Source organism: Somniosus microcephalus, chromosome 7 (genome assembly GCF_052327205.1).
Source record: "Somniosus microcephalus isolate GS21.2 chromosome 7, FLI_Smic_1.0, whole genome shotgun sequence".
Taxonomy (NCBI): Eukaryota; Metazoa; Chordata; class Chondrichthyes; order Squaliformes; family Somniosidae; genus Somniosus; species Somniosus microcephalus.
In genome coordinates this window covers 207,197,357-207,269,445 of record NC_140993.1, presented here as the reverse complement: position 1 = coordinate 207,269,445, position 72,089 = coordinate 207,197,357, and the positions used below count along the sequence as shown (strand labels likewise).

The window sequence follows — 72,089 nt, the reverse complement described above, 5'->3', positions numbered from 1 at the left end:
TTTTGGACTGGCTGGCCCGGATCCCCATGAGGACTAAAGGCAGGACCTCCACCCATTTCTGGGGCGAGCCCATTGTCTCTTTCCTCAGCTTTTCCTTGAGGGTCCGGTTCATGCGTTCAACAATCCCACATGACTGGGGATTGTACGCTACGTGCCACTTTCCTTCAATGCCCAAGAGCATGAGGGCATTCTGCATCACTTGACCGGTGAACTGACTCCCTTGGTCGGACTCAACAAAACGGGGGAGCCCCCACCGTGAGAACACTTCCCGGATCAAGATCTTGGCAGTACCCAGCGCCGTAGCTGTTCTGCACGGGAAAGCTTCTACCCATTTGGTGAACACATCCACCAGGACAAGGCAATACTTATAGCCTCCTTGGGCGGCGGGCAGGGGCCCTATGTAGTCGACCTGAATCGATTGCCATGGTCCCTCTACCCTCCTGATGTGCCCCATGGGCACCTTCCTTTTCTGGGGGTCTGGGTTGTTTGCAGCGCACACAAGACAGCTTGCACAGAACTCACGGACATCGTTTCTAAGTCCCGGCCACCATCCCGCCTGCTCTACCCGTTGCCAAGTAACCTCAGGCCCGGGGTGTCCTGCCCCTGGACTCTCATGGGCCAGTTGAAGGAATTCCCTCCGGTGCTGCTGCGGCACAACCCACTGTTCCTCTCGGAACAGCATGCCTTCCTTGACTGAGAGGGCTGCCATACTGTATGGACCCTCTACCTGCTTGCCCTCAGTAATGGCTTTGAGGACTGTTTTTAGGGCGGGATCCAGGGTCTGGACGGTTTTTAGGTCTAGGGGTAGTGCCACCCCTGTGTTCCCTAGAGTCCCCTCCCCGTCTCGGATCGCTGCCACGGGTCCGGGTCCATAGGGGTCCCAGAAAATGCCTTTGCAGGCACCCTCCCTGGCTAGCGCATCTGCCTGCTGGTTGCCCTGACTGCGGGGTTCGGTGGTGGAATGAGCCTTCACCTTGTGGATGAACACCTCCCCTTCCTCCCCCACAGCGGCCAGGATCTTTTCCAGCAAGGGCTTAACTGTTAAAGGCCGTCCGTCCGCGGAGGTATATCCGCGGCGGGACCAGATGGCAAGGTATTCTGTACACGAATTGCACGTGAACATGCTGTCCGAGCAAATCGTGTATGGGGTTGGGAAGGTCTCGGGGTGGGTAACCACGTACGCCACCATGGACAGTTCAGCCTGCTGTGCGCTCATAGTGCTGGGGAGCTTAATTGCCAGGGCAATGTCTGCCGCGGGGTCATAAACTCCACACCCTGTGAGTCGTTCACCAGCAGATACCGTGCTGGAACCGTCTACGTAGAGCTCGCGGCCTGTGGGGTGTATCCCGGCCCGTGAACCTATGTTAACCTCCCATACCCCTTCAAGGGAACACTGATGGGCTGTTCCGGGATATACCATGTTGGCTGCGAGCTTTGGCTCGCAGAGACCTTTAACCTTGAGATCCATCTGGGAAAGGAGGAGGGTCCAGCGCGCAATCCGAGCGCTGCTTATGGTCCCATCCTTAATCCTTCCATCCAGAAGCATCTTTGTGGGGGTGTGATGGGTGAGGAGAGTGATGGGAGAGGTTCCTGTGAAGATCACTGATCTGTTCACAGCCCAATGCGTGGCCAGGAGATGCCGTTCGCAATTGGAAAAACACCTCTCCACATCCGTGAGTACCCTGGAGGAATAGACTACCGGTCTCAGCTTGCCGTGTCGCTCCTGGAGCAGCACGGCGCTCAGGCCGTCTCCACTAGCGGCTACCTCCAGGAAAAACTCCTCCCCCCCATCTATGGCCCCTAGGGCGGGCGCGGTCTGCAGATCCCTTTTCAACTTCTCGAATGCTGCCTGACACCCCTCATCCCAAGACCACTTGACTCCCTTGTGTAAGAGTCAGAGTAGTGGGGCTGCTGTGGCTGCATAGTCCTCGATGAAATCCCTGCAGTACCCGGTCAACCCCAAAAAGGACCTTACACCCGTTACTGTGTTAGGGATCGGTAGATCTTGCACCGATTCCCGTCTAGCCTTATCTATGGCTCTTTCTCCAGCCCGGATGGCCAGCCCCAGGAATTCCACCTCCTGCTGGCCGATCTGTGCTTTCTTTGGGTTTACTTTGAAACCCTTCCTTTCTAGTAGCTCCAATAATTCGGCTGATAGGGGGCCGTGCTCCTCCCTTGAGTCCGTGAACAGGAGTAAGTCGTCCACATACTGCACTATCTGATTGGGTTGGCTAAATTCCTTTAAACTTCCTGCCATGCATTGATGGAAAATGCTGGGGCTGTTGTGAAAACCCTGTGGCAAGCAGTTCCAGGTGTACTGCTGTCCTTTAAAAGTAAAGGCAAACTTGTACTGATCCTCCCGCCGCAGCGGAATGGACCAGAAACTGTTCGAGATATCCAGCACCGTGAACGTGGTCGCGGATGCTGGAATGCTCCCTATTAGGTCGGCAACTGCTGCTACCGTGGGCGCGCAGGCTGGGATGTTACTGTTGAGGACCCTATAGTCCACCGTGGCCCTCCACGAATTGTCCGGCTTCTTTACTGGCCATAAGGGGGAGTTCACGTGAGTGGCTATTGGCCTCAACATGCCCTGCTGCACTAAGGAAGATATTGCTGTCTCCATGTCAGGTTCTGCCTCCTTGGGGAAGTTATACTGTTTTTGGGGTCGGATCATGGGGTCCCCGTCTACGCTGACCTCAAACCCGGTGACTCTCCCACAGTCGTGCTTGTGGGTGGCAAACGCGGTCAGGTTTTCCGACACACACGCTTGCAAGTCCGTTGGGACGTCCGCGACCATAAGCTCGAGATCGTAACCTCCTGACGGCTTCATGGTGCACAGTGTCCCCTTTTCTCCTCTTCCTGGGATTACAACTACCTTGCCTAACCCATTTTCGGCTCCCCAGAGACAGTGATTTCTAAGGTCCACGAGGATCCCGTGTTCCACCAAGAAATCAGCCCCGAGGATGCCCTTCCCACCCCCCTCATTCCACTTCAATGGGATGCACGTCCATGTAGTGTGGAGTGCCCCCAAATGAATGGAGAGCGGGATGGAGTACGCGCCAGCCTGTTCCTTGCCTGTGAAACCCGCTACTGAGAATGGAGCCTGGGTAGATAGAGGTGAGGCAAAAGGCTTAGCTGTGTGGATCACGGTGCATGATGCTCCCGTATCCAACAGGTAACTACCCTTTTCCTTCTCCACCTCCATCTCCACAACGGGTCTTCTCCACGCGTCATAGCGGAGCGGACACAGGTAGATGGGCTGCGCGGGCTTCAGTCATTTGGGTGCTTCGGTTGGGGTTGGGGAAGCAACAGGGCCATTGACGACTGCCACTTTCCCCTGCGAGGTCATTAGAGACCGCATTGCCTCTAAAACCGACTCGATCGTATCGGGATGGATCGACACATCGGCTCCCCTCTCCCGGATGGGTGCTTGGGCTGGGGCTGGAGAAGTTTTTCCCTTTAAATCCTTCCAGGGATTTTTACAGTCTCGGCGCCAATGACCCTCCTTTCCACACCCGTAACAACTGCTCTTGGCTTGGGGGGCGCGATTCCCCTCCTGATGCCATTCCTTTTTAGCAGGAGCTGCAGGCCTCGCCTCATGCACCTTTCCCTTTGAGGAAGGCACATCCCTACTCTTGTTGTTCCTGTAACTTATCGTGAGCTGATCAAGTACTACTTCCTCCGTGGAGCGGGGGTTAGTGGGGTCAAACCATGTTTTGGCCTGCTCCCTCACCAGCGGCAAGCAATTGGCGACCAGACACCGGAGCCAATGAGCCCTTTGGTCATCATTTAGCGCGTTCCGGTCCGATCCTCCCGGGCAGCTGCGCCGGTATACTGGCCACAACCTTCCGGCAAAAACCCGTGGGGGTTCTCCCTCTAGCTGTACCGTCCTTTCCAAATGGAGGAACGGAGTTCCGTCACCCTCCCCTATAATCTCCAGGATCTCGTCCCGTATCTCCTCATACGTCTTGCGCCCTCTCTTGCTCTCATCAGGGAGGCACTGGAGGAGCGAGCTATCCAGGGAGAACAGCAGCATTTTGGCCTGTTCAGCCCCATCGCAGTCATTTACTGCTGCGGTTTGCTCCACGTTCCTAAAATGTACGGAGGGATCTCCTGACTCGGAGAGTTTTGGGATGTGAGTTATCATTGCCCTTAGCTGTTGTGCGCTATGGGGCATTATGATCTGACTCACAAGGGGTCCGTCCTCGCCATCATTGGCGCCTGGACCGAGCCTCTGGTGTCGAGTGGGACACATTGGCGCCGGCCCTGACTCTGCTACTTGGTGTTGCTCTACCTCAAGAACCTCTGTGTCTGACTTCTCCGTTTCCTCCCCCAAAGCCCAAGACTCGGTATAGGCGGGAGGTGCTGAGGGCTCGGGGGTTGGTACCCTAACTGCCTCCTGTGGAATTGGTCTTTTTGATTCCTTGGCTAACAGTAACTGGCTCGCTGGCGGGTTTATGAGACACACCAAGCCGGTTGCCTTTGCTAGGGCCGTTCTCAGGTCCTCTAGCTCCCTGTGGCAAGCGCTATGATCGGTGTTCTCAGACCTATCCTCCATGGCCACCTTATAAGCTGCCCTAGCCCCCAAGATTCTTTCCTCCTGTGTCGCTATCTGCTTAGCTAGGCGGAAACACCTCTCTTTCATTCTACCTTCACTGGCCTTGGCCTCAATGACCTGACATTCCAAATACTCTATGCGGGTCTCATGGCGGTGAGTTGCGGATTGGCGTTCCTGATTCAGCGCGTTAAGCGATTGAATCAGTTTCTGACCTCCCGCAACCTTTTCCTCTACTTCTGTAATCAGCCCTTTGATCTGGGCTGTCTGTGCCACAACGACCTGGTACAAAAGCTGGACTTGCTTCTTGTAACACATCAGCCAGACCGCCTTCTCTACTGATTTCTTATGCTCTTTACTTTCTGTCCACTTGATGGCTGCGTCTAGCGGGCGCCTATCCCTTAATAGGTCAGATATCCATTGTTTTGTAAGGTTTACCTTCCCAAAAACATAATCCGCTATTCTCTCATCTATCACATTTCGTTTATTCAGACCATGATCTAACACACTACATTCCTGCTGCCAAGGTCCTGCCGTGGTTGCCATCTCTGTAGGGGGTTTCTCTTGCTCGTCCTGGTCTCCTACCAGGCTTCGTGCAATAATTACCCTTGAGTGGTTCGACCCACTCTCCCCTACGGTTCTAGACCTTGGACTTAGGTGTAGGGAACTGTAGTGCAGAGAAAAGACTCAATAGACCAGGTTGAATAGCACGAAATGGATGCTTTTATTATAAAACAGTTTGCAGCATTGTAAAATACGTGTCATAAGCACAGATTAAAATAACTACAATCATGCACATATCTATAAACTTAACTCTATGGAAATGGGGAACACACGGCACATCGTAAAAGGGGAAACACATTACGATTTCCCTTAACCCCCTCCCCTAGACCTAAACTAAGTTTCGACTTGAGGAACTCGGAATCATGCTCACCACTTTCAGATTCGCAAAAGAGGGGGTTCGCAGCCTTTTTGGCACAGCTTTCCGTCGTCACGTGGATTTGGAAACTTCTGGCGCAGCTTGTTTTTCTCTCTCAGGCGATGGAGCAGCAGACACAGTCCCGATGAGCGCTCGTCATGACTGAATCCGTTACCGACGGGACTTTAAGAACTGGATGCCCATGGAAGGCTCAGTCACCGATGTGATGTTGAGGCACTGGAGTGTTGGACCCTGAGTGTCTTTTTATTTCTCTTTCCCACCTGGCTCGTCGGCTTTTCCTGAGGGTGTCTTCTCCTTCAGCCTGGGTCGTCGATGATCTCCCGACAAAGGTACCCGGGCCAACCTCGTCGTCTTTCCCGTTGTGGTCGAGCCTTGCCTGGCCGAACACCGACCACGCTGTCTTAACCGAAGAGTCCGTCCCGAAACTTGAATCTGAAGCGAAGCGTAATCGTACTCGTAATCGTTGAAGAAGTGAAAAACCGAAGTGAAGCCCCAAGTGTGTTGCGTAGCCCCCGTCTCCTTTTGATGGACCTTTTCAAATCCATAGTTATACCCTTTTGGGACAGCCTTATCTCCCGCCAAATCATAGTCCTGTCTTTGTAATATTTTTGGCGGGCAGAAATCTCTGCAGGGGCGCTTTGTCTTGTAACAGGAGCCGATGATAGCTTAATTGGCCTTCCTGGCCGATAATGTCTTTTACTTTGTCACCGTAACTCGGTTCGTATATTGATCGGTCTGGAGATTGCCCTTGATGGCTGTTAAACCCATTTACTGTACAAAGGAAAAACCGTTTAAGTGTTCATTCAATTGTCCGCCCATTTCTTGATGGGCACCATCCTGTCTTGTACTTAGAATCCAATGAATATGTATGCTCAGTTCCCTGAGTTTCGGTTTCCCGATACTGGCTTTCGCAGGCTTACTGTCCTCAATCCACAAGCCTGTCTGGCTTGCAGTAACAGAAATCAAATGGTCCCAGAAACTGATCACGAGGTCCGGTGGCCATTTTGTATGCCCTTTTATCAAAGGTTTTTCTGTATAAGCTTCTTTTGGTCAATAAAGCTGTATTATTAATCCTGTTTTCTTGCGCGATTAGTTGATGAAAATTTCGAATCTTACAGGGTCGGGGTTATTTGCCGCGCACACAAGACAGTTCGCGCAAAACTCCCGGATGTCCTCCCGGAGTCCTGGCCACCATCCTGCCTGCTCTACCCGCTGCCAAGTGACCTCAGGCCCGGGGTGCCCTGCTCCCGGCCCCTCATGGGCCAGTTGAAGGAATTCCCTCTGGTGCTGCTGAGGCACCACCCACTGCTCTTCTCTAAACAGCATCCCCTCTCTTATGGAAAGAGATGCTGTGCCATATGGGCCTTCTATTTTTCCCCCTCGCTAACCGCGTTAAATACCCCTCTCAGGGCAGGGTCCTGAGATTGGACCGATTTGAGGTCCGGGGCTATTGCTACCCCTACACTCTTCTGAATCCCATCCCTGCCTTTTACAGCTGCCACTGGTCCAGGCCCGTAGGGGTCCCAGAGAATGCCGGACATGGCACCCTCTCTCGCCAGTGCGTCAGCTCGCTGGTTTCCCTGACCGCGAGGTTCTGTGGAGGAGTGAGCCTTCACTTTGTGGATGAAGACCTCACCCTTCTCCCCCATGGCTGCTAGGATCTTTTCCAGCAGGGGCTTGACCACCAAGGGTCTCCCATCCACAGAAGTGAATCCACGACGGGACCAGATGGCCAGGTACTCAGTACACGAATTGCATGTGAACATGCTGTCCGAGCAAATCGTGTACGGGGTAGGAAAGACTTCGGGGTGGGTGACCATAGAGTCATAGAGTCATAGAGTTTTACAGCACAGAAAGAGGCCCTTCGGCCCATCGTGTCTGCGCCGCCCATCCATCCCTGTCCAGTCTAATCCCATTTTCCAGCATTTGGTCCATAGCCTTGTATGCAATGGCATTTCAAGTGCTCATCCAAATGCTTCTTGAATGTTGTGAGGGTTCCTGCCTCTACCACCCTTTTAGGCATTGAGTTCCACATTGCAACCACCCTCTGGGTGAAAAAGTTCCTCCTCAAATCCCCTCTAAATCTCCTGCCCCTTACCCTGAATCTATGCCCCCTCGTTATTGACCCCCCTACTAAGGGGAAAAGTTCCTCTTTGTCTACCCTATCTATGCCCCTCATCATTTTGTACACCTCAATCAGGTCCCCCCTCAGCCTTCCCTGCTCCAAGGAAAACAACCCCAGCCTGTCCAGCCTCTCATCATAGCTGAGGCGCTCCATCCCAGGTAACATCCTGGTGAATCTTCTCTGCACCCTCTCCAAAGCAATCACATCCTTCCTATAGTGAGGCGACCAGAACTGCACACAGTACTCCAGCTGTGGCCTCACCAGCATTTTGTACAGCTCCATCATAACCTCCCTGCTCTTATATTCTATGCCTCGGCTAATGAAGGCAAGTATCCCATATGCCTTTTTAACCACCTTATCTACCTGTTCCGCTGCCTTCAGGGATCTATGTACATGTACACCAAGGTCCCTCTGACCCTCTGTACTTCCTAGGGTCCTACCACTCATTGTGTATTCCCTTGCCTTATTTGTCCATCCAAAATGCATCACCTCGCACTTTTCAGGGTTAAATTCCATTTGCCACTTTTCCGCCCATCTGACCAACCCGTTTATATCGTCCTGTAGCCTGAGGCTTTCCTCCTCGCAATTTACCACCCCACCAATTTTCGTGTCATCTGCGAACTTACTGATCATACCTTTCACATTCTCATCCAAATCATTTATGTAGATCACAAACAACAAGGGACCCAGCACCGATCCCTGAGGTACCCCACTGGACACAGGCTTCCAGTCACAAAAGCAACCTTCGACCATCACCCTCTGCCTCCTGCCACTCAGCCAGTTTAGGATCCAACGCGCCAAGGCACCCTGGATCCCATGGGCTCTTACCTTCTTGACCAGTCTCCTATGCGGGACTTTGTCAAAAGCTTTACTGAAGTCCATGTAAACCACATCCACAGCATTTCCCTCATCCACCCCCCTAGTCACCCCCTCGAAAAATTCAATCAGATTTGTCAGACATGATTTACCCTTGACAAAGCCATGCTGACTATCCCCGATTAATCCTTGCCTCTCCAAGTGGAGACTAATTTTGTCCCTCAGAATTTTTTCCAATAGTTTCCCCACCACAGATGTTAGGCTCACTGGCCTGTAATTCCCTGGTTTATCCCTGCTACCCTTCTTGTATAATGGTACTACATTAGCTGTTCTCCAGTCCTCTGGTACATCCCCTGTGGCCAGAGAGGTTCTGAAAATTTGTGTCAGAGCCCCTGCAATCTCCTCCTTTGCCTCCCACAGCAGCCTGGGATACATCTCGTCCGGGCCTGGGGATTTATCCACTTTTTGGCCTGCTAAAACCGCTAGCACCTCCTCCCTCTCGATGCTAATATGTTCAAGTATGTCACAGTCCCCTTGTCCGATTTCTATGTCCGCATCGTCTTTCTCCATAGTGAACACAGATGCAAAAAATTCATTTAAAACCCCGCCTACATCATCTGGCTCTACACACAGATAGCCACTTTGGTCCCTAATGGGCCCTACCCTTTCCCTGGTTATCCTCTTGCCCTTAATATACTTATAAAACATCTTAGGATTTTCCTTTATTTTGCTCGCCAGTGTTATTTCATGGCCCCTCCTCGCCCTCCTAATTTCTTTTTTAAGTATGCCCCTGCACTTTTTATACTCCTCTAGGGCTTCTTCCGTCTTTAGTCTTTTGTAACTGCCAAAAGCCCCCCTTTAATTTCGAATGCATTTTTGTATATCCCTTGTCATCCAAGGTTCCCTTTGCTTGTTGGTCCCACCCTTGACCTTTACAGGAACATGTTGGCGTTGTACTCTCTCTATTTCCCTTCTGAAAGTCTCCCACTGTTTTGATGTGGATTTTCCTATAAGTAGCTGCTCCCAGTCCACTTTGGCCAGATCCTGCCTTATCATATTAAAATCGGCCTTCCCCCAATTTAGAACCCTTATTTCTGGGCCGTCTTTGTCTTTTTCCATGACCACCTTAAATCTCACCGAATTATGGTCACTGTCGCCAAAATGCTCTCCTACTGATACTTCCACCACTTGCCCGGCTACATTCCCCAGAATTAGGTCCAGTACCGCCCCCTCTCTTGTAGGACTTTCTACATGTTGGCTCAAAAAGCTCTCCTGGATGCACTTTAAGAATTCTGCACCCTCTAAGCCTTTCACACTCTGACTATCCCAATTTATATTGGGGAAGTTGAAATCCCCCACTATTATTACCCTATTATTTTTGCACTTCTCTGAGATTTGCCTACATATCTGTTCCTCTATCTCCCCTTGACTGTTTGGGGGCCTATAGTACACTCCCAGCAAAGTGCTTGCCCCCTTTTTGTTTTTAAGTTCTACCCATATGGCCTCATTAGAGGAACCCGCTAATATATCGTCCCTCCTTACAGCAGTAATTGACTCCTTAATTAATATTGCAACACCCCCTCCCCTTTTACACCCCCCTCTGTCTCGCCTGAAGATTCTATACCCCGGAATATTGAGCTGCCAGTCCTGACCCTCCCTCAACCATGTCTCCGTGATAGCAACAATATCGTACGCCCATGTGTTCAACAACAACTTCAGTTCATCCACCTTATTTGCAAGACTCCTTGCATTAAAATATATGCCTTCCAGCCCTGCCATATTCCCTTTTGCCTTCACATATTTGCTCTGCCTTCCCAGCTGACTTGGTTTTTCCTCTGTATTTGGCTGTAAATCACCCCCTACTATAGCTCCACTCTGTACCCCATCCCCCTGCCAAGTTAGTTTAAACCCCCCCCAGCAGTGCTAGCAAACCTCCCCGCAAGGATATTGGTTCCCCTCTGGTTCAGGTGTAAACCGTCCGACTTGTACAAGTCCCACCTTTCCCAGAAGCAGACCCAGTGATCCAGGAAACTAAAGCCCTCCCCCCTGCACCATCCCTTTAGCCACGCATTCATCTGTTCTATCTTCCTATTCCTATATCCACTAGCACGTGGCACCGGGAGTAATCCAGAGATTACAACCTTTGAGGTCCTGCTCTTTAATCCTTCACCTAGCTCCCTAAATTCTTGCTGCAGGACCTCATCCCTCTTTTTACCTATGTCGTTGGTACCAATGTGGACCACGACCTCTGGCTGTTCACCCTCCCCCTCCAGAATGCCCTGCAGCCGCTCAGTGATATCCTTGACCCTGGCACCAGGGAGGCAACAAACCATCCTGGATTCACGTCTACGGCCACAGAAACGCCTATCTGTTCCCCTTACTATAGAATCCCCTACCACTATTGCTCTCCCACTCTTTTTCCCCCCTTCCTGGGCAGCAGGAGCACCCCCAGTGCCAGGAAGTTGGCTGCTGCTGCCTTCCCCTGGTGAGTCATCCCCCTCAACAGTATCCAAAGCGGTATACTTGTTTGAGAGGGGAATGGTCACAGGGGTCTCCTGCACTACCTGCCTGCTTCTATTGCTCTGCCTGGTGGTCACCCATTTCCTATCTTCCTGTGCAGCCCTTCCCATACGTCACAGCGGACAGTTCTGCCTGCTGGGCGCTCATGGTGCTGGGGAGTTTAATTGCCAATGCAATGTTTGCCGTCGGGTCATAAACTCCGCACCCCGTGAGCCGTTTTCCAGCAGATACCATGCTGGAACCATCTACGTAGATCTCACGGCCGGTGGGATGTATCCCAGCCCGGAGACCCACGTCGACCTCCCATACCCCTTCTACAGAACACTGATGGGCTGTCCCAGGGTAAGCCAGGTTGGCGGCTAATCTGGGCTCACACAGGCCTTTTACCCGCAGATCCATTTGGGAGAGGAGTAGGGTCCAGTGCGCAATGCGGGCACTGCTCACGGTCCCATCCTTGATCCTCCCATCCAACAGCATCTTGGTAGGCGTGTGGTGTGTGAGGAGGGTGATGGGGGACGTGCCCGTGAAATTGCGGATCTCTTCACAGCCCAGTGTGTGGCCAAGAGGTGCCGCTCGCAGACCGTGTAGCTCCTCTCCACATCGGTGAGCACCCTGGAGGAGTAAACCACGGGTCTCAGCCTACCATGCCGCTCCTGGAGCAACACAGCGCTGAGCCTGTCCCCGCTGGCCGCCACCTCCAGGAAGAACTCCCTTCCCCCATCTATCGCTCCCAGGGCCGGTGCGGTCTGCAGCTTCCTTTTTAGGAGCTCGAACGCGGCCTGGCATCCTTCATCCCATGACCACTCCACTCCCTTGTGCGGGAGTCGGAGTAGCGGGGCTGCCATGGTCGCATAGTCCTCCATGAAGTCTCAGCAGTACCCGGTTAGCCCTAGAAACGACCTCACACCCTTTATAGTGACAGGGACCGGTAACTCCTGTACCGCCTCCCTCCTAGCCCTATCGATGGCCCTTTCTCCGGCGCGGATGGTCAGCCCCAGGAACTTGACTTCCTTCTGACCGATCTGCGCCTTCTTTGGGTTAACCTTAAACCCCTTTCGGGTCAGCAGCTCCAGCAATTCAGCCAGCAGTGGGCCGTGCTCTCCGACCGTGTCGGTAAACAGGAGCAGGTCGTCCACATACTGCACTAACTGAAGGGGCTGACTGAACTCCTTCAGGCTGTCCACCATGCATTGGTGGAAAATGCTGGGACTATTGTGGAAGCCTTGTGGCAAGCAGTTCCAAGTATATTGTAGCCCCTTAAAAGTAAAGGCAAATTTATACTTGTCCTCCCTCCGCACAGGGATTGACCAGAACCCAATAGAAATATCCAGCACCGTGAACGTGGTCGCGGATGCGGGAATACTCCCAATGAGGTCGGCCACTGCTGCCACTGTAGGGGCACATACGGGGATGTTACTGTTCAACACCCGATAGCCCACCGTGGCTCTCCAGGAATTGTCCGGTTTCTTAACCGGCCAAAGCGGAGAGTTCACATGGGTGGCTATAGGCCTTAGCACCCACTGCTGTACCAGCGCTGATATGGCCACCTCCATATCAGCCTCTGCCTCCTTTGGGAAGTTGTACTGCTTTTGGGGCCAGGCCATGGGATCCCCATCTACCCTGACCTCAAAGCTGACGACTCTCCCACAGTCGTGTTTGTGCGTGGCGAACGCACCTAACTGTGCCTGCACTTCGGCCCTAAATACTACCGGGATACCCTCCATCCTTTCACCGAGGTCGTAGCTCCCTTTCGGCTTCATGGTACACAGGGTTCCCTTCCCATCCTTTCCCGGGATTACCACTACTCCACTTTCCTTCCCGGTATTGGCCCCCCAAAGGCAATGGTTCCTGAGGTCTACGAGGATCCCATGGCCCACGATGAAGTCGGCCCCTAGGATCCCTTTACCTCCCTCCGCGTCCCATCTCGCCAGGACACATGTCCACTTTGTGTGTAGTGTGCCTAAGCGGATCGAGAGCGGCCTGGAGAACGCACCCGTCTGCTCTGCCCCTGTGAACCCCGATAAGACGTATGGAACCCCGCTAGACAGAGGTGAGGCGGTGGGATTCTCCGTATGAATCACGGTGCAGGAAGCCCCCGTATCCAACAGATAAGTCCCCGTACCCTTCTCTACCTCCATCTGCACGAGCGGTCTCTTCCATCCGTCATACCGGAGCGCACACAGATAGATGGGCTGCGCGGGTTCCAGTTATTGCGGGCCACCTTGGGAAGGGGTTGGGGGAACCACTGGACCGGTGGTGGCTGCTATCTTACCCTTTGTGAGGACCAATGATCTCACTGAAGCTAGCAGCATGTCCAGCAGCTCTTGAGGAGCATTTGGCTCCGTTTCCTTTTCTGGGGCAGAGGTCGGGGTTGTAGCCGGGGCTTGGGCTGGGGCTGTTGGGACCTTCTCCCTATTATCCTTCCAAGGACTTTTGCACTCCCTGCGCCAATGCCCTTCCTTTCCGCAACCGTAGCAAGTTTGCCTGCTTTGGTTGGGACGGCTTCCTTCCTGGCGCCACTCCTTACGGGGCTGGTCACCAGGCCTGACCTCACAAACCTTCCCATTTTTCGGGGGGGTTTCACTATCTCTACCATTTCTAAAAGTGACTGTGAGTTGACGGATTACCGTCGCCTCCGTGGTCAGAGGGTTTCGGGGGTCGAACCAAGCCATTGACTGCATTCGAACATGGGGCAGGGAGTTATTCATAAGGCACCTTAGCCAGTGAACTAACGGTTCCCCGTCCAGGTGCGCTCGCGCCGGCATTCCCGGGCACGCATCCTGGTAGACTGGCCACAGCCTGTCCGCGAACGCCTGCGGGAATTCCCCGGGGAGCTGGACTGTTCTCTCTACCCGGGAGAACGGACTCCCCTCGTTCATCCCCATGGCCTCCAGGATCTCTTCCTTGAGCTTGCCATAATTCTCCTGACCCCTCTTACACTCATCGGGTAGCGTCTGGAGGAGATCGCTACCCAGGGAGAACAGCATCATTTTGGCCTTTTCTGCCTCGTCGCAGTCATTCACACAGGCCGCCTGCTCTATCTCCCTAAAGTGCAGGGAAGGGTCCCCCCTCATGGTGAGCTTGGGGATGTAGCTCACCATGGAACGCAATTGTTGCGTACCGTGTGGAATCTGGAATTGGTTCTGGATGTCCCCAGTTTCCCCGTCGTTACCGGGTGGTCCGTACCTCCGCTGTATAACAGGGTACACCGGTCCCGGTCCCTGACTCTCTCTTGGGCTAGCCTGGTCTACCTGGGGTTCTTCATCCCCCACCTGCTCCTGTTCCCAGACCTCTGGAAAACTAGGGGCTAGGGGTGGTGTCTGTGCAACCTCAGGTTCCCTAACCCGTTTAGTTCTAGGGGCTGCCTGCGGGACTGCCCTGACTGGGTTGCCGTTAAATTCGGCCTGGCCGATTTTTGGGCTAATGAGACATATCATCCCCTTTGCTTTGGCCAACTCCATACGTAGGCTTTCAATTTCCTGCCTACAGGGGCCGTGGTCTGCTTCCTCAAACCCCTGAGCGCAAGCCACCTTATAAGCTGCTTTTACCTCGGCTACTTTCTCCTCCTGTGCCTTAAGTTCCCCCGTGAGACTGCTAATTTCCGCCTTTAACTTCCTTTCTCTTTCCCTAGATTCTCTTGCTTGGTACTCAACATGTTCTACCCTAAAACTAGCACTCCCCTCTAACTCAGCTATCTTGCCCTTTAGCCTTTCTACCCTGGCTTGGTGCTCACGCTGTACTTCAGCGGCCTGGCTTTCCATGTGCTCTACTTTCCCCCGATGATCCCGGACCATCGCTGCCCTCTCTTGGCTTATTGCCTCCAGGGCCACTAGCACTTTCCCTTCTGCTGCAACCTTTTCCTGCAGCTCTTGGGACAAATGCCTAATCTTAGATTCTTTACTGGCCACCGCATGGTCCAGTACCAGAACCTGCTTTTTGTAACACATGAGCCATACCGCTTTCTCAATGCCCTTGCGGTGCTTTTTACTAGCCGTCCACTGAGCGGCTGCCTTTAGGGGACACTCGGCTCCTAACATGTCATACACCCATTTTTTCGCTACATTGACTTTCCCACACACGTAGGAAGCTAACTTATCTTCCATCACATCTGTCTCACCCGAGTCTTTGTCCACCACACAAGGTTTCTGTAGCCAGTGTCCTGCCACGGTCGCCATTCTGTAAGGGGTCGTTTTAATGAGCTTATGGTGTGCTAAATCGGTTTTGATTTTTGCACTACTCGTGAGCGGTTTCGAATCGTTCCCCCCTCATGGTTCTAGACACTGGGCTTATTGCCAGACAACCTTTGTGTGTTGGCCCAACTCGTGACTCGGAAGACAAATGGTCAGATGAGACAGATTGAGTTTTAAATCAAAACGATCTTTATTTTTGAAAGAGAATGTACACAGAGAAAAATGGCAAGAATAAATGCAGACGAAAAATAACGTTTCTCACAGAGGACTAAATTATACACTGAGAAAAATAACTTTAAAGCATATAAACAGTTCTAAAATAGCGATAAGCTAAAAGTGGGGGTGAGGGAAGCGCACGGACACATCGAGGGATAAATCACACTCATGACTTACAAATACCCTTAACGTTACAAACCCTCCCGTTACTGAATATACCTCAATTATGTCAGTTAGGTAGAGTTGGGCCTTTATGCTCACCAGAATTTCAAAACCCTTCTGGACCTTGGTACTTCTTGTTACGTCTGGAATTTCCGATCTTCCTTATGGGATCGGCTCCTGGACCCTGTTACTTGGTGTCGTCCGGGACCTCTGACCTTCCTTATGGGACCGGCTCCTGGACTCGTTCTCCTGCACAAACTTTGGAAGTCCTCCGAAATCCTCGAGCCGTTTTCTGTTCCGCACGGTCCTCGAACTCCTGATGGTAACTGGACTTGGACTTCACGGTGCGAACCGTCTCCGGAGGAGTCTTCCTTACTCTGGTCGAACCTTAGACTGACTTGCTGACGATTTACCTGAACGGTTATACTCTTTTCTGGCCCTAATCTTGGCGCCAAATCAACCGTTTTCCTTTGTTAAGGTTGCTTTAACAAAAGCAAGCACATTAATTTTAACTGCTCACAAATTGAACTAATGGGAATCTGATTAGTGTCCCTTCGTTTGTGTGTGCTCAGCAGTTTCTGAGATCGGTTACCGCTTTGCCATAATGGGAATCCGTTTAATGTCCCTCCGTTTGTGTGTGCTCAGCGGTTTCTGAGATCGGTTACCGCTCTGCCAGTGATTAGCGCACCTCCAGGTGCTAATAGTTTTGTTTACTGCTGTAACCACATTACAATATCAAAAACAGTAAGGTTCTGGATTCTTCTAATCGATGATGACTCAGACTGCTGTTAGGTACAGTGTGTGTGTCCTTTTGAACTGGGCCATGAGAACTGCCAACTCCATTCTGTGTTCTCACAATGTGGCCACTTCAGGGGCACTACCCGTATACTGTATTTCATGGATTTTTGCGAATCTTACACCCCTCTCTTGGCGCAGGGCGGTTATTGTCCTGCTGCCTAAGAAGGGCGATCTACGCCTCCTTAAGAACTGGCGCCCGGTCTCCCTCCTCAGCACGGACTACAAAATTTTTGCCAGGGCCATGTCTGCTCGCCTTGGCGCCGTGCTGGCCCACATGATCCACCCCGACCAGTCCTACACAGTCCCGGGCCGGACCATCCACGATAGCATCCATCTGGTCCGGGACCTGGTCCACCATTTCCAGAGGGCTGGTCTGTCGGTCGCCTTCCTTTCCCTGGATCAGGAGAAGGCGTTCGACAGGGTAGATCACGAGTATCTCTTCGGGACTCTGCGTGCATTCGGGTTCGGGACGCATTTTGTCGCCTGGATCTGACTTCTGTACGTTGCCGCAGAGTGTCTGATTAAAGTTAACGCGTCATTGACGGCACCCCTTCGCTTCAGGAGGGGGGTGCGTCAGGGATGCCCCATGTCCGGCCAGTTATACGCCGTTTGCGTAGAGCCTTTCCTGCGCCTCTTGCGGAAGAGGTTGACGGGACTGGCTCTGCAAGGGCCGGGCGTGGAAGTGATCCTCTCGGCTTACGCCGATGACGTGCTCCTCACGGTCATGGATCCCGCTGACTTGCGGAGGATGCGGGAATGCCAGCAGATTTACTCGGACGCATCCTCCGCCAGGATCAACTTGGAGAAATGTTCCGGACTCCTGGTGGGTCAGTGGTGGGTGTACTCCCTGCCGGAGGAGTTCAGGCCCTTCGCCTGGAGCACCACGCACCTCCTCTACTTGGGAGTCTACCTTAGCCCTGCCGAGGACGCCTGGTCGGCGAACTGGCAAGAGTTGGAGGCCAAAGTCACCACTCGCTTAGGACGCTGGACAGGACTGCTCCGAGTGTTGTCCTACAGGGGTCGAGCGATGGTCATAAACCAACTGGTGGCCGCCATGTTCTGGTACCGGTTTGTCACTTTGATCCCTCCCCCTGCGTTTATCGCCAAGATACAGAAGAAGCTCGTTGACTTCTTCTGGGACAAAAGGAAGCATGGGTCTCTGCCGCGGTTCTGAGTCTTCCGCTTAGGGAGGGCGGTCAGGCGCTGGTGTGCCTCCGCACCCAGGCTGCGACTTTCCATCTTCAGACGCTGCAGAGATACCTGTACGTCGAGAATCCTCCGAGATGGTGTGCGCTGGCGGCGTATTTTTTCCGCCAGCTGCACGGCCTCAGTTATGACATGCAGCTCCTGCTTATGGAAGTGGGCGACATGCGTGCCAGCCTGCGGGAGCTGCCTGTCTTCTACCAGGAACTGCTATGGGTTTGGAACTACGTCGCTTCCAGGCGAAGCTCTCCCCCGTCAGGAATGGTGGCTGTCCTTCAGGAGCCGCTGTTCAGGAATCCGCACCTCCACGTCCGTGGGTTCGGGTGGCTGGCAGAGCGCAGGGGTGTGCCTGGCAAGGTGACTAGAGTCGGGGACCTGCTCGATGGCGGAGGAGCGGGCTGGATGGCGCCAGAGGAGTTGGCGCGGCGCATGTCTTGGGCCAACGTCCAGCTCGCGGTCAATGCCATTGAGTCGATGAAAGCGACGCTGCACCCCGGCGCCACAAGGTGTATCGAGGCGGCTCAAGCGCGTGGGGCGATACCGTCCGAGCTTTACCCCGGTCGGACGGAATTCCTTATCGGCGCCCAGCCCCGAAACTCCCCTCGGGAACCGGCGCCTCACAACTTGAGCCGTCTCGAGGAAATACCCTCCGTGCCTTTTCATTCTGCATGGAGGGGTTTCCTGTACGGGCTGCTCCTGCACACTCTCCACTTTGCCATCTTCGCCTGCCGTCCGGACACGCCTTGGCATGCCGTCTTGCCTTCCGGCGGAGGCGGAGGTCCCCAATGGAGGGCTCTCTATGCGGGAGTCCTCCCCTGTTCTGTTGGGGACTTGGCCTGGAGGGTGTTGCACGGGGCAGTCCCGTGCAATATATTTTTAAGTAGGTTCACGGACTCCCAGGCTGCCTGTTTGTTCTGTGGCCTGGAGGAGTCCGTTTTTCATATATATGCAGAATGTGAGAGGTTGCAGCCCCTCTTCCATTATTTGAAGGGGCTGCTCCTCAATTTTTGGTTGCACTTCAGTCCCACGCTCTTGATCTACGGTCACCCGGTGTGGAGGGGAGCGGGCAGGTTGGAGGACCTCCTCGTGGGTCTGCTCCTGGGCCTGGCTAAAAAAGCCATCAATTGGTCCAGGCAGCGGGCGGTCGAGGGGGTCGTCCAGCCAGATTGCCTCCCTCTCTTCCGCGGCCATGTTCGCGCCCGGGTGGCCCTGGAGATGGAGCACGCGGTGTCCGCTGGCACGCTCGAGTACTTCCGTGACCGGTAGGCGCCGCGGGGACTGGAGTGCATAATTGATTTGGATAACCAAATTTTAATTTGATTTGCTAAGGTTTATTTAAAGTTTTACAGTCCTAATTACAGTTTATTTGTTTAATTTACTTGGTCCAATTAAAAGAGGACAAGACAAGGACAAAACCGAACAACTTTATTAACTAGCCCGATTACTCTGATGAGATCAATTACTCGAGAAACAGGTGAGGAGAGGGGCCCAAAAGGCACGGCAGCAGTGCACCGAGGCCTCAAAAACCGCCCTCAGGCGGCGAGCAGAGGGAAGTGCCGCTGCAGCCGTTACAAATAGATGGAAATGGATACGATACAATTGCGATTACGGAGACAAGGCTGCAGGGTGACCAAGGCTGTGAGCTGAATATTCAAGGATATTCGATATTTAGGAACGACAGGCAAAAAAGAAAAGGAAATGGGGTTGCATTGTTAGTAAAGGATGAAATCAGAGCAATAGTGAGAAAGGATATTGGCTCAGAAAATCAAGATGTAGAATGGGCAGAGCTAAGAAGCATCAAGGGGCAGCAAACATTGGTGGGAGTGTTATGTATTGTGTGTTCTATTGTGTGTTCTCCTCCCACCTGTGGTGGCGCTGTCACAGGAGATAAATGGTTGGGTATTCTCTCGGTTAAGTTTAGCTGTCTTTGTTCGGAACTTTCCAGAACTTCCTTTCCTTCCAATAAAGCACTTCATGTTTGAATCTCTGAGTTCTGAGTCCTAAATTGTGTCTAGGTAGAAAAGTGGTACACAGCAAGTGGCAACGAGGAGCGGATGAATCTGCGTACGTTACGGGTGCAGTGAGTAAACAGAAAATTTAATTTGAAACGTGAGATGGCTACTATGTTAGGAAACATCGGTGATTTTGATGAAAATGTGGAGCAATGGAGCGCATATACGGAACGTTTTGACTATTTTGTCTTGGCGAAAGCGGTCGCAAATGAAAAGGTCGTGCCTACCTTTTTGGTGTAATCGGGCCGAAGACTTTCAATTTACTTCGCAGCCTCGTGCAGTCAGATAAGCCAGGAACTAAAACATATAAGCAACTAGTGGAAATTCTTGGAGCACATTTTTCACCAAAACCTCTGGTTATTGCTGAGAGATTTAGATTTCACAAATGGAATCAAGAGGAGGGGGAATCAGTGACGATGTTTATTGCTGCTTTAAAAAGGTTGTCGGAACACTGCCAGTTCAAGGAGGTGCTGAATGACACCATTAGAGACAGACTTGTGTGTGGTCTGCAAAATGCAGCCACACTGAAGCGCCTTCTTACTGAGGACAACCTTACTCTTGAAAAGGCCATTGAAGTTAGTGTCTCCATGGAGATGGCGGAAAAGGAGGCTCACCAGTTGAGTTCAACAGGGAGAGTTCACAAGGTGTCGTCTGAGCCTAAAGGTGCGCGGAACGGCACATGTTACCGTTGTGGGAAAACGGGCCATCACGCTAATGACTGCTGGTGTACGGAGCTGGAATGCCGAAATTGTGGCAAAAAGGGTCACATTGAACGCGCCTGTAGAGGTAAAAAAAGAACAGACAGAGCTGGGAAGCATGGAAGCAAAATGTCTGTGTTTGGACAAGAGAGGAAAAAGAGTGTTCATTCAGTGCAGTATGATGGAACAAGCAAAACAGAGGGGAGCGACACCTCTGAGGAGGAAGAGGTGCATATACTGACGGTTGCAGGTGGTTCAAATGGCTACTGGGTGTCACCACTGGTGGAGGGACAATCAGTGCGGATGGAGGTGGACACAGGCGCGGCTGTGTCCCTTGTTTCAGACACTGTCTACAACAAAATGCTAAAGCATCTTACCCTTCGGCCAACAAACATTGTGCTAAAGACGTATACCGGCGAACCTGTGGCCATGAGAGGCGTCATTGAGGTGACAGTTAAATTGAACGGGCAGACTGCAAAACTGCCACTATATGTGGTAAAGGGAAATTACCCATCGCTACTGGGACGTGCGTGGCTAGAGAAAATCACGCTGGACTGGCTTGCAGTCCGCATGATGTCAAAAGGGGAGTCAGGTCTGACTGCAGTGCTAAACAAACATGCAGAACTCTTCAATGGGGAACTTGGGAGCATGAAAAAGATCAGCGTGAGACTGGACATTAAACCTGACAGCAAGCTGAAGTTTCACAAAGCCCGACCTGTACCCTATGCAATTAGGCCAAAAGTTGAGGCTAACTTGAAGGCCTTAGTCGAGAATGGAGTCCTGGAGCCTGTGAGCGTGAGCAAATGGGCCACACCCATTGTTCCTGTCCTGAAAAAGGATGGATCTGTTCAAATCTGCAGGGATTTTAAAGTGATTATTAACCCGGTGCTGTCTGTGGAACAGTACCCTCTTCCCCTCATTGATGATCTTTTTACGGGCCTGGCCGGAGGGCAAAAGTTCAGCAAAATAGACATGCCAGGCTTATCTACAAATGCATGTCGATGACAAATCAAAGGAGCTGCTGACAATTGTGACACACAAGGGGCTATACAGGTACTGCCGCCTTCTGTTTGGAATTACGTCGGCCCCTGCTCTATTCCAAAGGGCAATGGATCAGATTTTGAGTGGACTGCCAGGAGTCCAGTGCTACCTGGACGACATCCTTGTCACTGGGACAAATGAGGATCATCGTCTGAACTTGGATGCAACACTCCAACAACTGAAAGAGTACGGACTCAGAGTTCGTAAAGACAAATGTGAATTCTTTCAGTCTTCAGTTGAGTACCTGGGGCATGTGATTGACGCTACTGGCCTGCATAAAGCGTCACCAAAGGTCAAGGCGATCGTGGAGGCCCCAGCACCCCAGAATGTGAGCCAGTTACGTTCATTTCTGGGGCTACTTAACTACTATGGGAAGTTTATTCCAGACTTAGCAACATTGCTGAAGCCGTTACATCAGTTGCTATGTCAAGGCAAAACATGGAAATGGACTGAACTGTGCAACGAAGCTTTCGCCCAAGCAAAGAAAGCATTGCTGAATTTGGAGGTCCTGACACACTTCGACCCAAAGCTACCCGTGCAGCTAGCATGTGATGCATCACCATATGGTGTGGGAGCAGTCATATCCCACATCATGCCTTCGGGTGAAGAGAAACCTATCGCCTTTGCATCACGCACCTTGAACAAGGCCGAGAGTAACTATGCGCAGATCGAGCGCGAGGCCTTGGGAATCGTTTTTGGAATTCAAAAATTTCATCAGTGCCTGTTTGGGAGAAGGTTCATACTCCTGACAGACCACCGTCCATTGACTTCAATCTTCGGGCCCCACACCGGAATTCCGTCTCTCGCTGCAAGCAGGATGCAAAGGTGGGCTTTACTGTTGTCAGGACACACATACGACATCAAATATCGCAAATCAGACTTGCATGGCAACGCAGACGGTCTCTCGAGGCTACCCTTGCCTGTTACTCCCCCAGAGCCTCGTCAGATAGACATCTTCTACTTTAGACAAGTGGAGGGAGCACCTGTCACTGCAGTTCAGGTGCGAAGGTACACCCGCAACGATCCAGTCCTGTCTGAGGTAATGGACGATGTCATTCGAGGGAGAGCGATAGGAGATTCTCCTAGTTTGAAACCTTACGTTTCAAAAAGAAATGAGCTCTCCGTCCAGGCAGGTTGTCTTCTTTGGGGACGCCGTGTCATCATTCCGCCACCTCTGAAGGAACCTATACTGCAACAACTTCGTACAGGCCACAGTGGGATGGTTCGGATGAAGGAAATGGCAAGAAGCTACTTCTGGTGGCCAGGTCTCGAAGGGAATATTGAGGAGAAAGCCAAAACATGTTCCCCATGTCAAAGGGTCCAGAATGTTCCACAGCTGGCAACCCTACACCCCTGGGATTGGCCTGCAGACGTGTGGCAGCGAGTACATGTGGACTTCGCCGGTCCTTTCGAAGGGAAGATGTTTATGGTGGTTGTGGACGCTCGTAGCAAGTGGCCGGAGGTCGCTGTGATGAGGTCTACCACGGCAGAGAAAACAATTGAGAAACTTGGTGAGATGTTCAGCCGTTATGGCTCACCAGAACAACTCGTAAGTGACAATGGTCCACAATTTGTATCACAGGAGTTTGCAACCTTCCTGCATGTGAATGGTGTCCAACACATCAGGTCTGCGCCCTATCATCCCTCTACTAATGGCCAGGCAGAAAGGTTCATGCAAACTTTGAAGCACGCCTTGAAGGCATCGCAAGGTCAGGGCTCAATCCACCAACGTCTGAACAGCTTCCTGTTGTCCTACAGGAACGAGCCGCATGCCACAACCAAAACTTCCCCCGCTTCGCTCATGATGAAGAGGCAGTTGCGGACAAGTTTTGACTTACTCAAACCTCCAAGGGCAGAGCAGGTTGTCCATCGTCAACAACAAGCTCAAGTTGAAAAGAGAGAGAAAAGAGCCAAGGAGAGACGGTTTCATCCGGGAGAGCACGTCCTAGCTCGAAACTACAACACTGGACCGAAATGGGTTCCTGCTACGGTGACCGCGCAGACGCGCCCTGTGTCTTACACGGTTGAGACTGCTGAGGACGTCGTCTGGAGAAGACACACAGATCAACTGTTGCTAGGAGCAGAGACAGCCACAGAGGCTCCAATGGCTGGTTGGCCTGAACTGTTTCCGAATGATGCCGCAAACCAGCATCCTTTGCCACCATGCTCTTCTCCAACACAGGAAGTCAAAGAGACTGTTCCACCTGTGCAAACTCTCCTGACTTTCAACTGACACAGGCACCTTCTCCATCCAGGCCTGTGTCAATGCCTACTGCTGTGGAAGCCAGCAATGACCGCCGGTATCCTGTCAGAGAGCGGTGGCCTCCAAGACGCTTGGATCTGTAGGCTTAGTGACTTACCCACAAGACTGGGGCAGAATAAACCCCAGGGTAAAGTCAGGGTTTGAGGCAGTCTACCTCTACCTTAGGTTAGTTGAGTGTATTGAAAGTAACTTACCTATTGAGGAATAATGTGGACCTTCCATTTAAGAGGGGAGGAAATGTTATGTATTGTGTGTTCTATTGTGTGTTCTCCTCCCACCTGTAGTGGCGCTGTCACAGGAGATAAATGGTTGGGTATTCTCTCGGTTAAGTTTAGCTGTCTTTGTTCGGAACTTTCCAGAACTTCCTTTCCTTCCAATAAAGCACTTCATGTTTGAATCTCTGAGTTCTGAGTCCTAAATTGTGTCTAGGTAGAAAGGTACCGACACAACAGGGAGTTGTCTATAGGCCTCCAAACAGTAGTGGTAATGTAGGGGATGGCGTCAAACTGGAAATTAGAGATGCATGTAACAAGGGTACTACAGTAATCATGGGTGACTTTAATCTGCATAAACACTGGCCAAACCAGATTAGCAATAATACTGTGTGAGTGTGTACGATGTAAGGTTCGAAAATGTCTGCACAACCCCAGAACAGGAGGAAAGTCATTTTTAAAATGATTTTGGAACATTACAGATGAAATCTGTAAAAGGGATAAAAGTGTGGTTGGTGGGCCAAACAGAAGAATTTCAAAGAGTTAAATTACACATTTTTCCAAGTGTAAGAAAGAAGAGATTTTGGACTGTTTTGAGGAGTTATTGGGCCAAAGGGATTTAAAATAAAAATCCCAGGAAGATTTTTGGCTGGTTTAAAAGGACATGTTCAGGCTTGCAAAAGTCTAGGGCAAAGGGGAGGCAGGGTGGGCCCCCGAGTTTTGGATATTGAACTGTCTAGGAATGTCCAGGGCCACCCCAGTTTTACATAAGGACAATGAAACCTGTTTCCCACCGAGAATTCGCAGAGCCAGGTATTGTATAAACAGGACATGTCCCCAGCAACACAAAGGAAGGAACATTTAGGCCTACAGGGTACAACAAACAAACCACAGTCCAAGACCAATTAAAGAGATTGACAAACGTTTTGCATTTTTAAACTGGTTTCAAGGCAATCCCGAAACCAGTTAAAGGCCGATTATGTTTAGATGAGCCATCCCCTAAACTCATTAAGTTTGGATGGGCCATCCCCGAAGCTCATTAAAGTTTTAAAACACATTAAAAATAACGAGCCTGCCAAATTTAACAAAGAAACCCGAGATTTGGCAGTCAGATAAGCCAGGCCCCAAATTAGTATAATTGAGGCCTGCCTTTTCAGTTCAACAGACAGCAGAAACAGTGCAGCACAGTTCGCTCAGTTCAGCTCATCAGAAGGTCAGCGAAAGCACAGTACAGCTCAAGAGAGAGATCATCATCGGAGACTTGAAGGAAGAAAGAAGAAACAGAGATTGTGGCAACCAAAGGCCTACAGAAACCAACAACCACCAATATTACCATCAGCCAGGTAATATTGGGCCACCGCGACCAACAAGAAACCAACCGCTGAAAAACTCACGAACCAAAGACTTGTTTCCACTCTACAGGCTAGTCTGACTTACCCCTGGGTAAGATTTGGACACAAAAGACCCTAAAACTAGCCCTAACCAAAGAAAATTGGGTACTTACCCGATAAATCCATCAGCGCGACTAACCGCATCTGCGGACAAACCCAAACTGAAGACCCAACGCAGGTGCAGTCTTCTACCACGTCCGAGGTATGGCAGGCCCCAACCGCCAGAACTAAAGAGAACCCCGAAATCGCGAACCTCTGTCAAGAAAGTCGTTTTGGTGAGCATTTTGTGGTCCTCTGGATTCCAGCCTAGCTAGTGTAGTGGGGTTGGGAGGGTAAGGGATTTTGTGTATTGTAATTCTCCCTCGCTTATTCCGAGTGTTTCCCCACCCTTTTAAAGTATAAGTTTTATTGTATTGTATATTTTCCTGTCTCAAAATAAAGATCTGAATTCTTTTGACTAACCCAGGTGTCTGTTGCAAGTTTATTACGACCCCCAAATGTCCAAAGTCTAGAACAAAAGGGAGTGGGAGTGATTTGAACTGCTCAAAGGAGTCAGAGGTGAAGCTGACAAACAACCCACACCACCAGCCCTTACAATGAGATGGTTTTTTAGACCAGTACATTGAGGAGCCAACTCGGGAACAGGCTATCCTAGATTGGGTATTGTGCAATGAGAAGGGGTTAATTAATAATCTTGTTGTGTGGGGTCCTTTAGGGAAGAATGACCAGAACATGATAGAATTCTTCATTAAGATGGAAAGTGAAGAAGTCCAATCCGAAACTGGGGTCCTAAATCTAAACAAAGGAAACTATGAAGGTATGAGGTGTGAGTTGGCTATGATAGATTGGGGATCTTTATTAAAAGGCATGACGGTGGATAGGCAATGGCTAACATTCAAGGAACGAATGCATGAATTGTAACAGTTATACATTCCTTTCTGGCGCAAAAACACAAAAGGAAAAGTGGCCCAACCATGGTTAACAAAAGAAATTAAGGATAGTATTAGATCCAAAGAGGAGTCATATAAAGTTGCCAGAAAAAGTAGCAAGCCTGAGGATTGGGAGCAGTTTAGAGTTCAGCAAAAAAAGGACCAAGAGATTGATTAAGTGGGAAAAAATAGAGTTTGAGAGTAAACTTGCAAGGAACATAAAAACGGATTGTAAAAACTTCTACAAGTATGTAAAAAGAAAAAGATTAGTGAAGACAAATGTAGGTCCCTTACATTCAGAAAAGGGAGAATTTATAATGGAGAACTAGGAAATGGAAGAGCAATTAAACAAATTCTTTGGTTCTGTCTTCACAGAAGAGGACACACATAACTTCCCAGTAAATTCCCCAGGGCCTGATAATCTGCATCCCAGAGTACTAGAAGAGGTAGCCATAGAAATAGTGGATGCATTGGTTGTCGTCTTCCAAAATTATATAGATTTTGGACAGTTCCTGCAGATTGGAGGGTGGCAAATGTAACCCCACTATTTAAAAAAGGAGGGAGAGAGAAAACAGGGAACTACAGACCGGTTAGCCTAACATCAGTAGTAGGGAAAATGCTAGAGTCTATTACAAAAGGATGTGATAACAGGACACTTAGAAAATATCAACAGGATTAGACAAAGTCAACATGCATTTATGAAAGGGAAATCATGTTTGACAAACCTACTGGAGTTTTTTGAGGATGTAACTGGTAGAATAGATAAGGGAGAACCAGTGGATGTGGTGTATTTGGCTTTTCAGAAGGCCTTTGATAAAGTCCCACATAAGAGATTAGTGTGCAAAATCAAAGCACATGGGATTGGGGGGAATATACTGGCATGGATTGAAAATTGGTTAACAGACAGGAAACAGAGTAGGAATAAATGGGTCTTTTTTGGGGTGGCAGGCGGTGACTAGTGGGGTACTGCAGGGATCAGTGCTTGGGCCCCAGCTATTCACAATATATATCAATGATTTGGATGAGGGAACCAAATATATTATTTCCAAGTTTGCTGACGACATGAAACTAGGTGGGATTGTAAGTTGTGAGGAGGATGCAAAGAGGCTTCAAGGCAATTCAGACAAGTTGAGTGAGTGGGCAAATACATAGCAGATGCAGTATAATGTGGATAAATGTGAAGTTATCCACTTCGGTAGGCAAAACAGAAAGGCAGAGTATTATTTAAATAGTAATAGATTGCAAAATGTTGACGTACAGAGGGACCTGGGTGTCCTTGTACACCAGTCACTGAAAGCAAACATGCAGGTGCTGCAAGCAGTTAGGAAGGCAAATGGTATGTTGGCCTTCATTGCAAGAGGATTTGAGTACAGGAGCAAGGATGTCTCACTACAGTTATACAGGGTCTTGGTGAGACCACACCTGGAGTAATGTGTGCAGTTTTGGTCTCCTTACCTAAGAAAGGATATACTTGCCATAGAGGGAGTGCAGCGAAGGTTCACCAGACTGATTCCTGGGATGGCAGGACTGTCGTATGAGGAGAGATTGGGTCGACTAGGCCTGTATTCACTAGAGTTTAGAAGAATGAGAGGGGATCTCATTGAAACATATAAAATTCTGACCGGGCTAGACAGACTGGATGCAGGGAGGATGTTTCCCCTGGCTGGGGGGGTCTAGAACGAGGGGTCACAGTCTCAGGATATGGTTCAAAGTTCTCTACCACTGGGGGGGGGGGGTTCCTCGTGTCATGTGTGGGTCTGTTGTAGACTAATAGATTGCTCTGATTAGTCAACAACCCCATTATCATTGTAACATGCAACTACCAGGTCAGTAGAAGGGAAACACGATGGACCTTGATCTTTTTTGTCTTGCAATTCCTACGTTCCTATGTAGGCATTTGAACTCTAGATGCTAGAATATTGAAGATGCTCAAACACTTGTCTATAACTCATATAATATATTACTTACATTTACGAAGATGGCCAGCTGATTCACCATCAGAGCAGTGAGAGGATTAATTCTTGAAGTTAGACTAGACCATAATGGTCAGTTGGAATTCAGAGTTCTGCCGGGAAATTAGTTCCATTTTTTTCTTTCTCTCTACCATCTTTCTTTTTCTCCTGTGTGTTTAGACTTACACTTTCTTTCATTATTTTTCTCTTTATTTCTTCTATTTCTTTCTTTCTCTCTCTCTTTCACACAATTAATTTTCATTTTTATCTCTTTCTCAGATATTTGTTCCACTACTTCGTAAGACGATAAAACCCAGTGCTATAGTTACCTGTGTACATTGCTTTCTGCTTCTGTTCGTTTAATAGAGGATTAACTTAGCTTTTAAATTGAATTAAAAAGTTATGACAATTTTTAGAAAGTTTATGTGGGTAAACTGATTGGATGAATCAAGAAAAGCTTTCCTTGTTTGCAATAGCTGAAAGATTTTTTAAAATTCGTTTTTATGGGATGTGGGTGTCGCTGGCAAGGCCAGCATTTATTGCCCATCCCATAATAGGGTGCAAGCAATGATAAGCTTTATTTAGCATCCTAAAATATAGCCCATCTCTACCCCACCTCAGCCCATCTGTTGCTGAAACCCACATCCATGCTTCTGTTACCTCCAGACTCGACTATTCCAATGCTATCTTGGCCACCCTCCCTAAACTTCAGCTCATCCAATACTCTGCTGCTCATATCCTAACTCAGACCAAGTTCCGTTCACCCCTGTGCTTGCTGACCAACATTGGCTTCCGGTCCACCAACGCCTTGATTTTAAAATTCTCATCCTTCATTGCTTCGCCCCTATCTCTGTCACCTCCTCCAGCCCCACAATCCTCCAAGAGCTCTGCATTCCTCCAACACTGGCCTCTTGTGCATCCCTGACTTCCTTTGTCCCTCCATTGGTGGCCGTGCCTTAAGCTGACTAGGCCCTAAGCTCTGGAATTCCCTCCCTAAACCTATCTACCTCTCTCTCATTTTAGATACTCCTTAAAGCTTACCTCTTTGACCAAGCTTTTGGTCACCTATCCTAATGCCTCCTTCTTTGGATTGGTGTCAATTTTTGTCTGCTTACTCTCCTGTGAAGTGTCTTGGGACTTTTTACTATATTATAGGTACTATATAAATGCAAGTTATTGTTAAAATGTGTGCCGACATTTTCAGCATTGTTAAAGAATTGGCTCAAAATGGTCACTTTGCTGTATCTCTGTGTCTAGTTCTGTCTGGCTGTGATATGCAGTGATCCTATGAGTAAAAACCATGGCTATTGAATGCCATGTGCTATAACCAAAGATGTGGGGGAATAAAAATAGATTTTTCATGCCTAATAAAGCACACATAGATCGGTTTTGAAAATAATGGTTAAATTTGGAGTCATCTCAGGAAAAATAATTTATTTCAAGAAGTAATTCAATTTGTAGATGAAATGGTTATAGAAAAGAAACTAAAATTATAATAAGCTGTGATTTGTAGCAAAGTACTTTAAATAGTGAAGGCAAATAAAGTCACCTTCCATCTGCACCAGTGAAAACTGGTCAGGTCATAAGGCTAATTTAGAAGTTTCCTGCAAAATCCAAGTGCTTTGCTTACCAGAGTTTTATGTTCAGTTTAGTATTGTGCCACGTTGGCATGTTTTGATGGTTGCTGTGCTGTTTCCTGGTGTCCCTTTGTTCCATTCAGTGAGGGATGTGAACAGTGCTGCGTGCACTGCTCGTTTCTAGAAGTTTCCGCAGCCAGTTGTCATGACTTGCAGCCTCATCCAGATCATTCCTATCAGCTGCACAGGCTAAAGTTCACTTTGTTTAAAGTAAAATCCTTTACTTCAGCTTGCCTTGCATCTTCACTTATATGGAGAGACTAGAGAAACTGGGATTGTTCTCCTTACGGTGGAGATTTAATAAAGGTGATCAAAATTATGAAGGTTTTGATAGAGTAGATCGGGAGAAACTGTTTCCACTGGCAGGAGGGACAATAACCAGAAGACACAGATTTAAGATTAATTGGCAAAAGAACCAGGGGAAGATGAGGAGACCTTTTTTTTTTACACCACGATTTCTTATGATCTGGTAAGCACTGCCTGAATAGATGATGGAAGCAGGTTCGATAGTAATTCTCAAACAGAATTGGATATATATTTGGAAATGAAAAATTTACAGGGCTGTGGGGAAAGGGTTGGGGAGTGGGGTTAATTGGATAGCTCTTTCAAAGAGCTGGCACAGGCCCAATGGCCCGAATGGCCTCCTTCCATGCTGTAAAATTCTATGATCTCCTTTATACCTGGGACTACACTACACTTGATGTACTGCACACTTTTGTTCTCTGCTGATGCCAAGAGCATACTTTCGAGAGGTGTTGGATCTGCACAAGGAACAATACCTTTAAATAATGGCCTTGCACTGACCCTGACTACAGTATGATTATTTTTGCCTGACACAGGTTACCATGCAATCATGACAGGTGCAAAGCTTGCCTTTTGAAAGCTTACTGATTTGTTCCTATTTTGGGCTGAAAGCTGCATATGTAGTTTGTATCTTTTGAAAATTGTTGTGTGTCAGTACTGCTTTCCATTGGGAAAGTAACAAAACTCAGGTGGGGTGTGCCTCTTAAACGGAGTGGGAGTAGGATCAACATCCAATGGCTGAGACTTAATTTATTTCAAGGAGTGTAGCTCTGTTTAGTAACTTACCCTGCTAGTTTGTGGAGGTTGCTTCACATTCAAAGTATCTGAAAGAATTATTCATATTAAGTGGGTAATACTGGGACAAGAGTAGATCAACATGCTGGAGAGAAGCACAGCTCAGGCACAAAGCAGGGTAAGAGCAGTAGGATACAGGAACAAACGGGACATAGAAATACACAGAAGTTACAACATGAAAACAGCCCATATCTCAACTACCTTCTCTTTCACTATGACTTTGGCAGCATCTTCTTCCTTGGTAAAGACAAATGCAAAGTACTCATTTAGTCCTTCAGCCATGCCCTCTGCCTCCATGCGTAGGTCTCCATTTTGGTCCCTAATCTTACTCCCCGTTTACTATTTATATGCCTATAGAAGACTTTTGGATTCCCTTTTATGTTAGCTGCCAATCTATTCTCATACTCTCTCTTTGCCCCTCTTATTTCCTTTTTCACTTCCCCTCTGAACTTTCTATATTCAGCCTGGTTCTCACTTGTATTCTCAACCTGATATCTGTCATACACCCCCTTTTTCTGCTTCATCTTACTCTCTCATCTCTTTCGTCATCCAGGGAGCTCTGGCTTTGGTTGCCCTACCTTTCCCCTTCGTGGGAATGTACCTCGACTGTACCCGAACCATCTCCTCTTTAAAGGCCAAATTACAAAGGCCATTGTTCAATTACAGTTCTGCCTGCCAATCTTTGATGCCAATTTACCCGGGCCAGATCCATTCTCAACCCACTGAAATTGTCTTTCCTCCAATTAAGTTGTTTTACTCTAGATTGCTCCCTGTTCTTTTCCATAGCTTGTCTAAACCTTATGATACTGTGATCACTGTTCCCCAAATGTTCTCCTACTGACACTTGCTCTACTTGACCCACCTCATTCCCCAGAACCTGATCCAGCACCATCTCCTTCCTCATTGGGCCGGAAACACACTGATCAAGAAAGCTCTCTTGAACACACTTCAGAAATTCTTCCCCCTCTCTGCCCTTTACACTATTACTATCCCAGTCTATATTAGGATAGTTGAAGTCCCCCATTATCACTACTCTATAGTTCTTGCACCTCTGTAATTTCCCTGCAAAGTTGTTCCTCTATATCCTTCCCACTCGTTGGTGGCCTATAGAATACCTCTATTGTTTCTCAACTCTAACCAAATAAATTCTGTCCTTGACCCCTCCAGGACATCCTCTCTCCAGCACTGTAATATTCTGCTTAATCAATACTGCCACCCCACCTCCTTTCTTTCCTTCCCTATCTTTCCTGAACACCTTATATCCAGGAATAATTTAGTACCCAATCCTGCCCTTTTTTGAGCCAGGTCTCCGTTATCGTCACGACATCATATTCCCATGTGTCTATTTGCGCCTGCAGCTCACCAACCTTATTTACCACACTTCGTGCATTCACACACATGCACTGTAAACCTATCTTAGACCTTCTTGTATTCTCTCATAGTCTGACCCCACCTAATACTGTACTATTTCTTACTCTAGTGCTGTCTCTCCCAATCCTTTGTGCACTTTGTTTCTCCTTTCTAATGCTGCATCCTGGTGCCCATCCCCCTGCCAAATTAGTTTAAACCCTCCCCAACAGCATTAGCAAACTACCCCGTGAGGACATTGGTCCCAGCTCTGTTGAGGTGCAACCCATCCGGCCTGCACAGGTCCCATCTCCCCCAGAACTGGTCCCAATGCCTCTGGAGTCTAAAGCCCTCCCTCCTGCACTATCTCGCCAGCCACAAATTCATCTGCTCTTTCCTCCTATTTCTATACTCACTAGCTCGTGGCACCAGCAATAATCCGGAGATTACTACTTTTGAGGTCCTGCTTTTTAATCTCTTTCCTAGCTCCCTAAAATCTGCCTGCAGGACCTCATCCCTCTTTCTACATCTGTTGTTGATACCAATATGGACCACAACCTTTGGTTTGTTCACTCACCCCCCTCAGAATGTTCTGCAGCCGCTCAGTGACACCCTTGACCCTGGCACCAAGGAGGCAACATACCATCCTGTAATCACGTCTGCGGCCACAGCAACACCTGTCTGTTACCCTATCGAATCTTCTAACACTATTGCTTTTCCGATCTTCCTTCTTCACCCCTGTACAGCTGAGCCACCTGTGGTGCCATGGATTTGTCTCTGGCTGTACTTCCCAGAGGAACCATCACCCTGAATATTGAATACTGGTTGGAGAGCGAGATGCACTCCTGCACTACCTGCCTGGTCCTCCTTGTCTGTCTGTCAGTCACCCATTCCCTCTCTGCCTGCAGACTCTTACACTGCGGGGTGACCACCTCCCGAAAACATGCTACTGGATGCTGGATGGGATAAAAATTGATAAGGAAGAGATACTAGAAAGGCTGGCTGTACGTAAAGTAGATAAGTCACCAGGACCAGATGGGATGCATCATAGGATGCCGAGGGAAGTAAAGGTGGAAATTGTGGAGGTACTGGCCATAATCTTCAAATCCTCCTTGGATAGGGGGCTGGTGCCAGAGGACTGGAGAATTGCAAATGTTAAACCCTTGTTCAAAAAAGGGTGTAAGGATAAACCCAGCAACTACAGGCCAGTCAGTTTAACCTCAGTAGTGGGGAAGCTTTTAGGAACGATAATCCTGGACAAAATTAACAGTCACTTGGACAAGTATGGATTAATTAAGGAAAGCCAGCATAGATTTGTTAAAGGCAAATTGTGTTTAACTAACTTGATTGAGTTTCTTGATGAGGTAACATAAAGGGTTGATGAGGGCAATGCAGTTGATGTGGTGTACATGGACTTCCAAAAAGCATTTGATAAAGTGCCACATATTTGGCTTGCCAGCAAAGTTGAAGCCCATGGAATAAAAAGGACAGTGGCAGCATGGATATGAAATTGGCTAAATGACAGGAAACAGAGAGTATTGGTGAACGGTTGTTTTTCGGACTGGAGGAAGGTATACAGTGGGGCTGGATTTTGCCAATGGGGAGCTTTTGTAGGCGGGACTCCCACTTGTCGAGTTTCAGTCTCGCCTCCATCAACTTCTGGCCAACCCACGTTATTTTCCCTTGATTGACCTCGTTAAGCCTGCCCAGCGGGCTTAGCAGGCCAATTAAGGGAAAGCCGGTTACAGAGAACGTCAACGTATGATGTTTCATCTGTCAAAAAAATATGAATTGTCATCGTTTAACAGCTCTATGAAGCTGTCAAACACTGACATTCTCTCTAGTTTAATGAGTTCTTGAATTCAAGACCTCATCAAACCTCTTTCTTTTGCAGAAATTAGATGGTTGTTGCATTGAAGAATGCAACGGCCATCTGTCATCTCTACCACGGAGGTGCGAGACTCTTCGCATTAACAATCGATTGAAGCCTGCAGGAAGAAACAAAGGTCAGTACACTTTTTCTAACACTTTCCACTTACCTCAGATACTCACCTCTCCACACTTACCTTCAAAGCGCAGTTTTGCGCCCCTCCGACCCACTACTCGCCTCGGTGACCCTGGCGGGTTTCGGAGCCTTTGGGAAACCTGCACTTGTGTGGGCAAAATGGGGATAATCCTCTTATCTGCCTGTTAACTACCTGTTAACAGGCAGCTAAGTGGCACTAATCCTCTTCCCACCTCCAAGGAGACGGGATCTGGCGCGGGACAGCTACCCGCCTCTTGGCAAGATGGCACGGAGGCGGGTTGGGGACCCGTCCCCAAATTCTACCATTTTCCTGGCAGTCCCGCCTCCCCAGGACTGGCAAAATCCCCAGGGGTCGGTACTAGGACCACTGCTTTTCTTGATATATATTAAAGACCTGGACAGGGCACAAATTCAAAATTTGCAGATGACACAAAACTTGGAAGAATAGTGAACAGTGAGGAGGATAGTGAGATTTCAAGAGGGCATAGACAGGCTGGTGGAATGGGCGGACCCGTGGTAGATGAAATTTAATGCAGAAAAGTGCAAAGTGATACATTTTGGCAGGAAGAACGAGGAGAGACAATATAAACTAAAGGGTACAATCCTAAAGGGGGTGCATGAACAGAGAGACCTGGGGGTATATGTGCACAAATCGTTGAAGGTGGCAAGGCAGGTTGAGAAAGCAGTTAAAAAAGCATACGGGTTCCTGGGCTTCATAGAGGCATAAGAGTACAAAAGCAAAGAAGTTATGAAGAACCTTTATAAAACACTGGTTCGGCTTCAACTGGCGTATTGTGTCCAATTCTGGGCACTGCACTTTAGGAAGAATGTGAAGACCTTAGAGAGGGTACAGAAAAGATTTACAAGAATGGTTCCAGGGATGAGGAACTTACGTGGACAGACTGGAGAAGATGGGGTTGCTCTCCTTGGAGCAGAGAAGGTTGAGAGATTTGGTAGAGGTGTTCAAAATCATGAGGGGTCTAGACAGAGTAGACAGTGAGAAACTGTTCCCATTGGCGGAAGGGTCGAGAACCAGAGGACATAGATTTAAGGTGACTGGCAGAAGAACCAAAGGCGACATGAGGAAAAACTTTTTTACATAGCGAGTGGTTAGGATCTGGAATGCACTGCCTGAAAGGGTGGTGCAGATTCAATTGCGGCTTTCAATAGGGAATTGGATAAGTACCTGATGGAAAAGAAATTGCAGGGCTACGGGACTAACTGAAGTGCTCTTGCAAAGAGTTGGCACGGGCTCGACGGGCCGAATGGCCGCCTGTGCTGTAACCATTCTATGATTCGGACCAACTAGTCTGCATCAGCGTTTACCCTCCATGCGAGCAAACAGTTCTAATCAACCTTTTTTCCATATCCCTTCAGAACAGATAGGGGAAAAAAAGATTGCTTGGAGGATACAGATTCCTAAACTTGGCTGGATAGTTTTTCCCCCCTTGTGTAAGTGTAAGAGCATCACGCAATCATTAATTGAAAAGTCCAATTATCACAGTCCAGATGATGCTTTGCAAAATATTGGGTGATAGTGTAACTGTTTTTATTTTTGCAATGAAATTCCAATGCCATGTGTCACTCAGCAGGCTCCATTGCATGGCCTGCTTGCACAGATACTCCTTTCTTAAAAGGGCATGACTACAAATCCTTGCATTTGTTTCTGCATGGTTGGTATCCAGATATATCCAGGGTGTGTGTTAGAGACCCACACTGGAAATCACTCAGCTGTACCATTATCTTGATGCATCAGCTTGAATAGATTGGTCACTCTTGCCTCTCAGCCAAAGGTTTGTGGGTTCAAGCCCCGCTCCTAGACTCAAGCATATCATCTAGGTTGATTCTCCAGTGCAGTACTGAGGGAGCGTTGCATTGTTGGAGATGCCCATTTCAGAGATGTTAAACCAAAGCTCCATATCCCTGTTTAAGGGGGGGGGTCAATAAAGATCCCATAACATTATTAGACAAGCAGGGAATTCTTCTGGTGTATTGGCTAACGTTCCTCCCTCAACCAACACAGTCAGAAAAAAAAGATCAACTGGTTATTCATTTCTTTGCTGTTTATGGGATGTTGTGCAAAAAATGCTGCTGTGTTTGGTCACATAATAGTAAATAATTATATTTGAAGTGCTTTGGAATGTTTCTGATAGCTGTGATGGGGCAAAATATGAATACAAGTCTTTCTGGCTCATACTTAAAATAAAAACCCTTGGTGGTCTGGCAACTCTCAACGAGTTCAGCTCCAGAGCAGGAGTCTTGGGTGCACTGGTTAGAAAGACTCATGTTATACCGGAGGTACTGAGATACCAGGAAGTCTGTAAGACACTATTGGGTAGTATTATCTGCAAAAACATGTCTATGGAAGGTTAGTATTTTGTTCAAAGTCAATTGAAAACCAGATTTTATGCACATGGGAAATGTACACCGATGTTAGTTAGTTACAGACAGACAGAGACACTTGCATGTAAAATTCTTAGCTACCATGTACTCCTTGCATGCCAGATAAGACGAAAAGCCAGAATGGTAGCTTGCCGACCTCAAGGGATTTGGTGCTGTATAAATTAAAGCTCGAGGTGAAAAAGGTAGCAGCATCAGATTTAACTTATCCTAGAGCAACAAAAGAAACGGCAACAGTTTTGTATTGATACCCTGATGAATACTTTCAATAGTATACATGTATAGGGCATAGTTTCAGAAAAAAAGTAATGTTTTGAGAAGTCACTGGAATGGTGCATTGAGAGCCAGCAGAAATGCATTTTCAAAAGGTTTTTTGCTAAAGTGCCTCGAGGGATAAAATTCAAGTGGTGTCAGGTGTAGTGTATGTAACCTGTACCACCTTAAGAGGATACCTTATGATGATGGACTACTTTTTGATGGCTCCTGTACATTGTAGTACCGGTGGTGACCACACTGGTATATAAACCCTGCGGAGCAAAGTGTATCCCAGTTCAGCCCTGACCCTCAATCACTAAAGACCTGTTTACTTACTTCGGTAGTCTGTGTCCTGTTATTCAGTATAACTGCAATTGAAACCACAGACTCAACATCAGGGGGCTATGGCTAAAATAAAATATGTTAGTTATCCCCCCACCTCAGCAAGGACAATGCGGCTCTGATGAAGGTGCAGAGAAGGGCAACAAGCATAATCTCAGTCTCAGATCATTGAGTTATGAAGATAATTTTATGTCTTGATGGAGAAGGGTTGACTTAGAAGGGATCTGATCGATGTAGAACTAGGGGCTACCCAGTTAAATTAAAGAAGCAGAATGTCAGTGAGGCTGGATGTCAGGAAGTTTTACTTTTCTCAAGGGATCAACTTGTGGATCAGGACCCGAGAGGTGACACTGAAGACAGATTTCATACAGTCCTTCAGGAAGGTGGTAGATGGGTATTTGGAAAACAAGGTGATCACATCATTTGGAAGGCAAGACTAATTATTCTGGAAGATAACAAATGGGTTTGGGGCCTCCTGGCGCTCCTCCTGTGAAGGACCAGAGAGCATGTTTTGACAGAAGACTCCTGAATTGGCTAAAAGTCTTTTTTCCCCCTTTCCTAAAGGCTGGAGGGGGTTGATACATGGGGATGAGATCAGACAAGAAAAAAATAGAGCAAACATGTATGGGCCTGATGGCCTTTTCTCATCCTAGGCACATAATCAGATATTAGGTACAATCACCCTTAGTTTATTTTTGTTTCATTTCCTCAGGAGGTAGTGAACATTCACAACTAATCACACTATAAAACCCCCCAAAAGGATGTTGGAAAATATTGGGTGCACTCCTTTACTGACAAAAGTTAAGGTTGCAGCTGGAAATGAAGTGCTATATCCACTGGTAGCTCACAGTCTTTCAACAAGAGGGCACAGTCTCGATAGAGCTGCTTAACCATTTCTGCTTCATCAATTCCTGATGCAGTCCTACAGCATCTCTGGTGCAACGAAGTGGTACTGTTGATTCCACGGTCATGATTTGCAATCTCACTGCCAGAGTTGCAGCAGCTTTCACCTTTAGCACCACTGCAGCTCCCAGCCTCCGGTTGTTTCTCTGGCGCAGTGTCCAAGCCCATGTCCTCAATGCATTCCATTACGTCACTGACGCTTGTTTCCTGGGAGGGTGCACTCAGATTTCTAAAAATAAGTTCCTCCTGCTGGGCAGCAACACCAAGGAGCTGGTTTACTTTGGCCAGGAGATTAGGATTACTTCCATTCAGGTGACACCATGACAGCAAGGCACTGCAGAAATAGAAAATGTACTGAATTTTGTTTAGGGTATTTCCTACTTACAGCACCCAACATTGTACAAAAATAAAAGCATCAACTAGGTGATACAAGACAAGCTACGGGTGCTAATATAAAAAATTGTAAATAACTCAACATCACACAATAATGTATTTATATTAAAAATCTTGTGTAGGCAAGCATTTTCTGTTGTCATGATTTTGGGTCAGACTTTCACAGGAAATCACAGGAACCTCACAGTGCAGATAGAGGCCATTTCGGCCCATCGAGCCTGCACCGACACATATCCCACCCTATCCCCGTAACCCCACGTATTTAATCCCCCTAACACTAAGGGTCAATTTATCATAGCCAATCAACCTAACCTGCACATCTTTGTGTCAACATTTAACATGGAAACTATATGTAAACAGGTCCTGGTAACACTCTTGTTGCAGGTTGTGGTTACTAGTTGGTATTGTAGCTCCACTGTATCCTCCAACACACTAAGCAATGCCTGGGAGAACTACTAATCTCTCAGAAAAAGGCAGAAGTCAGTCAATCACTATATGAAAGATAAAGGCTAATGTTTCAGTATAACCGATCAAAACTTCCCATCTAAACCACTAATCCATTTTTCTCTTCCAGTTGCATTTTCCAAGATTTTGCTTGATTGCAGATTTCCAGCACTGAAGTTTTCTTTTTAACCATTTAATAGCAAATAACTATGTTCCTAAGAACCCTGGGGAACAGTTTACCACTGCCCAAAGAGCAAAGCAGCATGGGATGAAGCTTAGAATGGGGATGGGGGAAAGAGAATGGATGGATCAGATAGAACTATTTATTTCACAAAGGGTGTTGCATATTTGGAATGGATTACTCAGGTATCAACTGAGGCTGATATCAGTAATATTAAGAGGGAGTTGGACAGGCATTTGGTGAGAAAATCAACTGGAGGCCATAGGTAGTGAACTGTGTGTACTGCTTTTGAATTCTGGGGCTAGCCACATGAACTGAAATGGTTTATTCTGACCCTGTACATTCCTATGAGTTATGCACTATATATTGCATGGCCATCAATGGAGAATAGCAATCTTCTGATCAACTTTACAGACCTACAACACTGAACTCTGCAAGAGTTATCAAGTCGCTCATATCCCTGTTCCTTTCAGCTGGTCCAAAGTCCATTTTGGAGAATACTAGATAATGCCATGGCATACATAGGAAACCAATTTATTGCATTAGTATTTTTCTATTTCCAATACAATACTTGAAATTTCTCCTTTTTCTATAGTATAGATAATAAGGATGACAAATACCATTCGACAAAGTGATTCTTCAAACACTGGTAATTAGATAGGTCAATGGAGAATGGCAGATCAGTCAGTATCTGAAGAAAGAAACGATGGGCTAATGTTTTGGGTATTGAAACTTCAGAACTCTAACCAAGAATCTACATCCAAAACCTTAACCAGCCTTTTTTTCTTTTCATATGCCGATGGGAGAGTTGTGTATTTGCAGAATTGTGTGTTTTATTTCACCCTTCCAGTTTGTTTTAGGATGTTTATTCAACTAACATGTGATATAAACTTAATTCGGATTGTAGTCAGTGCTGGATCAATCAGGTTAGAATGGGTGCAATTAATTAATAACTACACAAGCTCCCAAAGATATGCTCATCAACTGAGTGAGCAAATATGAATCTGTAGTATAGTTAATGGCTCATCCTAACTTTTCCTCCCCGCCCATTAACTTGAGTTCCTCAAAGCAATACTGTAGTCTGTTCTTTCTTCAGATCACCCCATCATCTAATCCAGTATTAGGGTATTTCGGTATCCAGGGCTTTTAATGAGTCATGTTCTTGTGACATCAGTTGTATATCTAGAAGCACCGGATACAGGATCCAGAGGCACCGGATACAGGATCCAGAGGCACCGGATACAGGATCCAGAGGCACTGAATAAATGTTTTTACAAGGATACCAGAACTGAGAAGGTACAATTATCAGGAAAGCCTGTACAGGCTGGGACTCCTTTCTCGAGAAAAGAGGTGACCTGATAGAGATCTTTAAAATTATGAAGGGATTCGATAGGGTAGACATAGAGAAGGTGTTTCCATTTGTGGGGGGAGTCCAAAACTAGGGGTCATAAATACAAGAGTCGCTAATAGATCCAATAAGGAATTCAGGAGAAAGTTCTTTTCTCAGTGTGGTGAGAATGCGAAACTCTCTAACTCATGCAGAGGTTGAATGAATAGCATTTAAGGGGAAGCTAGATAAGTATGTGAAGGAGAAAGGAATAGAAGGATATGCTGGTAGGATAGGAGGAGGCTTGTGCGGAATGGTCTGTTTCTGTGCAATTTTTAAAAAACATGGCTCGCAAGTAATTAGCCCACAGCTCCACAGATCGAGGCCACGGTTGCTTATAAGCAGAGTTGTGCACTTTTTTGTTGTACTCTTACCTCAGAAGCCCTTTCAGCTGTCCAGGGACCAACATCTTCTTAACACCCTTTTGGTAACCTTCATTGAAGCCACGCTGTAAAGTGGATTGTCGGCCAGCATTTAGCCCATCCCGATAGCCTTCCTAGAAATAAATAGTTGGAAGCTTAAAACTTAATTAGCAGCTGGCCGATCGCACTTTAAAAATGACACGTCACCTTCACTGCATCATGAACCCACAAACACTATGCCTGCCATACCAATAAAAGCAATGAACCTCATTCCAGCTCATAGTAGGGTACGAAGTGTAGTGTTTATGTTACTGGACAAATAATCCAGAGAACGCAAATTCAGATCCCATCAAGAAGTCATCTGAGAATTTGAATTCAGTTTTCAAGGGGCTGAATGGCTGACTCAACAACAACAACTTGCATCTATATAGCACCTTTAACGCAGTAAAATGCCCCAAAGCACTTCACAGGAGCGTTATCAAACAAAATTTGACACCGAGCCACATAAGATGATATTAGGACAGGTGACCAGAAGCTTGGTCAAAGAGGTAGGTTTTAAGGAGCATCTTAAAAGTAAGAAAGAGGGGTAGAGAGGCAGAAGCGCTTAGGGCAGGAATTCCAAGGTCCCAGGCGGCTGAAGGCACAGCCGCCAATGGTGGAGCAATTAAAATCGGGCATGTGCAAGACAGCAGAATTGGAGGAGCGCAGATATCTCAGGGAGTTGTAGGGCTGGAGGTTACAGAGATAGGAAGGGGCGAGGCCATGGAGGGATTTGAAAACAAGGATTAGAATTTTTAAATTGAGGCGCTGCTGGACCCGGAGCCAATGTAGGTCAGCGGGCACAGTGGTGATAGGTGAACAGGACTTGGCATGAGTTAAGATATGGGCAGCAGAGTTTTGGATAAGTTCAAGTTTATGGAGGGGGATGGGGGAGAGAAAGAGATGGGAGGCCGGCCAGGAGAGCATTGGAATAGTCAAGTCTAGAGGTAACAAAGGCAGGGGTGAGAGTTTCAGCAGCTGAGAAGCTGAAGCAGGGACAGAGATGGACAATGTTATGGAGGTGGATGTAGGTGATCTTGGTGGTGGAGCGGATGTGCGGTCCGGAGCTCATCTCAGGGTCAACTAGGACTCCAAGGCTGCAAATGGTCTGGTTTAGCCTCAGACAGTGACCATGGAGAGGGATGGGGTTGGTGGCTAGGGAAAGGAGTTTGTGGTGGGGACCAAAGACAATGGCTTCAGTCTTCCCAATATTTAGTTGGGAGGAAAATTCTGCTCACCCAGGACTGGATGTTGGAAAAGCAGCATGACAAATCAGAGACAGTGGAGGGGTAAAGTGAGGTGGTGGTGAGGTAGAGCTGGGTGCCGTCAGCTTATATGTGGAACCTGATGGGTTTTCGGATGATGTCACCAAGGGGAAGCATGTAGAACAGAAACAGGAGTGAACCAACGATGGCTCCTTGGGGGACTCCAGAGTTAACGGTGTGGGAGCGGGAAGAGAAGCAGGTGATTCTGTAGCTATGACTGGATAGATAAGAATGGATTCAGGTGAGGGCAGTCCCACCCAGCTGGACGGCAGAGGAGATGTGTTGGAGGAGGATGGTGTGGTCAACTGTGTCAAAGGCTGCAGACAGGTCGAGAAGGATGAGGACGGTTAGTTTACCACGGTCAGTCACACAGTATGTAATTTGTGACTTTGATAAGGGCAGTTTAACTGCTGTGGCAGGGATGGAAACCGAATTGGAGGAGTTCAAATATAGAGTTGCGGGAAAGATGGGCACGGATTTGGGAGGAGACAATACGTTCATGGACTTGAGAAGAAAGGGAGGTTGGAGATCAGGCAGTAGTTTGCAAGGACAGAGGGGAAGGGTGTTTTTTTTTTTTTAAGAAGGGGTTGATGACGGTAGATTTGAAGGGGCGAGGGACAGTAACGGAGATGAGGAAACCGTTAACAATATCATCTAATATGGGGACCAGGAAGGGAAGTTGGGTGGTTAGCAGTTTTGGGGGGGGAGGAGGTGGTGGAATAGGGTCCTGGGAGTAGGAGGTGGGTCTCATGGACAAGATGAGCTCAAAAAGAGGGCATGAGGGGAGATAGCAGAGAAACTAGAGAGAGAAAGAGGTGACTTCAGGGCTAGGGCAAGGGAGGGAAGCAGCTGAATCTTAGTAACAAAGTCCAAGAGCTCTTCATACATTGTTGGAGGTGAGGATGGAGGAGACAGGGGAGAGGGGTTTAAGAAGTCAGTTTGTAGCAGAGAAGAGAAACCAAGGGTTATCTTTGCATTCCATGTTGATCCTGGAATAGTGAGTAGTTTTGGCAGAGGAGAGCAGTACCCAAGTGTCAGCTGTGGCTCAGTTGGTAGCGCTCGTGCCTCGGAGTCAGAAGGGTGTGGGTTCAAGTCCCACTCCAGAGACTTGAGCACAAGTCTGTTGGATGAGAGGTTAAACAGAGGGCCCGTGTGCTCTCTCAGCTGGACGTAAAAGATTTCAGGACACTATTTCGTAGAAGAGCCGATATTCTGGCCAATATTTATCCCTCAAACCTACATCACAAACAGATTATCTGGTCATTATCACATTGCTGTTTGTGGGAGCTTGCTGTGTGCAAACTGGCTGCCACGTTTCCTGTAGGAAACAGTGAATACACTTTAAAAGTACCTCATTGGCTGTAAAGCACTTTGGGACGCCGAGGTTGCGAAAGGTGCTATATAAATGCAAGTTTTTTTTTCTTTCCTCCATAAATGTTAAAATCTACATCCCTTGGACTTAAGGGAGCGGAGGTGAGGGTCGTACCGGGGAAGTGACCAGGGAGTGAGGGAGAAATGGTTTTAGTGGGGCAAGGGCATCAACTGTGGAGCTGAGGGTGTGGTTGAGCAGATCAGTAACTGCAGAAATGTCATGGTGAATGGAGGGCCAAACAAAGAATTTATATAGCGCCTTTCACGAACACCGGACGTCTCAAAGCGCTTTACAGCCAATGAAGTACTTTTGGAGTGGAGTCACTGTTGTAATGTGGGAAAGTGGCAGCCAGTTTGTGCACAGCAAGCTCCCACAAACAGCAATGTGATAATGACCAGATAATCTGTTTTTGTTATGTTGATTGAGGGATAAATATTGGCCAGGACACCAGGGATAACTCCCCTGCTCTTCTTCAAAATAGTGCCATTGGATCTTTTATGTCCACCCGAGAGCAGACAGGGCCTCGGTTTAACGTCTCATCCAAAAGACAGCACCTCAGACAGTGCAGCACGCCCTCAGCACTGCAGTGTCAGCTTAGATTTATGTGCTCAAGTCCCCGGAGTGGGACTTGAACCCACAACCTTCTGACTCACAAGCAAGTGTGCTACCCACTGAGCCACAGCTGACACGGTTGGGAATTTGAAAGTGCAGTTGTAAGAAATTTGGAGTTTTCTTTCCAGGGGTGGAGACAGAAGGAAGTGGGATTAGGAGGGGGAAGGGGGATGTAACAGAAGAGAGAACACTAATTTACAGAATAAGGCAAGTCTAGAAATACTTTGATATAATACCACTACAAAGAACTTTCTTTCATCTATGTAACATCATTCACACCCCCAGGACACCCCAATAAGTTGAATGACCAATCAAACTGTTTTTGGAGGTGCTGACTGAAGGATATGTTGGCCAGAGCTTCTCTGCGTTTGTTCAAATAGTGCCATAGGGATACTGTAGTTCACCTGAAAGGGCAGATGAGGCCAGAGTTCACCTGAGTGGACAGCACTGCCAATAATGCAGCTGGATTATGTGATCCAATCCTGGAGTGAGAGTTGAACCTGCAGCCTTTTAACTCAAGAGGCAACAGTGCTTGCTACCACAGAGCCAAGGCTGACACTAATAATTTCTAATATTTTTCCTCCAGTGATTTTGAAGAGAAATGACCCCATACTTCCCGTTTCCCTACTTGTCCCCAACCTATTCCCTGCTACCAGGAAATATGTATTCCATTAAGTATTACATTTAAACAGGCCTACGTAACCTGAGCTTTTCCAGTGTCCATTTGCGTGCGCACTTTGGCTGCCGCTCCAGACCCGAGCCACTCCACTTTTTCCCCCTATTTTCCTTTTCTCTCTACCCCTCCCTGAAAGCACTCTCCTTTTGTCATGCCTCCTTTCATCTCTTCTCTTTCGGATACTCTGCCCTCCCAAATCCCTACCCCAATCCTTCATTACTCTTTGACCTTCCTACTCTCCTGGCACCGTCCCAGGCTTGACTCCCTCTTAGAGAAGCCTACAGCTTCCCTCTGTGTTTCTCTTGGCATCCTACGAAAGGCCCATCGAGGCACTCGTCGCTGCCGCCTTACGAGCAGCAACCCCAACTGTCCCATCCTACTCTCTCGCTGACTTTCCCGCCCAGTGCGCCCACTGGGGGCAAATCTTGCCAATCTCCTCCCCATCCAACTCACCCCCCCCCCCAGTGCTGACCCTATGGACGCTGGCAGTGGGGCAGCCATCCCCCTCCAGAATGTCCGTTCACTTGCGAACAAGGCCCTTGCCATCCATGAGCTTATCGTGGATGACGGCATCGATATCATGGCCCTAACGGAAACTTGGTTGAGGGGTGATGACACCTTACCCTTAAATGAAGCCTTCCTACCTGGCTATACCTTCCACCACTTGCCCCACTCAGACCGCCGTAGTGGCGATGTGGCTCTCATCACCAAATCACACCTTGGTCTGTCCCCCTATTCCTCTGGCAGTTTCTCCTCCTTTGAGCATCTCAGCTTATTCCACCCCTCTCACTTCATTTAAAATTCTTGTTCTCTGCCGCCCACCCAAGTACCATAAAAATGTTATTACCCAGATATCTTCACTGCTCTCCTCCCTCAGCCTCTGCACTTCTCATCCTCGGTGATTTCAACCTCCATCTCAATTCATCATGCTCTCTCTCTCCTCGGAGTTCACTAGCCTCCTATCCTCCCTTAATCTCTCCCTCCATGTAAACTCCCCAACCCATATTCACGGCCACCCCCTTGTCCTTGCCATCTCTCGTGGCCTCGCTACTCCCATCGTGCCAATTGCAGATAAGGCCATCTCTGACCATTTCCTCATATCGCTCTCCACCCAATTCCCCTTCCACCCACCCCGCCACCCACCAACCCCCCAACCCTACTTCCTTCAGTGTCCGCCCCTGGAAAAAACTCTCTCCCAACTCTCTTACAACTGCACTTATGAAATCCCAACTGTCCAGCCTCTGGCCCTCCATTCACCATGACATTTCTGCAGCTTTCGATCTGCTCAACCACACCCTCACCACCACCTGCGATGCCCTAGTCCCTAATTAAACAATTACCCTCTCTCACCCTGGTTGTTCCCCCTGGTATGGCTCTCATCTCCGCTCCCTTAAGTCCAAGGGACGCAGACTTAAACGGATATGGCGGACAACTGGTTTAGCCATTTACCGCCAGGTCTGGCTGGACCACATAAAGCACTATCGGGTCCTGCTCTCCTCTACCAAAATTGCTCACTATTCCAGAATCATTCTGGAATGTAAAGATAAACCCCGGCTCCTATTCTTTACTGCTAACCATCTTCTTAAACCCCTCTCCCATCTCCTCCACCCTCACTTCCGATAACAAATGTGAGGAGCTCATGGACTTCTTTATCATCCGTTCAGCTGCCTCTGCCACTTCCCGTCCTTCCCCTAGCCCACTGGGCCAAACTTCCTCTAAGGTTACCCCCTGCCCTAGCCCTGAACTCACATCTTTCTCCAGTTTCTCTCCAATCTCCTCTCAAGACCTCTCTGCGCTCATCTTGTCTATGAGACCCACCTCCTGCTCCCTCGACCCTATTCCCACCAAACTGCTGACCACCCAACTTCCTTTTCTGGCTCCCATGTTAGCTGATATTGTTAACGGTTGTCTCTTCTCAGGTACTGTCCCCCTCTTCCTCAAATCTTCCGTCATCACCCCTCTCCTCAAAAAAATCAAACCTTGATCCCTCCGTCCTTGGAAACTACCGCCCCATCTCCAACTTCCCTTTCCTCGCCAAAGTCCTTGAACGTGTTGTTGCCTCCCAAATCCGTGCCGAGCTTTCCCGGAACTCCATGTTTGAATCTCTCCAATCAGGTTTCCGCCCTTGCCACAGTATCAAAACTGCTCTCATCAAAGTCACAAATGACATCCTTTGTGACTGTGACAAAGGTAAACTATCCCTCCTCGTCCTTCTTGACTTGTCTGCAGCCTTTGGCACGGTAGACCATTCCATCCTTCTCCAATGCCTCTCCACCGCCGTCCAGCTGGGTGGGACTGCACTCACCTGGTTCCATTCTTATCTATCTAATCGTAACCAGAGAAACACCTGCAAAGGTTTCTCTTCCCGCTCCCACAACAGTACCTCTGGTGTCCCCCAAGGATCTATCCTTGGCCCCCTATTTCTCATCTACATGTTGCCCCTTGGCGACATCATCCGAAAACAGTGTCAGTTTCCACATGTACACTGACGACACCCAGCTCTACCTCACTACTACTTCTCTCGACCCCTCCATGGTGTCTAAATTGTCAGACTGCTTGTCCGACATACAGTTCTGGATGAGCAAAAAGTTTCTCCAATTAAATATTGGGAAAACCAAAGCCATTGTTTTCGGTCCCCACCACAAACTCCGTTCCCTAGCCACTGACTCCATCCCGCTCCCTAACATCTGTCTGAGGCTAAACCACACTGTTCGCAACCTTGGTGTCATATTTGACCCTGAAATGAGCTTTCCGACCACATATCCACAGCATAACAAAGAACGCTTACTTCCACCTCTAACATCGCCCGTCTCCGCCCTTGCCTCAGCTCATCCGCTGCTGAAACCCTCATCCATGCCTTTGTTACCACTAGACTTGACTATTCCAACGCACTCCTGGCTGGCCTCCCACAATCCACCCTACGTAAACTTGAGATCATCCAAAACTCGGCTGCCCGTGTCCTAACTTGCACCAAGTCCCGTTCGCCCATCACCCCTGTGCTCTACACTGGCACCTGGTTAAGCAGCGCCTCGATTTCTAAATTCTCATCCTTGTTTTCAAATCCCTTCATGGCCTCGCCCCATCCTATCTCTGTAATCTTCTTCAGCCCCACAAACCACCCCACCAACCCAACCTCCGAGATATCTGCGCTCCTCTAATTCTGTCCTCTTGAGGATCTCTGATTATAATCGCTCAACCTTCTGTTGCCTAGGCCCTAAGCTCTGGAATTCCCTGCCTAAACCTGTCTGCCTCACTACTTCTCTTTCCTCCTTTAAGATGCTCCTTAAAACCTACCTCTCTGACCAAGATTTTGGTCACCTGCCCTAATTTATCCTTATGTGGATCGGTGTAAAATTTTTTGTCTTAAAATACTCTTGTGCAGCGCTTTGGGACATTTTACTACGTTAAAGGCGCTATATAAATACAAGTTGTTGTTTCAGGTAAAACCATCTTCAAGCACCATGTAGGAGAGATGGGCTGGTGCCAGTGCCAGTGCCACACATACAACTCCACCATGACCACATATCAATACAAACCCATAGTGGGAGAACGGGAGTTAATAACAACCTAAACAAATGCATAACACCGCTGGTGCTGGAAATCTGAAACAAAAACAGAAAATGCTGGAAATACTCAGTCTGTGGAGAGAGAAACAGAGTTAACATTGATGACCTGGAAAAAGTTAGAGATGTAACAGCTTTAAAATGGAGCTAGGGAAGGGGTGGGGGAGGGAAGAAAAGAACAAAAAGGAAGGTCTGTTATAGGGTGGAAGGCACGAGTGATTAAATGACAAAAAGGACAATGGTGCAAGGCAAAAGGGGGTGGTAATGGGACAAGTAAAGAAACAAAATATGGGTCGAGAAAGACCTTCCCCTTTTGTTCTTTCCCTGCCTCTGTACTGGCTTAAACCCTGTTACCTCTCTAACTTTTTCCAGTTCCGATGAAAGGTCGTTGACCTGAAACATTAAGTCTGTTCCTCTCCCAACAGATGTTGCCTGATCTGTTGAGTATTTCTAGTATTTTAAATAGCAGTTGAATTGTGCAACTTCACCACAAACTAGGCTGTTGCTCGCGAACAAAGTAGAGATCGTGCACGCGCAATTTCAAGCAACATGCACAGTAGTATGTCGCGCGCGCACTAGATAACGCGCACGCAACATCTACAGATATCGCGCGCGCGCGCGCACGCACGTAATGCGGCCTCGTTGCGCGGATAGGTCCCATTACACAGGCCCAGGCGCCGCTCCCATTGGCCGACTACTTGCGCCTCAGGCCCCTGGCACGGCCCCCGGGTACCTTGAGCCGCTGCCCCATGCAGGTGTTCCACTCATTCCGCGAGAGCCGCAGTTCATCTGCCTCCTCGTCGAACACATCGTCGCTCTGGTTCGCGTTCACCCGCCACATTACGTTGGTAAAACGGAGGGGGAACAGACACAGCAGCCGTGCTCCAAGCTCAACCTCGGAATGATCGGCTGGTGACGGGTGTTACATCATCAGCACGTCAGTTTCTACGTCACCAGCACGGCGGCGGCTCCACAGGCACGTGACATGCGGGCTGGCTGCCCACGTGCTCTGTCTGGAAGCGCTGAGGATTCCCTTGGGAGGGCAGCATAGTGGTAATGTTACTGGACCAGTAATCCTAGATAGGCCTGGGAGTAATGGTCCGGGAGACCTAAGTTCAAATCCCACCACCATAGCAGCTGGGAAATTTAATTAAATAAATCTGGACTAAAAAGCTAATATAAGTAATGGTGACCATGAAACTATTGGATTGTCGTTAAAACCGATCTGGTTCACTTTATGCCCTTTGGGGAAGGAAATCTGCCGTCCTTACCAGGACTGGCTATATGTGACTCCAGACGCACAGCCATAGAAAAATAGGAGCAGGAGTAGGCCATTTGGCCCTTCGAGCCTGTGCCGCCATTCAATATGATCATGGCTGATCCTCTAGCTCAATACCATATTCCCGCTCTCTCCCCATACCTCTTGATACCTTTTGTGTCTAGAAATCTATCTACTTCTTAAATATATTCAGTGACTTGGCCTCCACAGCCTTCTGTGGTAGAGAATTCCACAGGTTCATCACCCTCTGAGTGAAGAAATTTCTCCTCATCTCAGTCCTAAATGTCCTACCCCGTATCCTGAGACTGTGACCCCTCGTTCCAGACTCCCCAGCCAGGGGAAACATCCTCCCTGCATCCAGTCTGTCTAGTCCTGTCAGAATGTTATATGTTTCAATGCGATCCCCTATCATTCTTCTAAACTCTAGTGAATACAGGCCTAGTCGACCTAATCTCTTCTCATATGACAGTCCTGCCATCCCAGGAATCAGTCTGGTGAACCTTCGCTGCACACCCTCTATGGCAAGTAAGGAGACCAAAACTGCACACATTACTCCAGGTGTGGTCTCACCAAGGCCCTGTATAACTGTAGTAAGACATCCTTGCTCCTGTGCTCAAACCTCTTGCAATGAAGGCCAACATACCATTTGCCTTCCTAACTGCTTGCTGCAGCATGTTTGCTTTCAGTGACTGGTTTACAAGGACACCCAGGTCCCTCTGTACGTCAACATTTCCCAATCTATCACCATTTAAATAATACTCTGCCTTTCTGTTTTCCCTACCAAAGTGAATAACTTCACATTTATCCACGTTATACTGCATCTGCCATATATTTGCCCACTCACTCAACTTGTCTGAATCGCCTTGAAGCCTCTTTGCATCCTCCTCACAACTCACTATCCCACCTAGTTTCGTGTCATCAGCAAACTTGGAAATTATACATTTCTTCCCTCATTCAAATCATTGATATATATTGTGAATAGCTGGGGCCCAAGTACTGATCCCACTAGTCACCGCCTGCCACCCCGAAAAAGACCCATTTATTCCTATTCTCTGTTTCCTATCTGTTAACCAAATTTCAATCCATGCCAGTATATTACCCCCAATCTCATGTGCTTTAATTTTGCACACTAATCTCTTATGTGGGACTTTATCAAAGGCCTTCTGAAAATCCAAATACATCACATCCACCGGTTCTCCCTTATCTATTCTACCAGTTACATCCTCAAAAAACTCCAGTAGGTTTGTCAAACATGATTTCCCTTTCATAAATTCATGTTGATATTGTCTAATCCCGTTGATATTTTCTAAATGTCCTGTTATCACATCCTTTATAATAAACTCTAGCATTTTCCCTACTACTGATGTTAGTCTGTAGTTCCCTGTTTTCTCTCTCCCTCCTTTTTTAAATAGTGGGGTTACATTTGCCACGCTCCAATCTGCAGGAACTGTTCCATAATCTATAGAATTTTGGAAGATGACAACCAATGCATCCACTATTTCCATGGCTACCTCTTTTAGTACTCTGGGAGGCAGATTATCAGGCCCTGGGAATATATCGGCTTTCAGCCCCATTAATTTCTCCAGCACTATTTTTTTTACTAATACTACTTTCCTTTAATTCCTCCTTCTCACTATACCCTTGGTTCCCTAGCATTTCTGGAAAGTTATTTGTGTTTGCTTCCGTGAAGACAGAACCAAAGTATTTGTTTAATTGCACTGCCATTTCCTTGTGCCCCATTATAAATTCTCCCTTTTCTGACTGTAAGGGACCTACATTTGTCTTCACTAATCTTTTTCTTTTTACATACTTGTAGAAGCTGTTACAATCCGATTTTATGTTCCTTGCAAGTTTACTCTCATACTCTATTTTTCTCCTCTTTATCAATCTCTTGGTCCTTTTTTGCTGAACTCTAAACTGCTCCCATTCCTCAGGCTTGCTACTTTTTCTGGCAACTTTATATGACTCCTCTTTGGATCTAATACTATCCTTAATTTCTTTTGTTAGCTGGGCCGCTTTCCCTTTTGTGCTTTTGTGCCAGAAAGGAATGTATAACTGTTGCAATTCATGCATTCGTTCCTTAAATGTTAGCCATTGCCTATCCACCGTCATGCCTTTTAATGAAGCTCCCCAATCTATCATCGCCAATTCACTCCTTATACCTTCGTAGTTTCCTTTGTTTAGATTTAGGACCCTAGTTTTGTATTGGACTTCTTCACTTTCCATCATAATGAAGAATTCTATCATGTTATGGTCACTCTTCCCTAAAGGACCCCGCACAACAAGATTATTAATTAACCCCTTCTCATTGCACAATACCAAATCTAGGATAGCCTGTTCCTTATTTGGCTCCTCAACGTACTGGTAAAAAAAACCCATCTCGTACACACTGCAGGAATTCATCCTTCACAGTACTTTTGCTAATTTGGTTTGGCCAGTCTATATGTAGATTAAAGACACCCATGATTACTGTAGTACCCTTGTTACATGCACCTCTAATTTCCTGTTTGATGCCATCCCCTACATTACCACTACTGTTTGGAGGCCTATAGACAATTCCCACCAATGTTTTCTGCCCCTTGGTGCTTCTTAGCTCCACCCAGACTGATTCTACATCTTTTTTTTCTGAGCCAATATCCTTTCTCACTATTGATCGGATTTCATCCTTTACTAACAATGCCACCTCACCTCCTTTTCCTTTTTGCCTGTCCTTCCTAAATATCGAATATCCTTGAATATTCAGCTCACAGCCTTGGTCACCCTGCAGCCATGTCTCTGTAATCGCAATTATATTGTATCTGTTTACATCTATTTGCGCTATTAATTTGTCTACCTTATTATGAATGCTTTGTGCATTCAGATACAGTGCCTTTAGATTTGTCTTAACATTTTTAGACATCTTGACATTTTTTTGTACTATGGCCTTGTACTATTTGTCTTATTACCATTTTTTCTTACCCGGACCCTATTTGTTAGTGCACTCTTTTGTTTGTACGTTCTGTCCCTTCCTGACACAATCAGGTTATCCTTACCCCAATCACTTTCCCACACTGCTTCCTTGTCTTTTCTCTTTAGCATTCTAGATTTCTCACCACTGGGACCTCCTCCCCCCCCCCCTTATTTAGTTTAAAGCCCTATCTCCCTCCCTGGTTATTCGATTCACTGGAACTCTGGTCCCAGCTTGGTTCAGGTGTAGTCCGTCCCAACGGAACAGCTCTCTCTTTTCCCAGTACTGGTGCCAGTGCCCCACGAATCAAAACACACTTCTCCCACACCAATCTTTGAGCCATGCATTCATCTCTCTGATTCTATTGACCCTCTGCCAATTTGCTCGTGGCTCCAGCAATAATCCAGAGATTGTGACCTTTGTGGTTCTGCTTTTTAATTTAGTCCCTAGCTTATCAAACTCTCTCAGCAGAACCTCTTTCTTTGTCCTACCTATGTCGTTGGTACCTCCGTGGACCACAGCAACTGGATCCTCCCCCTCCCACTCCAAGTTCTTCTCCAGCCCGGAGGAGATGTCCTTTACCCTGGCACCGGGTAGGCAACATAGCCTTCGGGACTCACATTCCTGGCTGCAGAGAACAATGTCGATCCCCCTCACTTACTAAAACCACCTTCCTTTTTACGCCCCCCACTTGAACGGTTTCCTGTACCATGGTGCCATGGTCAGTTTGCTCGTCCTCCCCGCAGTCCCCGCACTTGTTCACAAGGGTTGCAAGAACCTCGAATCTATTGGACAAGTGCAGGGACTGAGGCTCCTGCAATACTACCTCCTGGATCCCTGTACCTGCCTCATTTACAGTCACACCCTCCTGTCCCTGACCACGTGTCAATTCTAAAGTATTTAATCTAAGGGGTGTGACTGCCTCCTGGAGCAAAAGGTCCAGGTAACTTTCTCCCTCCTTGATGTCTCGCAATCTCTGCAGTTCGGACTCCAGCTCCTCAACTCGGAGCCGAAGTTCCTCGATCCGCAGACACTTATCGCAGATGTAGTCATCCTGGACAAAAATATCCACAAGCTCCCACATATTGCAGCAGCAACACATCTCCCATTATTTTATTAATTTTATTAATTAGTTTAGTGTTAATCAAATTATTTACCTTGTTTAGTTTATTAAATTAATTAAATTAAGTTTAGTTTTTAAAATGTAGTGATATGTTATATGTTAACTTAAAACTTAGTCCACAGTCACTACCAATCACTTACCTGTGACGTCACACTGCTGTTTTCTCTTGTTGATGCAGGTCTGCTGCTGCTTTTATTCCCGCTCTTGGGCCTCGGTCTGCTCCCGCTCAGGTCCGCTGCCGCTCTGCGGGAAAAGTTAGGAAAAGCAGGCCCTTCCTTCCTCCACTTCACCAAACTCCCAGTTGTTCACTCTGTGCTGGCTGCACTCACAGGCCCCTGTGTTTATAATGTTTGTGACTCAGATGAGTCAGCACTGCTCTGCTACTGTTTCAGGAACCAGTTTAATGCTGATAGCTAATTAACTAATTACAGCAACTCTCCAGCAGGAGAGCTTGCTTGTTTGTCTCTGCTTAAGCCTGAAGAAACTTAAAAATTTTAAGTTTAAATTTTAACTTAAACAGTTGATCTTACTTAAGAGCTACTAGCAATTAACACTAGATTTTAAAAGAGATTAACCCTTAAAATGCCCACACTTACCAAACTCCCAGTTGTTCACTCTGTGCTCACTGCACTCAACACTCAATGTGGTTGACTCGAGCACGCCACTCAGTTGTAATGAACTGCAGTGGTTTAAGAAGGCGGCTCACCACCACCTTCTCAAGGACAATTAGGGATGGGCAATAAATGCTGGCCTTGCCAGCGACGCCCAGATCCCAGGAAGGAATAAAATAAAATTGCAGGGCACCTAATTCCTATTTAAGCTGGGCCTTTTTTGATGGACCAATAAGGGTGACATTGGGTTGCCCGGGGTTCCCGTTAAAGATGAGCCTTTTAAAACATACCTCTAAGGGTGACTCTGAGTTTCCCCAGTGTCACCAGACGGGACTAAAAGCTGTTAAGGTAAGTGCCCTAAGGCACCACAAATATGAAACAAATAATAATAACTATATACAATACAGTGAACATTACACAAATAACAATTAAAACATAATGTAATTATGAGTGTTAGTTATCGCCTCTATACCCTGCGGTGCCCATTGGTCGCAGAACTTGTTAAAGATAGGAATTGAATCGTTGAAACTTAAATGTAAACTACAAATAACACCCTGAGTTACAATGCTTCCAGGATGCAATTATTCAGAGTTATTGTCAAGACCACTAGTTTGCAGTTTTCACAGAATCACACAATGTGATTCCCAAACCACCAGCAAAAGTCCCAGAATCCTAATAACAACAACAACTTGCATTTATATAGCACCTTTAACATAATAAAACATCCCAAGGTGCTTCACAGGAGCATTATAAATCAATGCTAGTGATGGTGCGGATATGTGGTCAGAAGCTCAGCTCGGGGTCAAATATGACACAAAGGTTGCAAACAGTCTGGTTCAGCCTCAGACTGTTGCAATGGAGAGGGATGGAGTTGGTGGCTAGGGAATGGAGTTTGTGCTGCGGACCGAAGACAATGGCTTCGGTTTTCCCAATATTTAGTTGGAGGAAATTTCTGCTCATCCACTACTAGATGTTGGAAAAGCAGCCTGACAATTTAGAGACAGTGGAGGGGTCGAGAGACGTGGTGAGGTAGAGCTGGGTGTCGTTAACCTACATGTGGAAACTGACACTGTGTTTTTGGATGATGTCACCGAGGGGTACCATGTAATGAGAAATAGGAGGGGGCCAGGGATAGATCCTTGGGGGACACCAAGGGTAATGATGTGAGAGCGAGAAGAGAAGCCATTGCAGGTGATTCTTTGGCTACGATCAGATAGATAAGAATGGCACCCGGTGAGTGCAGTCCCACCCAGCTGGTTGACAGTGGAGAGGCTTTGGAGGAGATTGGGGTGGTCAGCCGTGTCAAAGGCTGCAGACAGGTCGAGAAGGATGAAGAAGGATAGTTTACCTTTGTCACAGTCACATAGGATGCCATTTGTGACTTTGATAAGAGGAATTCAAACTTGGAGTTGCAGGAAAGATGGGCACGGATTTGGGAGGCAACAACACGTTCAAGGACTTTGGAGAGGAATGGGAGGTTGGAGATGGGGCGTTAGTTTGCAAGGGTGGAGGGGTCAAGGGTTGGTTTTTGAGGAGAGGGGGTTATGACGGCAGATTTGAAGGAGAGGGGGACAGTACCTGAGGAGAGAGAACTGTTAGTAATATCAGCTAACATGGGAGCCAGGAAAGGAAGTTGGGTGGTCAGCAGTTTAGTGAGAATAGGGCTGAGGGAGCAGGAAGTGGGTCTAGTGGACAAGATGAGCTTGGAGAGGGCATGGGATGACATAGGAGAGAAACAAGAGAAAGGTGTGAGGTCAGGGCTAGGGCAGGGGGAACCTGAGAGGAAGTTTGGCCCAGTGGGCTGGGGAAGGGAGGGAAGTGACAGAGGCAGCTGCTCGGATGGTCTCAATCTTAGTGACAAAGAAGTCCATGAGCTCCTTGCACTTGTTGTTGGAGGTGAGGGTGGAGGAGATGGGGAGAGGGGGTTAAGAAGACGGTTTGCAGTAGAGAAAGGAAGCCAGTGGTTATCTTTGCATTCCAGAATGATCCTGGAATAGTGAGCAGTTCTGACAGACGAGAGCAGGACCCGATAGTGCTTTATAATAATAATGGTGTTTGACATAATCTCAGTAAACCAATGGCCTGAGTTATTGGGAATAACAGCCCTATTGGATATTATAAGGAAGCCTACCATTTTTATGGAAAATATTAATCAAAAGATGGAATGTGATACTCCAAAACATCAGAGAAGAAAGGAATTTTATGTAATGCAAATGAAATTTGACTTAGTCACTGTAAACCAGTGGCCTTGTTTATTGCCAAAAAGCGGGAGACTTATGCCATGCGTTAACATATAAGATACTTTAAAGAAATGCAAAAGACTAATAAGACACCTTTTCGATTCTACCAAATAATTTACCAGTGTTGAAAACTTAATACACAGCACAAACTGTTGCAAAAATTTGCACAATATTTTAGCAGTGTGAACCGGGCAGAGAGAAAGTTCATAGACACAACACATTCCTGGCCTGTGTTGTGTCTATGAACTTTCTCTCTGCCTGGTACAGTAGCTCCAATTCCTGCCGATTTGTATGGCTATCCTGATCTCTCAGAATCACTTCCACTGAATCATAGAATCTTACAGCATAGAAGGGGGCCATTTGGCCCATCATCCCTGCACAGGAAATATTGAATTTTGGAAGTGCCCACCCAAATATGGGTGGACATATTTAAACATGACGGTAGTGACACTGGTCGTTGCACCTGTATGCAACACGCAGCTAGTGTTGCTAGGTGATGTACAACATGACAACATTTAAAAGGCCACAGCAAACAATTAAATACATGGATGGATGGTTGACCAACACATCCACATTGCTTAATTGATGATTCTTCGGTGGAGCCACTTGGCGCAGGATACCAATTTGTGTGACCTGCTCTAGTAGCCATAAGCATTTATGTGGCCGGTCTAGTTCAGCTTCTGGTCAATGGTGACCCCCAGAATGTTGATGGTGGGGTATGGTAATGCCATTGAATGTCAAGGGATGTGGTTAGACTCTCTCTTGTTGGAGATGGCTGTTACCTGACACTTGCGTGGTGCGACTGTTACTTGCCATTTATCAGCCCAAACCTAGATGTTGTCCAGGTCTTGCTGCATGCAGATACAGACTGCTTCATTATCTGAGGAATTGCGAATGGAACTGAACACTGTGCAGTCATCAGCGAACAGCCCCACTTCTGATCTTATGATTGAAAGAAGGTCATTGATGAAGCAGCTGAAGATGGTTGGGCCCGATTAATGGTGGCCCCAGAGGCAAAAGTGCTACCACTGATCCAAGGCCTACAAGGCAACAGAGTACCAGGTACCAGGCAATGACTATCTCCAACAAGAGAAAGTCCAACCACTGCTGTTGTATCCGTGTGTTAATAGAGACACTGAAGACAGGAGTTGGTTTCACAGGTGTTTACTGAACAAAGTCTGGAGGGGAACTAACTGATACAACACAATATACAGGCTTATATAGCCCGAGTGGCCATTACCGGCATTACAGTACACAGGGGGCTCTTAAAGGCACATACACTACAATTCCTCTCCTTTTAGCCAACCAGTACATAATATTTCAAGTAATCATTAATTACATGTTACAAGAAAAATAATCTACACATTGCTGCAGTTAATTAATTATAAGTCAGTCTCTCTGGAGGCTTCCTGACTCGGTCCAGATAACGCCTCGGTGGTGTAGTAGTTTCTGGTGGTGTAGTAGGTTCTTTTGGCAAGGCTGATTCGGCTTGAATGCCAGTGTCGGGTTCCAGTATCACCGGATCGGAGGTAGATATGGGTATCTCTACTTCATCATTTGGCGTATAGAGTTGTGGTGTAGGTTGTCCCTTTTCGGATGACTCTATGATTTGGTCAGCATGGCGCCTTATTATGCTTTCTCTGATGTCCACGGTATACATCAGCGGTCCTAGTCGTGTGCAGATAGTTCCAGGCTGCCATTTCTCGGTACGGTAGTCCCGGGCCAAAACTTGTTGACCTATCTGGAAGGTTCCAGTTGGCCTTTCATTCATGCCTTGAAATTGCCGGTTCTCCACGTCCCTTCTGATGTTTGGCTTGATCAAATCCAGCCGGCATCTTAGGCTTCTATTGAAGAACATCATGGCAGGAGTTTGGTTTGTAACCATATGTGTTGCATTCCTGTATGCAAACAAGAAGTTATCCACCTTGTGCTGAAGTTTTATGTCTTCATTACCCATGGCCTTTATGGCCTTCTTGAAGGTCTGGACAAACCTTTCAGCCAATCCATTGGTGGCGGGATGGTATGGCGCGGACATGTAGTGCTTAACCCCATTGTTTTTTAAGAACTTCCTGAATTCTTCGGACACAAATTGCGGTCCATTATCAGAACAGATCTGTTCAGGCAGCCCATTCCTGGCAAATATGGTCCTTAATACTGTTGTGCTGTCTCTCTGTAGCAATTTATGTTAGCTTTCCAGTTAATTCAGGGGTTTGAGTAAGTTGGGTCGATTCCCATTGTGTGCTGCCACCTAGTGGCTATTTGGTACCTAGCAACTGCAGTAAAAGCGCAGTAAAGTGCAGTAAAGTAAACTACAGACCTACAGCGGCACATGCTCTGGGAAGTTATATTGTTCCCACGCCTGAGTCTTGGATATTATTTGTCTGTAAGTACTTGAGAATGTTATAGATGATTAGTGTACACTGTATGTTGCAGAAAATGTTTAGTTTGTAACTTTTCTCTGTAAGCAAACTTACACAGCTAGCCGTGAAGTGCTCGCTCTCTGTCTAGCTGGTTAACTAGTAGCTGTATTTTGATGCACTATGTACAGGGCTAATTTAAAGAGAATGCCTTCCAGTTTGCTAAATGTATATTCACAGTAAGCTGTGTTTCCACGTGTTTGGTAAGTTACATGCCAAATTACTGTGTTGCTCAGGCGTACCTAAATTTGTGTATGCATATCAGTTATGCGCTTGTATACTAATGTGTGCTTCCATTTCTGTGTTGCATTTCAGTTTTACAATAAGAATCTTTCAGTAAAGCTTTACAAGAAAAGTCAAGCCTTGTGATTTTTATGGGAAGATATCAAGTTGTTAGTTACCTGTCTAGCTCTGCATAGGAACGCGCTGCGAGGGCAGAAAAGTAAAAAGACAACAGCACAGCGGGCTCAAGCACAAGAAGATACCTCTCAGCTACCATGAGTCTACGCTCAGGAAGACAATATACCACAGAGGATGTCGACCAGCCAATCGAGAAGCATGAGCCTCTCCGAGCAAATGATGCCAAGTCACAGTCCTCTAAAGCATCCTCTAGATCATCTCGGCGGTCCAGCAGACCATCGTCATCGACAGCTTCTGCAGCCGCCAAAGCACGTGCCAAGGCAAAAGCTGCCCAGGCTCAATTGTCCTTCGCTGAAAACGAAGCTAGTGTGATGAAGCAGAGAGCTGACCTTGACGCTAGTGCGATGAAGCAGAGAGCTGACCTCGACGCCAGTCTCCACATTCGCCAAAGCCAGAGAGCTGCCGCTGCCGCTGAAGCTGAAGCCGCAGCTTATGAAGAAGGTGAGGAGAACGAAGGCGGGGAGCCCAGCCATGAAGCATATGTTCTAGAACAGCCCCTCAGTCCAGTGCAACGTACAAGTGAGTATGTCCAACAACACTCCAAATTGTTCTTCAAGGAAACATCCAGGTATCTCGACGCAGAACCAGCTACTCACCACAGTAGCAAACAGCCTGTTTTTGGAGACACTGAGCTTAAAGGAGAAGAAACAAGTAAGACTTACCTGCAGAGACCTCCACAGCACTCGGCCAATCCAGCCAAGCAGTCCTCACCCGAGCCACAAGGTGCACAAGACCTCGCTAGGTACCTTATCCGCCGAGAATTGTTAAGTTCAGGCCTTCTAGAATTTGATGACCGTCCTGAAAATTATTGGTCATGGAAAGCGTCCTTCCTGAGTACCACCAAGAACTTGAATCTGTCAGCCAGAGAAGAACTAGATTTGATGACAAAGTGGCTCGGAGCTGAGTCGTCAGAACAGGCGAAGAGAATTCGCTCAGCGCACGTCCGCAATCCCACAGCAGGCCTCAACCTGGTTTGGCAACGTCTCGAAGACTGTTATGGGACACCAGAAGTCATTGAACACGCACTGCTCAAGAAGATTGAGGACTTTCCGAAGCTAACCAACAAAGATAATGTCGAGCTCCGAGAACTGGGCGACATTCTCCTCGAACTGGAGTGTGCCAAGGGAGAAGGTTACCTGACCGGCCTCTCGTATTTGGATACAGCTCGTGGGGTAAACCCAATAGTGGAAAAGCTCCCCTACAACCTTCAAGAGAAATGGATAGCTAAGGGATCCAAGTACAAGGAGGACAATGGAGTGGCATTTCCCCCCTTCTCTCTCTTCTCCAGGTTCGTCCAACAACAGGCAAAGGTGAGGAATGATCCAAGTTTCACTTTCTCCACCTCCAGCAGTTACGTTCCTTCGAGAACAAAGAAACCCACAAAGTACAGCAATAAAGCCTCTGTGAGCGTGCACAAAACAGATGTTCCAGCCGAACCCTCAGTCAACCAATCCAGTTCTGCTGGGAATAAAGTGGATGACCCAGATCGTCAGTGTCCAATACACAAGAAGCCCCACCCACTCAAAAAGTGTCGAAGCTTTAGAGACAAGCCTATTGATGAGCGCAAATCATACCTGAAAGAGAATCGCATCTGCTTCAGGTGTTGTGGGTCGACTATGCACATGGCAAAAGACTGCAAGGCGACAATCAAGTGCTTTGAGTGCAACAGTGAAAAACACATCGCAGCCCTGCATCCAGGTCCTCCTCCTTCAACCACCGAGAGTGCTGCGGTTGACAAAGAGGATAGCGGGGAGCAAAGCGAAAGCACATCTTCTTCAGTCACCTCCAAGTGTACAGAGGTTTGTGGAAATGCAAGCAGCCCACGCTCATGCTCCAAAATCTGCTTGGTTAAAGCATATCCTGCAGGGAGAAAGGAGAAGGCAATCAAAATGTACGCAGTGCTTGATGAGCAAAGTAACAAGTCTCTAGCGAAGACAGAATTTTTCAATCTCTTTGAAGTCAAGGCCAGCGCAGCTCCGTACACGCTAAAAACCTGTGCAGGGACAACAGAGACTATGGGTAGGAGAGTTGGGAACTTCATGATCGAGTCCATGGATGGGAAACTACAGCTTCCCCTCCCCACCTTAATTGAGTGTGACATGATGCCAGATGATAGGACGGAAATTCCCTCCCCAGAGGTCGCACGCCATCAGCCCCACCTACAGCCAGTTGCCAACAAGATTCCAGCTGTGGACCCGGACGCTCCAATCCTCCTGCTCTTGGGAAGAGACATCTTAAGGGTGCACAAGGTGCGTGAGCAAATCAACGGGCCCCACAATGCTCCTTATGCGCAGCGGCTTGACCTGGGATGGGTCCTCATGGGTGGAGTTTGCCTGGGAACAGTCCACAAGCCAGCGGGTGTCAACATCTATAAAGCAAACGTGTTGCACAACGGTCGCACATCCTTTCTCAGCCCATGCCCAAACAGGATCCAGGTAAAGGAAGACTACGATGGCATGACGCAGCATCATAGGTCAACCTCCTCTGCCTGTGAGGAAGAGGCAGGCCTCACTGTGAGCACAGACAGCCTAGGATGCTCAGTGTTTGAAAGGTCCAAGGATGATGACAAGCCAGCACTATCCATGGACGACAAAGCTTTCCTAACCATCATGGATGAGGAGGTTTACCAGGACGATGGACACAGCTGGGTGGCACCCTTACCATTTCACTTCCCCAGACGCCGTCTTCCGAGTAACAGGGAACAAGCTATGAAGCGCCTCTGCTCACTCAGGAGAACACTGGAGAAAAGGCTAGAAATGAAGGGCCATTACATAGAGTTCATGCAGAAGATGCTGGACAATGACCAAGCCAAGCCTGCTCCACCTCTGGAGGAAGGTAAAGAACACTGGTACCTGCCAACATTCGGTGTGTATCACCCACAAAAGCCAGACCAGTTACGAGTTGTGTTTGATTCAAGTGCTGAATGTAAAGGAGTGTCTCTGAACGATGTACTCCTCAGCGGCCCAGACTTGAACAACACCTTGTTGGGAGTTCTTCTGCGGTTCAGGAAAGAACCTGTAGCCCTGACAGCAGATGTGCAGCAAATGTTTTATTGCTTCGTCGTCCGAGAAGACCACAGGGACTATCTCCACTACCTGTGGCATGAGGACAACGACATCAACAAGAATGTGGTGGAGTACAGGATGAAGGTCCACGTGTTTGGAAACAGCCCTTCACCTGCTGTGGCTATCTACTGCATGAGGCGAGCCGCTCAGAAAGGTGAGCAAGAATATGGCTCCGATGCGAAGCATTTTGTTGAGAGACAGTTCTATGTTGACGATGGTCTGACCTCGGTTACCACACCTGAAGAAGCAATAGATCTCCTGACAAGAACCAGAGCGATGTTGGCAGAGTCCAACCTGAGACTACACAAGGTAGCATCGAACAGTGGACAGGTGATGGAAGCCTTCCCTGCAGAGGACCATGCCAAGGATCTGAAGGATTTGCACCTTGGAGTGGATCCTCTCCCCCTTCAACGGAGCCTGGGGCTCTCCTGGAACCTGGAAACAGACAGCTTCACATTCCTGGTGTCCCGTGAAGAAAGGCCATTCACATGGAGAGGCGTCCTGTCCACAGTCAACAGTTTGTACGACCCTTTGGGGTTCGTAGCTCCCATAACAATGCAAGGAAAAGCATTAGTACGGGAACTCTCATCAGATCAGAGTGAGTGGGATGCTCCACTCCTCCCAGAAAAAGAAGCAAAATGGAACCTGTGGTAAACCACTGTTGTTAGTATTGTTGTTCACCACTGTTGTTAGTACTGTTGTTCACTGTTAGTACTGTTGTTCACTCTTGCATATTGTTGTACTTGTCTGTGCATGCCTCAGCTGACTCCGCCCCTGGCTCCACCCTCATGGCTGGGTATAAAGGTCGCTGCTCAGAAGCCTCCGGCCCTTTTGGATACCAGGCAACCACAAGAGGCATGCTCTGTTCTTTGGTAATAAAAGCCTGTTTATTACTTTCTCAATCTCCAGTCTTTTGTAGCAATTGATAGTGCATCAATTTTATTACCAAAGTTAAATGTTGGCTGCGGATGCTGATCAACTGATGGCGCAAAACGCTGAGCAGCAGGCGCTGCTGCGAGCCCTCAGACCAACATGCCTGGACCTAGACCCCCAAGAAGCGGGTTCGTCGACTAAATTCGCACAATGGCTGCGTTGCTTTGAGGCGTATCTGGAAGCCTCGACCGTGACTCTTGATGAAAATAAACTGAAAATCCTGGCCTCGAAGGTGAGCCACCAAGTCTATACTTTAATCCAAGATGCGACGACCTACGCGGCGGCTATCGACCTACTGAAAGGGCAGTATGCACGCCCGGTTAACACGGTCTATGCCAGGCACCTTTTAAGATCTCGCAGACAGCAGCCCGGGGAATCGGTGGAAGCCTTCCTACGGGCACTGCGGGTACTCGGACGTGGCTGCGACTGCAAGGAAGTATCGGCCGCGGCACATGTGGAGGGACTGATACGAGACGCTTTCGTTGCGGGTCTAAGGTCCGACTACTCCCGGCAGAGGCTGCTGGAGAAGGGTGAAATAGACCTGACAAAGGCAGTGTCCCTCGCGCTCTCGCTCGACGCGGCCCACAGAAATATGGACGCTTTCTCCCCTCATCGCCCCGCGCCGTGGACGCCGCAATCTTGGGCCATGGGACCGCCACCTCCGACTGCTGCAGCGATGTCCAAGGCACAAAAATGCTATTTTTGTGGCCAAGCTAAACACCCTAGAGCACGCTGCCCCGCGAAGAATGCTACCTGCTCCGGCTGCGGGAAGAAAGGTCACTACGTTAGCGCCTGCAAAGGGAAGACCGCTAACGCCAGCAGCGCTGCGTGCGAACCGTGGGCGCAGCCATCTTGTCTGCCATCTTGGGCTCCCCCAGCCGCGTGGGGATCGGGACCGTGGGCGCCGCCATTTTGTCCGCCATCTTGGACGCCTCCGACTTCGGTTACGGGGGACCCGGACTCCACCACCGCCTCATCGGACGACCGCATCGACACGCTTGAACATACGCTGGCTTCCGTGACGCTGGATCAATCTCTCCCGCATCAACTGTCCAGGTCCATGATGGACATTACGGTAAACGGCCGCGCCACTACCTGCCTTTTTGACAGCGGGAGCACGGAGAGTTTTATACACCCCGACACGGTGCGCAGTTACTCTCTCCCGTTCCTGCCGACGCGTCATCGCATCTCTATGGCTTCCAAAGCCCAGCCAGCGGACGTCGGTGGCTACTGTATGGTGACTTTTTCAGTGCAGGGTACTGAATACAAAAATTTTAAACTTCTGGTCCTGCCCCATCTCTGCGCTGCCATCCTACTGGGGTTGGATTTTCAGTGCCACCTTAAGAGTGTCACTTTAGCGTATGGTGGACCCCTCCCCCCTCTCACAGTCTGCAGCCAGCAGTTTTTAAATCGCCCGCCGCGCGCCATTTGCAGCCTCTCCACCCTTAAAGTCTCCCCCCCCTCCTTGTTCGCTAACCTCACCCGCGACTGTAAGCCCATCGCTACCAAAAGTAGGCGTTACAGTGCCGGGGATAGGGGTTTCATTAAATCCGAGGTAGCGAGACTCCTGAAGGAAGGGATTATCGAGAGCAGCAATAGCCCATGGCGAGCACAAGTGGTGGTGGTGAAGGCTGGCGGCAAACAGCGCCTAGTTATTGACTACAGCCAGACGATCAACCGCTACACCCAGCTGGATGCATATCCACTCCCCCGCATATCTGACATGGTCAATCAGATAGCACAATACCGGGTGTACTCGACGATTGATCTGAAGTCGGCATACCACCAGCTCCCCATCAGGGCTGAGGACCGCCAGTACACAGCTTTTGAAGCTGACGGTCGGCTCTATCACTTTCTCAGAGTTCCCTTCGGCGTCACCAACGGAGTTTCTGTCTTCCAACGGGAGATGGACCGGATGGTTGACCAGAACGCGCTCCAGGCCACTTTCCCATATCTAGACAACGTCACCATCTGCGGCCACGACCAGCAGGACCACGACGTTAATCTAGAGAAATTCCTCCGGACGGCCCAGCGGCTGAATCTCACATACAACAAAGACAAATGTATGTTTCGTACTACGCGCCTCGCTATTCTTGGCTGCGTAGTGGAGAACGGAGTCATCGGCCCAGACCCCGATAGAATGCGCCCCCTTATGGAGCTCCCCCTCCCCTACTGCCAGAAAGCACTGAAGGGTTTTTCTCTTACTATGCTCAGTGGGTGCCCAACTATGCGGATAAAGCCCGACCCCTCATCAAGTCCGCCTCCTTCCCCCTGACAGCAGAGGCCTGTGCAGCCTTCACTCTCATAAAAGGAGACATTGCGAAGGCCACAATGCACGCTGTGGATGAGTCCCTCCCTTTTCAAGTGGAGAGCGACGCATCCGACTTTGCCCTAGCTGCAACCCTTAACCAGGCGGGGAGACCCGTGGCCTTTTTCTCAAGGACCCTCCAGGGCCCCGAGATTCGACACTCCTCTGTCGAAAAGGAGGCCCAGGCCATTGTGGAAGCCGTGCGACATTGGCGGCATTACCTGGCCGGAAAACGATTTACCCTGCTCACTGACCAGCGTTCAGTGGCTTTTATGTTTCATAATAAGCAGCGGGGCAAAATCAAGAATGACAAGATCTTAAGGTGGAGAATCGAACTCTCCACCTACAATTACGATATCTTGTACCGGCCCGGGAAACTCAATGAGCCCCCAGATGCCCTATCACGTGGTACGTGCGCCAACGCGCAGGTTGATAGACTACAGACCCTCCACAATGACCTCTGCCACCCGGGGGTCACCAGGTTCTTCCATTTTATCAAATCCCGTAACCTGCCCTACTCCATCGAGGAGGTCAGGACCATGACCAGGAACTGCCAGATCTGTGCTGAGTGCAAGCCGCATTTTTATAGGCCAGACAGAGCGAGCCTGATCAAAGCCACGCGCCCCTTCAAGCGGCTGAGCATCGATTTTAAAGGGCCCCTCCCCTCCTCTGACCGCAATGTGTACTTCCTCAATATAATTGATGAGTACTCCCGTTTCCCATTTGCCATCCCTTGCTCGGACATGACCAGTACCACGGTCATTAAATGTCTGAATGACCTCTTCGCCTTGTTCGGTTTCCCTAGCTATATCCATAGCGACAGGGGCTCATCTTTTATGAGCGACGAACTTCGGCAGTACCTGCTCGCGAGAGGCATTGCTACAAGCAGGACCACCAGCTACAACCCCCGGGGTAACGGCCAGGTGGAAAGGGAGAATGCGACAGTCTGGAAGGCAGTCCTTTTAAACTTAAAATCTAAGGGCCTTCCGACCTCCCGCTGGCAGGAGGTCCTCCTTGCGGCGCTCCATTCCATTCGGTCGCTGCTCTGTACACCCACCAATGCCACTCCTCACGAGAGAATGTTCTCCTTCCCCAGGAAGTCCACGTCGGGGATTTCGCTACCAACATGGCTGACTTCTCCAGGTCCCGTCCTACTGCGGAAGCACGTGAGGACCCATAAGGCAGACCCCCTGGTCGAGAGGGTGAGCCTCCTCCACGCCAACCCGCAGTATGCTTACGTGGTGTACCCGGACGGGCGGGAGGACACAGTCTCCATTCGAGACCTCGCACCTGCAGGTGCTCCTGAAACACCCTCTTCGCCACCCACCGCTACTCCTGCCTACCCCCAGGACACAGTCCCCGCACGAGACCTCGCACCTTCGGGTGCCTCTGAGAGATCACCATCGCTACCTCCCATTACCCATGCTCTGACCCCTGTAGACGGCATGCAGCAGCCCCAGGGTCCGCCACCTGCTACACCTCCTCTGAACGAGACACCGGGTTCACCGTTGGATGCTGCACCATCACCGCCGCTGCTGCGACGCTCAGGACGGCTTACAAGGCCTCCTGATAGACTTCAGTACACGAATTTTTAGTGCACTTCACCCTGCCGGACTCAATTCTAAACAAGGGGTGAATGTGGTAAACCTCTGTTGTTAGTATTGTTGTTCACCACTGTTGTTAGTACTGTTGTTCACTGTTAGTACTGTTGTTCACTCTTGCATATTGTTGTACTTGTCTGTGCATGCCTCAGCTGACTCCGCCCCTGGCTCCACCCTCATGGCTGGGTATAAAGGTCGCTGCTCAGAAGCCTCCGGCCCTTTTGGATACCAGGCAACCACAAGAGGCATGCTCTGTTCTTTGGTAATAAAAGCCTGTTTATTACTTTCTCAATCTCCAGTCTTTTGTAGCAATTGATAGTGCATCAGAACCTATGGAAGGAGTCCTTGAAGGCTCTCGAAGACCTGCACATAGAGAGGTGCTACATTCCAGGCTCGCTGTCTTCAACACAGAGAAGAGAGCTGTGCATCTTCTCAGACGCTTCCACATTAGCAATAGGAGCTGTGGCCTACTTGAGAGCAGCTGACACCGATGGGAAATACCATGTGGGATTTGTTTTGGGGAAGTCCAAGTTGGCCCCTCGGCCTGCCCACACCATTCCACGTCTCAAGCTTTGTGCAGCTGTGTTGGCTGTTCAACTGTAGGAGTTGATCAGAGACGAGATTGACATCGATGTGGGCACCGTCAAGTTCTTCACGGACAGCAAGATTGTACTTGGTTACATCCACAACTCCACAAGAAGGTTTTATGTGTATGTTTCCAACCGGGTGACTCGTATCAGACAATCCACTCACCCTGACCAGTGGTGCTATGTCTCCACAGACCTGAACCCTGCAGACCATGCTACCAGGTCTATACCAGCAGCACACCTACAGCAAAGCAGTTGGTTCTCGGGCCCCTCTTTCCTGTCTAATGTCAATACAGAGGAGACTCCTGAGTCCAATCCCTTCACCCTTGTGGAGCCTGAAGCTGATACTGAGATTCGGCCTGAAGTTACGACCCTGGTCACCAAAGCCTCAGAATCTCAGTTGGGCTCACAACGCTTCGAGCGATTCTCAAGCTGGAGAACACTCTGCCGAACCACAGCCCGACTCATTCATGTAGCAGCATCCTTCAAGGGGAATTCGGACAACGTAGAACGCAAAGGATGGAAATGTTCTAAAGAAGTACCCAGCACAAGTGAGCTTTCACAAGCCAAAGGTGTGATCATTCGCTCTGTCCAGCATGATGTCTTCAAGGAGGAATTCAAATGTCTTGAAGAGGGACATTCTCCAAGCAAAGCCCACTTAAAAAGTTCAACCCAGTTACAGATGAAGATGGTTTGCTCTGGGTCGGAGGGCGCATATCATCCGCAGACTTGTCAAGAGAAGAAAAGCACCCTCTGATCATCCTGCGCACCCATCACATTGCCACACTACTCGTGAGATACTATCATGAGCAAGTGGCTCACCAAGGACGACACATAACAGAAGGAGCTATCCGAGCAGCCGGATACTGGATAATCAGGAGCAAGCGTCTGATTTCTTCCGTTATCCACAAGTGTGTTACCTGCTGCAAGCTACGAGGGAGGTTAGAGGACCAAAAGATGGCAGACTTGCCCGCTGACAGACTCACTCCAGAGCCTCCATTCACCAGCGTGGGCCTTGACGTCTTTGGGCCATGGACCATCATGACGCGTCGCACAAGAGGAGGTAGTGCTGGCAGCAAGCGCTGGGCGGTGCTCTTTACGTGCATGTCTACCAGAGCTGTGCACATTGAGCTGATCGAATCCATGTCAACAGACAGCTTTATCAATGCCCTGAGGAGGTTTTTCTCAATCCGTGGTCCAGCCAAACTTCTCCGCTCTGACAGAGGGACTAACTTCATGGGTGCCTGTAAGGAGTTGGACATCCACACGGATGATGCAACGGTAGGAAGCTACCTCCAAAAGAAAGGATGCATGTGGGTGTTTAACCCCCCGCATTCATCCCACATGGGTGGTTCATGGGAGAGGCTCATCGGTGTTGCCAGGCGTATTCTGGATGCTATGCTGCTTCGGACGGGACCTACTCATCTCACACACGACGTCTTAAGCACTCTCATGGCTGAAGTCATGGCGATCATGAATGCAAGACCCCTGGTGCCGGTGTCCACCGACCCAGACATGCCTGCAGTCCTCACCCCAACGATGCTCCTGACTCAAAAGATGAGTGCTATTTCAGCCCCCTCTGGAAACTTTGACATGGCTGAGCTGCACAGGAAGCAGTGGAAGCAAGTCCAGTGTCTTGCAGACACTTTTTGGAAGAGATGGAGAGGAGAGTATTTGTCCACCCTACAGAGCCGCAGGAAATGGACAGAAGACAAGCCAAATGTCAAAGTGAGAGATGTTGTCTTGCTGAAAGACAGCCAAGCACACAGAAATGAATGGCCAGTGGGACTGGTTGTCAAAACTCTGCCGAGTAGGGACAAGAGGGTCCGCAAGGTGGAGGTGAAGATTGTCAAGGAGGGTACTGTCAAAGTGTTTCTGAGGCCAGTCTCAGAGATCGTAGTTCTCCTTTCTGAAGAAACCTAGAGAACGGATTCTGAGTATGTTTGCAGCCAAAGGACGTTTTCTTTAGGTTTATTTTGTATCTGTAGTGGTACAATGGAATTGTACCAAGCGGGGAGTGTGCTGTCTCTCTGTAGCAATTTATGTTAGCTTTCCAGTTAATTCAGGGGTTTGAGTAAGTTGGGTCGATTCCCATTGTGTGCTGCCACCTAGTGGCTATTTGGTACCTAGCAACTGCAGTAAAAGCGCAGTAAAGTGCAGTAAAGCACAGTAAGTGCAGTAAAGTAAACTACAGACCTACAGCGGCATATGCTCTGGGAAGTTATATTGTTCCCACGCCTGAGTCTTGGATATTATTTGTCTGTAAGTACTTGAGAATGTTATAGATGATTAGTGTACACTGTATGTTGCAGAAAATGTTTAGTTTGTAACTTTTCTCTGTAAGCAAACTTACACAGCTAGCCGTGAAGTGCTCGCTCTCTGTCTAGCTGGTTAACTAGTAGCTGTATTTTGATGCACTATGTACAGGGCTAATTTAAAGAGAATGCCTTCCAGTTTGCTAAATGTATATTCACAGTAAGCTGTGTTTCCACGTGTTTGGTAATTTACATGCCAAATGTACTGTGTTGCTCAGGCGTACCTAAATTTGTGTATGCATATCAGTTATGCGCTTGTATACTAATGTGTGCTTCCATTTCTGTGTTGTATTTCAGTTTTACAATAAGAATCTTTCAGTAAAGCTTTACAAGAAAAGTCAAGCCTTGTGATTTTTATGGGAAGATATCAAGTTGTTAGCTACCTGTCTAGCTCTGCATAGGAACGCGCTGCGAGGGCAGAAAAACTGTGATGGTTTTTTCCGTGGTGGTGGAGGACATCTTTATTACCTCCGGCCACTTGGAGTGTGCATCAACTGTGATTAAGAACATTGAGTCCATAAATGGACCAGCAAAGTCGATGTGTACCCTTTGCCAGGGAGATGAGGGCCACTCCCATGGATGTAGAAGGGCTTGTGGTGGAGCGTTTTGGACCTTCTGGCATCCTAGGCAGCTCTTGGTCATTTCTTCGATGTCTCCATCGATACCTGGCCACCATACAAACGCCCTGGCTAGGTTCTTCATTTTCACTCCACCCAGATGCCCCTCGTGAAGCTCCTTTAGAACTTTATCCTGGAGTTTGGGTGGAATCACCACTCTGGATCCACACATCAAGGTTCCTCGGCACACTGACAGCTGTTCTCTTCTTTGCGAGAATGCTGGCAACAGTGGTTCGCCATGTGCTGGCCATCCCTTCACTGTTAAATCGTAGACTCGTGAGAGAGTCGGGTCATTTCTAGTTTCCCTTTCAATGGCAGAATTTGTTACTGGTAGACATTCGACTATGGTAGAGTGGAAAATCTCCACTGGGTCTACGGTAGGTGCTTCTTCTACCGTTGGCAATGGTAGGCGCGATAAACCGTCAGCATTCCCATGCTGTTTTGATCCTTTGTATTCTATGTTATATTGGTGTGCCCCTAGAAAAAGGGACCACCTCTGTAACCTTTGCACTGTCATAATGGGAACACCCTTTTTAGGGTTGAATATGGAGATGAGGGGTTGATGGTCAGTCAACAAGGTAAATTTTTGTCCGTGTAGGTAATGGTTGAATTTCTTCACTCCCCATACCAGGCTGAATGCTTCCCTGTCGATTTGGGCATAGTTACGCTCAGCTGAGTTCAATGAGCGTGACGCAAAAGCTATCGGCCGTTCCGAGCCATCAGGGAATTTATGCGATAATACTGCTCCTACGCACGCCAGTCTGATTGGCAGTGATGGGTTGTAATGAGCCAAAAGTTCTTTGGACGTGATTAAGTCTTTGCATTTATGGAAGGCACGTTTACAGTCTTCGCTCCATTTCCAAATTACTCCTGTTTGTAGCAGTTCATTAAGAGGGTGCAGAAGAGTTGATACGTTCGGTAAAAATTTATGATAGTAATTTATTAATCCCAGGAACGACCTTAATTGTGAAACATTTTCAGGTGCTGGGGCTTTTATGACCGCTTCAATTTTTTCAGGTGACTTATGCAACCCTTCCTTATTAATTATGTGGCCACAATATGATATTTGATTCTGGAAAAATTCGCACTTGGGGTGATTTGCTCGTAGGCCCCGTTCTCTCAGCCTAGTGAGCACCTGCTCCAAATTGGCAAGGTGGTCATTGTCGTTTTCTCCTGTTACAAGGATGTTGTCTAGGTAGCATTGAGTCCCCGGAATCCCTTGGAGGACTTGCTCCATAGCTCTTTGCCAGATAGCTGGAGCGGATGCTACTCCGAAAACGAGTCGATTGTACTGGTACAGA

General features: G+C 48.2%; 1 protein-coding gene across 1 annotated transcript; it reads right to left on the bottom strand.

The window, feature by feature from the left end:
* Positions 1 to 37,796: 37,796 nt before the first annotated feature.
* Positions 37,797 to 49,269, bottom strand: otulina (OTU deubiquitinase with linear linkage specificity a). The gene is made up of 3 exons (XM_085993377.1): positions 49,059 to 49,269; positions 40,811 to 40,932; positions 37,797 to 38,365 (listed from the first exon to the last, which is right to left on the bottom strand). Exons 1-3 carry the CDS (start codon positions 49,164 to 49,166, stop codon positions 37,930 to 37,932), a joined length of 666 nt encoding a protein of 221 aa, XP_085849503.1. The 5' UTR covers positions 49,167 to 49,269; the 3' UTR covers positions 37,797 to 37,929.
* Between the last annotated feature and the right edge of the window lie 22,820 nt (positions 49,270 to 72,089).

Excerpts from the sequence above, each read along its gene's own strand:
- otulina (XM_085993377.1), bottom strand. The coding sequence starts at position 49,166 with ATGTGGCGGGTGAACGCGAACCAGAGCGACGATGTGTTCGACGAGGAG. Across the intron at positions 40,933-49,058 it reads GCATGGGGCAGCGGCTCAAG|GAAGGCTATCGGGATGGGCT; the intron begins GTACCCGGGGGC and ends ATTTATTTCTAG. Across the intron at positions 38,366-40,810 it reads CAGCTGAAAGGGCTTCTGAG|TGCCTTGCTGTCATGGTGTC; the intron begins GTAAGAGTACAA and ends CTATTTCTGCAG.